General features: G+C 46.0%; 3 protein-coding genes across 4 annotated transcripts; 2 read left to right on the forward strand and 1 right to left on the reverse strand.

Annotated features, from left to right (window-relative positions):
• The first annotated feature begins 8,743 nt into the window (after window positions 1-8,743).
• Window positions 8,744-37,441, forward strand: Snrnp200 (small nuclear ribonucleoprotein U5 subunit 200). The gene is made up of 45 exons (XM_036184036.1): window positions 8,744-8,922; window positions 9,344-9,507; window positions 10,551-10,722; window positions 12,100-12,292; window positions 13,038-13,093; window positions 13,346-13,444; window positions 14,397-14,549; window positions 14,720-14,819; window positions 14,993-15,129; window positions 15,573-15,656; window positions 15,802-15,975; window positions 16,319-16,456; window positions 16,820-16,975; window positions 17,534-17,704; window positions 20,365-20,558; window positions 20,756-20,879; window positions 22,862-23,011; window positions 23,425-23,535; window positions 24,453-24,584; window positions 24,741-24,929; window positions 25,237-25,434; window positions 26,129-26,281; window positions 26,398-26,478; window positions 26,827-26,910; window positions 27,303-27,409; window positions 27,725-27,843; window positions 28,140-28,294; window positions 28,383-28,572; window positions 28,747-28,920; window positions 29,890-30,050; window positions 30,413-30,640; window positions 30,941-31,132; window positions 31,227-31,405; window positions 31,554-31,705; window positions 32,507-32,615; window positions 33,270-33,378; window positions 33,771-33,960; window positions 34,055-34,219; window positions 34,519-34,640; window positions 34,871-35,014; window positions 35,110-35,286; window positions 35,560-35,720; window positions 35,803-35,884; window positions 36,813-36,905; window positions 37,005-37,441. The coding sequence occupies exons 1-45, from the start codon at window positions 8,878-8,880 to the stop codon at window positions 37,146-37,148; spliced, it is 6,411 nt and encodes a 2,136-aa protein (XP_036039929.1). The 5' UTR covers window positions 8,744-8,877; the 3' UTR covers window positions 37,149-37,441.
• A 2,001-nt stretch (window positions 37,442-39,442) lies between these two features.
• Window positions 39,443-44,631, reverse strand: Ciao1 (cytosolic iron-sulfur assembly component 1). Its single transcript, XM_036186632.1, has 7 exons — window positions 44,321-44,631; window positions 43,853-44,001; window positions 43,468-43,579; window positions 43,280-43,368; window positions 42,887-43,088; window positions 42,007-42,094; window positions 39,443-40,374 (listed from the first exon to the last, which is right to left on the reverse strand). Exons 1-7 carry the CDS (start codon window positions 44,457-44,459, stop codon window positions 40,134-40,136), a joined length of 1,020 nt encoding a protein of 339 aa, XP_036042525.1. The 5' UTR covers window positions 44,460-44,631; the 3' UTR covers window positions 39,443-40,133.
• A 163-nt stretch (window positions 44,632-44,794) lies between these two features.
• Window positions 44,795-58,641, forward strand: Tmem127 (transmembrane protein 127). Of its 2 annotated transcripts, XM_036185007.1 has the most exons (4): window positions 44,795-44,934; window positions 45,328-45,645; window positions 53,854-54,018; window positions 54,877-58,641. In XM_036185007.1, exons 2-4 carry the CDS (start codon window positions 45,402-45,404, stop codon window positions 55,182-55,184), a joined length of 717 nt encoding a protein of 238 aa, XP_036040900.1. In that variant the 5' UTR covers window positions 44,795-44,934; window positions 45,328-45,401; the 3' UTR covers window positions 55,185-58,641. The 2 variants fall into 2 exon arrangements, with proteins under 2 accessions (XP_036040900.1, XP_036040898.1); XM_036185005.1 differs by having other exon boundaries at window positions 44,795-45,645.
• The last annotated feature ends 5,196 nt before the right edge of the window (window positions 58,642-63,837 follow it).

A 63,837-nucleotide genomic window follows, 5' to 3' on the forward strand; every position in this document is an offset into this window, starting at 1 on the left:
CTCCACCCTAATGGGACAGAGGTATCATAGAGAACATTCCAGAAAGTGTAACACCCTCATAGGAAAACCTAAAGCTATACAGTTATGTCTTGGTTGAAAAGCACCTTACTAACTCAGCCAAGAAGATACTAATGAAGGTTGGTCACTCAGCCTTCCCATGTTGTACATGTGTAGGACCAGCCAGCGACACAGTAGGAGGAAGCAACCTCCTGACGAAAGCTGAGGAGTTGTTCTAATGAGTAGCACAGAAATCTGGTCAAAACCACAAATCCCATTACTAGCATAGGGGAATTTTTCAGGAGAAAACAGTAATTCAAGGAAGAAGTGACCATTTGAAGAAAACCTTCCATTTGGTACTCCAGCTGTTGGACAATTATGGTTAATAAACTCACAAGTATTTGGGGAAATGTAACCAGAGGTCATATGGCTTTACGGTTCACTCAATGGAAAGCATTTAATATATCAGATTGTTTTTTAAATATTAATTTATTCTATTTTATGTGTATGTGTATATGCCTAAGTGCATATATGGCACCATGTGTGTGCAGGTGCCTGTGGAGTCTAGAAGAGGACACTGGATCCCCTTGAACTGGAGTTCAGAAGCGGTTGCAAGACTCCTTCTATGGGTGTTGGGTATCAAACCTGGGGCCTCTGCAAAGGTAGCAAGTGATTTTAAACAATAAGCCATTTCTCCAATCCCGTATCTGATTATTTTTGCAGGTTATAAGCTAGAAGAACTGGAATAGAACTAAAGATTATAAAAGACTAGTTTAATTTGAATTTTAAAATGTTTCAGAATAGAAAGGATGAAATTTCTAATTTACAAAAAATAAAAATTGAGGTTGGAAAGATGACACAGTTGTTAAGGGCACTTATTTGTCACCTGGGTTCCCAGGACTGACCTGGCAGCTCACAACTGTCTTAATTCCAGCTCCAGGGGATCCAATGTCTTCTTCTGACCTATGCAGGCACCAGGCACCTGCTAAGAGCACATTCATAGCACAGGCAGAACACTCATACACAAAAAAATAACAATAATAAATCTTTTAAAAAAAAACAAAAAAATTGGGAACTATACAATTAAATAGATCTTAAAAATATAAAATTTTTAAAAAGGCCTTAGAAGCTGTATCAAGAGTAAACATAAATTGTGAGGTCTCTAATTAGCCTCACCCCAAATCCATGCTTCACCAGCACAACGTTCCTTTCTTTACCTCCAAGCACAACAAAATTCTAGATTGGGGAGAAAGATTGTTCCGGTCTATTTTAAGAGGAAACTCTGAGGGAGAAGACATTCCCGCACCATAGAAATTCCATCAGGAGGGTAGAAAGACTATTACAGAGCATGAGAGAGAACGGAGCCTCTTCCCCCAAAACTCTGACTGGCTGAGGGTGAAGAATTCCAGCACAGCTGACAACACTTTCTGGGATCGTTGCCTATATAGACACACTGTGCATTTGAAACAATTCTATTACGTCTTTATTTGTATTGTGTGTGTATATGTGGAGATGCATGTGCCACAGTGCTTTCCAGGAGGTCAGAGGACAACCTGTGGGAGGGAATCTGTTCTCTCTCTTCCACCACGTAGGTCCTGGGGATTGATTCAGGTCTTCAGGAGCCTTTTCCCTCTGAGATATCTCACCAGCCTACACTACTACTTTCTTAGAGAGATGTTTCCAACAAGGATGTTAAAACAGCAATGAAACATGTGTAAGGCCTAAGTGTAAATGACTTACTTCCTTTCCCAGGTATAGCCTGCAATTTCCTAAGATTCTCACAAGAACCCTTATTTGTGGTAAAAGACACATCTTAAACCCTTGTGCAATCCTTGTGAACCCATGATTTTAACTTATCAGATTGCAATCCTAACCAAGGCACCTTTGCAGCCACCCTATAATTTTGTTTATCAGAAAAGATGGAGAAAATGAAAAAAAAAAAAAAAAAACTTAGCAAGCTGCTGAGATTTTACTTGCGATCCAGCAAAATTGTGCTTACAGCTATCACTAAGACACTTTAGCCCAACTCTGTCTCTAAGGTCTAAGGACCTGTATATACTATCCATGCTTAAATCTGTTTTCAGATCTCTTCTTCATGAATCCCAGTCCTGTTTCATACTGGCTCATCCTGAAGTTATTTTCAAGAATATTCAAGCAGTGAGTTCCAAAGAGATGTCCTCAGGTTGCTAGAGGTGACACAAAATTCTGTCACCAGTCTGTGCCTACCCACTGCCGATCTTTTGTGGAGACCATGAAAGGACAGTTATTCAAACAGTTGGTGAATTCCCTTGACTTGTGCTTGGGTGTCCCACTGAACTATTTCTGGCAACTTTATACATATTTACAATATACTGTGGACATATTCACCCTCCCCTATTAGGAAGAAGGAGGACATTGTCTCCACTTACCCTATACTCCTGTTTTTCTAAAGCACACTGGTTGAACTTGGGTTGCTGGGATGAGCATGGCTAGGGGTTTATTTACTGGAGCATGGGCAGCGTGCCAGTGCTATAGCACTAAAGAAAATGACACCTGCTGACACCTTTTGTGGAATCCACGAAGAGAAGGTCTTTGATGCGGTGCTGGTGTATTTCCATGACAGTGGCTGCTTGTTCTGCTTAAGTTTGAATGTTATCTTGATTTATTTTTTCTGGCCCCAAACCCACATATGTTTAGAGAGTGCCACTGGCCCACAAGATAGCAATCCCCATGTAGTCACACAGACCCTCTTCCTGCTACAGATGGAACAGCACAAGGCTCCCGGCAGAATATCATCATAAGAAACAACGCCCTGACTTCTGAAGCCACTCTCGTGCCTCTACAATAGCTGTCCTTGGCCTTTTTAAGGTGAAACACTCTGGTGACACATGGAGGCACACACCTTTTTTTTTTTTTTTTTTTTTGTGGAGCTGAGGATTGAACCCAGGGCCTTGCGCTTGCTAGGCAAACGCTCTACCACTGAGCTAAATCCCCAACCCCAACCCCATAAACACTCTTTTTTTTTTTTTTTAATTTATTTACTATGTATACAGAAGAGGACGCCAGATCTCATTGCAGATGGTTGTGAGCCATCATGGTGGGTGCTGGGAATTGAACTCAGGACCTCTGGAAGAGCAATCGGTGCTCTTAACCTCTGAGCCATCTCTCCAGCCCGACACACACCTTTTTAAGCAGAACTTCCTGGATTATAAAACACGCAACAGTGCCCGCTTGTGTGCATGACATGCGCCATTCCCCCTCTTGATTTAGAAACAATCCTGGCAGCTCTACCTACTGTATTGCTTGAAATGCTGTCTGGGAAGCTAGTGTCCTCAGGTGCTGAGAACTCTGCTGACTCTTCCTTGAGGGTGACTTACAGATCTGCTTCTCAGTCTCAAACATTCTCAGGTGAAACACAGATACTATCTTAGGTTCTTTCTTCTTCTTTTTTTAAAGATTTATCTATCTATCTATCTGTCTGTCTGTCTGTCTGTCTATCTATTATTTATTTATTCTGGTTTTTGGAGACAGGGCTTCTCTTTGTAGACCTGGCTGTCCTGGAACTCACTCTGTAGCCCAGGCTGGCCTCAAATTCACAGAGATCTGCCTGCCTCTGCCTCCTCAGTGCTAGGATTAAAGGCATATGCCAACACCCTCCAGCTGAAATTTATTTTTATTTCATGTGTATGAGTGTTTTGCCTGCCTGTATGTCTATGTACCATGTTCATGCAGTGCCCATGGAGGCCATGAGACAGTGTTGGATCCCATAGAATTAGCGTTACAGAGAGTTGTGAGTCACCATGTGGGTGCTGGGAATTAAATTCTGTCTGCAAGAGAAACAAGTGCCCTTAACTACTGAGCCATCTCTCCAGTCCCTTATTTTTTTAAATTTAATTCATTTTCTTTTTGGTTTTTTTTGGGGGGGGGGCTTTTTGAGACAGGTTTTCTCTTTGTAGTTTTGGTGACTGTCCTGGATCTCACTGTGTAGACCAGGCTGGCCTTGAACTCACAGAGATCCACCTGGCTCTGCCTCCCAAGTGCTGGGATCAAAGGCGTGCACCACTACTGTTTGGTTAAATCATTTTCAGCACAACTGCTTGCCACTGCTTATAGTTTTCACCTTTATGCCAGAAAATTTTCTTACTAGTAAGAAGCCACGGTATCATCAACACATGGTGGCAGGATGCCATCTACACATGATAAAGATCTTCGACACAGAAGTTACTACTTACTGTGGGGAATGATAGGGAATATTTGTGATGGCTGGGGTACTATCACATTCTACATCATAAGGTTACGTTTGTATTTCATATTGTAGTAAAGAATCTTGCATTTACACATTTAAGTAGCTCAGCATGTACACAGTACTAGTGCATGTTTGTTCTAGTTAATCAGGAACCCAGATGGCATACCAGGAGAATGCAAGTCACTGTGACCTTCAGCGCACGTGGTCTACAATCATGCTGCCTGAGGAAATACAGTAACAGGGGAAGGGGCAGGAGACAATAAGGAGAGAAGTGGCAACATGATGAGTCTCAAAGCCAAGGCTGACAACCTGGCCCAAGGGACAAAACTAAACTTTGGAGTGACTGCCTTGTTTTCACTCAGCAAAGTTTGCTGGTGGAGATGAAGTCTAAGGCAGAGTTGTGGGCTGCTAATTCATTGCATTCTCAGATATCTGGAACTCTGAACAGAGAATTGCTTTCCATTTAAATTTATTATATATGTATGGATGTTTTGCCTGTATGTTTTATCTGTGCACAGCATAAATGCCTGGTGTCCCCAGGAGTCAGGAGAGGGCATCTGATTCCCTGGGACTAAAGTTTCAGATGGTTGTGAGCCACAGATTGAGTATTGGAGATCAAGTCCAAGTCCTCTGGAAGAGCAGCAAATGCTATTAACCACTGAGCCGTCTCTCCAGCCTCATAAAACTCACTTTAGCGATTCAGTCCCTGCTTTGCTCAGGGCACTTGTGAAGACAGGCAATATAAACTCTGATATCTCATTTTCATGTAGTCTTCTAAATGTAAGAACTAAACTATAGGCTTTAATACTGGCATTTGGGAGGCAGAGCCAGGCAGATCTCTGTGAGTTCCAGGACAGGCACCAAAACTCCACAGAGAAACCAAGTCTCAAAAAACAAAACAAAACAAACAAACAAAAGAACTAAACTATGTGGGAAACATCTTGTAAAATAATTACTGAAAACAAACAAACAAGCAAACAAAAGGACTACAGAAGCCATCTCTGCTGGATGGGGGAGCTTACACACTTACACGAGGGGCTTTTAGACATCATAACTAGGGCCAGCAAGATGGCAAGGTGCTTGCTGCCTGATGACCTGAGTACAGTCAGTAGAACCCACAAAGTGAAAGGAGGAATGAGATACCTGCAAGTTTCCTTCTGACTTCTACACAGGTGCTGTGGCCTGTGAGTGCGCGCACACACTCGCACACACATGAAGGCGAGCGGACACTTTTGCACACACACTTATGCGCGTGCATGCACACATGAAAGCCCATCTTCAACCCCAGCAATGATTGAGCACCATACTAACTGAACTCAAACTGCTCTCACAATATTTATACATCTCTCTTCCTGTGTTTCTCAAAACCCTTTATATTTAGATATTTTAGAAACTGTCTAAGCGAATCTAGGTAGTGGTGGCCCACAAGGCTTTAATTCCAGCACTCAGGAGGCAGAGGCAGATCTCTGTGAGTTCAAGGCCAGCCTGGTCTAACAAGTGAGCTCCCAGGCAGCCAAGGTCACACAGAGAAACCCTATTTCAGAAAATAAAATAGAACAAAAATTGTCCAAGCTATTTGGAATTTTCCTTGGTGTGTTTCCAAAATGATAAAAATAATGCAGGGCTGATGGGCTGGCTCAGTGGCTAAAGGTGCTTGCTGCACAAACCTGATGACCTGAGTTCAATTCCCAGAGGCTACGTAAAAGTGAAGAGAGAGCTGGGCGGTGGTGGCGCACACCTTTAATCCCGGTACTCGGGAGGCAGAGCCATCGGATCTCTGTGAGTTCGAGGCCAGCCTGGTCTACAGAATGAGATCCAGGAAAGGTGCAAAGCTACACAGAGAAACCCTGTCTTAGAAAACCAAAAAAAAAAAAAAAAAAAAGGGAAGAGAGAGCTAACTTCACATACACTGTAGCATTTGCATCCCCCTATATCATACCTAGCCTCACATATTATATAAATTTATAAATATATATAAAAACATACACAACCACAAATAAATTTAAATAATAGTAATCTTTTTTTTTTTTTTTTTTAAATTTCAAGACAGCGTGTCTCTGTGTAACTGTGGCTGGCCTAAAACTTGCTAGGTAGACAAGGTTGGCCTTGAACTCACAGAGATCCACCTGCCTCTGCCTCCCAAGTGCTGGGACTAAAGGTGTGTGCCTGGGAAATAATAGTAATCTTAATTTTAGAGAAACTACACAGGAAGATGTTGTCTCTCATTAACCATGCTTTTGTTGTAATTACTTGCGTACCTAGGCATCCTGTCCTTAAACCAACTCTCCATGCTTAAGGATAATAAAAAACAGGGCTGAGGAGATGGCTCTGCCGTTAAGAGGCACTTGCTGCTCCTGCAGAATACCCAGCTTCAATTCGCAGCTCCCACATGGCAGGGACTCTGGTGCCCTTTTCTGACCTCCACAGGCACCAGGCACTGATGTGGTGTCCATACATACATGGCAGGCAAAACACCCATACAACATAAAATATAAGTAAATATTTAAAAATATTATTTAAAAAGTCAATACTTGCATAAATAATTCTTTTATTTTCAGCATAACATTCAGTTTTTAAACTGTCAAGTACTTATTTAAATCTTTCAAAAAGAACTCCATTTGGGAGGCTAACTATATTTGAAATACAAATTCTTGGAAACCTAAATAATAAAACATCTTCCTACTAATAAAAGAAGGGAAAAGTAACTGAGTCCCACCTAGGATCACTATGCTCTTATTGCTGTTAAACATGTTAAGATATAGCTGTTTGTGGGTGGTGGTGGCGAATGCCTGTAATCCCAGCATTTGGGAGGCAGAGGCAGGCGGACCTCTGAGTTCCAGGACTGCCAAGGCTACAGCAGAAAAACCCTGTTTCGAATAAAAAAAGGAAAGGGAAGGAAAGGAAAGGAAGGGAGGGAGGGAGGGAGGGAGGAAGGAAGGAAGGAAGGAAAGAAGGAAGGAAGGAAGAAAGAAAGGAAAACAAAGAAAAGATACAGTTGGTCCCAACAGTCCACACCTGAGTCACAACATCTGTGAGGCAGAGGCAGGAGGATCAAGAGTGCACGAGAAAGCTGGCGGTGGTGGCGCACGCCTGTAATCCCAGCACTCGGGAGGCAGAGGCAGGTGGATCTCTTTAAGCTCGAGGCCAGCCAGGGCTACAGAGCTAGTTCTTGGACTGCCAGGGCTATACAGAGAACCCAGCCTCAAAAATAAATACATGAATAAAAATTTAAAAAATGCATGACAAGTCTCTGCAGAGCAAGTCTGAGGCCTGCCTGGATTCCAAAAGATCTTAAAAACTAAAGAGGGGCTGGAGAGATAGGTTAGTGGTTATCAACACTTGTCTGCTCTTTCAGAGGGCCTGGGTTCCAATCCCACAATCCACATGACAACTCACAACCTAACTGTAGCTCCATACATTCAGTCACAGACATACACATAGCCAAAACACCCATATACATAGAATAAAATGAAAATAATGATAAACCAAACAATGAAAAATGGCCAGCAAGATGGCTCAGTGGATTAAGACACAGACTTAAGGGTCTCTTATGTTTGTTAAATATAAAGTAGAATTCGCTGTTTTGTTTTCAATGTAGAGAATTATTAAAAGACTAGATACTACCATTACATAAAAAGTACCACTACTGCTTAATAAATCTGAATAGTATATCCCTACATGACGTATTTTCTACACATTTCTTTCTTTCTTTCTTTTTTTTTTTTTTTTGAGCTGAGGATCGAACCCAGGGACTTGTGCTTGCTAGGCAAGCGCTCTACCACTGAGCTAAATCCCCAACCCTCCACATGTTTCTTTAGTGAAACAGCCTTTTAGATGAAGCATTTGTGCTACATTGAGGAGGACAAATATATATTACATTATATAAACACGCTAATGCACACATGATTGTGCACCCCTGTAATCCTGGCAGATCATTGGGTACAAATATTTCTTCATCTTCAGTCAGCTGACACAGGGATTGAGTGTTGTGGAAACTAACCTATCTCTCCAGCCCCTCTTTAGTTTTTAAGATAAGATCTTTTGGAGTCCAGACAGGCCTCAAACTTGCTCTGCAGATACTTGTCATGCATTTTTAAAATTTTTATTCATGTATTTATTTTTGAGGCTGGGTTCTCTGTATAGCCTTTGGGGTAGGTTGAATGGGACAGGGAGCATTTCCCCAAATTCTCAATACAGAAGAAAAATCCAGTCAATTATTAGACATACAAGTTAGCTTCCTTATCCTTAATAAACGGAGCTCCTAAGCATCCGTGTGTCTGCAGGTGACGGCTGGTCTGAGAAAGCAGAAAGTATTGCAGAAAGGGTCTTTTAACATCACACTGAAAGGGGTTTCGGCCTTGGCTTCGCAATACGTATATGTGCTTGGAACCATTGTCCGCAGTAGCGTGTGTCTTGTCGGTCCACGGAACCCGTGACCCGGATGTACTATTGTCCGCAAACTCCGCCCAGAAGCCGTGCGTATTCACCGGAAAGTATCACTTTTAGCGTGTGTCCCGGAAGCGGAAGGAAGTCCGTGTCTTTTCTCTGTCCCGTACGTTTGTCCCGCGTCGTTCCTGCTGGGCCGGAGCGGTTTGTCGAGGCGGTTCGCAGCGTGTTGAAGAGTGGAACCCTGAGTTCCCGCAGCATCGGCCGCCATGGCGGATGTGACTGCCCGCAGTCTGCAGTACGAGTACAAGGCGGTGCGTGAAGTCTCGGAGGAGGGCTGCGGGCGAGGGAGGCCGTGGATAGCCACAAACACGGAGGGGAATTCAGATCTGGGTGAAGGCTGGATTAAAACACGACGGAATAACTCCAGTGGAGTTTAGGGCGCGTGAGGACGGGCTTTTTTTTTTTCACAGTCTCCTCAGCGCTAATCCCGTCCTTTCTACTCGTTATCCCCAATCTGCTCAGCACTTTACCTACCTAAATGTGAGCTATTGTGGATACTGTTAGGAACGTTGATCATTCACTTTACCAGTCCAATGGGTGTGCATAGCGTTATATGATACTATTTCATCTTAAGGGGATTATTCTTTTATTCCAGTATTTTTCCATCTTCTGGTGTCACTATGGTAGCAGGAATCGAAACTTTACATATTTGATAAAGTGTGATCTTTTCAGAACTCAAATCTTGTGCTCCAAGCTGACCGCTCTCTTATTGACCGGACCCGCCGGGATGAGCCGACAGGAGAGGTTCTGTCCCTGGTTGGGAAGTTGGAGGGAACCCGTATGGGAGATAAGGCTCAACGGACCAAACCACAGATGCAGGAGGAAAGACGGGCCAAGTAGGTACCAAGGGGATGTTATATTTTTCTTCTAATCTAAAGCTCATCTTTAACATTTGAGCAGTAGTTTTGTTGAAGTTCCCTTAGAGGATTAGCGGCGTTTGTACAACACAGTGAAAATCTCTGCAAGGTTTAAAACTTCTTTGGATTTGGGTGCAATGAAGTGAAACAAAATCTGTTGATACCTTTTGTTTATGATTCATAGATAGATGCTAATTTTCTTCAAGCTAATTAGAAAAATATTTGTTTTGTTTTATTTTTAATTGTGTGTGTGTGTGTGTGTGTGTGTGTGTGTTAGTGGTAGTGGTGGTGTAATGTGGACATGCACGCACGTGCCTGTGGAGGCCAGAAGATGGTTTGGGATCCCCTGGAGCCGGAGTTTGAGGCAGTTGTGAATTACCCAGTGTGGGGACTGGGAACTGAGCTCTGGTCCTCTCCAGAAGCAGAAGTTAGCTCCTCACTGCTTGAGGCTTCTCTCCAGGCCCGTCACCAGCTGTTGTCAAGCCCCCCGGTGTGATCCCCGACTCCTTGCTGTGGTTGCCACTGCCCGGTGCCTTGGTTTTGTTCCTCCTCCTCCTTTCACCCTGGTTGATTAATTTCGAAAGTTCCATGTTCTCTAACTGTGTTCTCTTTCTCCTCTCTCTTTCTGTGGAGTCTTAACAGTCCCCAGACCCTGTTTAGTTTGAGTAGTTATAATTGAGAAGAGTTGTTGAAATTTGAGAAGAAACATTGTTCCTTGGCCCTTCACTCAGAATCTGGCTTCTTCTCTAGTCACTTACTAGGAGTCACTAGAAGTAGATTCCCCTGGAGCCTAGCTTCTCTGGCTAGTAAAAGGTTAAAACAATGAAAACGAGTTGAAATACCATTGTATAATTTCCTCCTGAGGATAAAGAAATGCTTTTTCAAGTGATGAAGGTCAAGTAGGAATTACTTACTTTGACTCATGTTCCTGCCTGCACATACATGTTCGATGTACAGAAAGGGTAAACTTGGCTTGGGAAGGGAAAGCTCTCCCATTCAGCATCATATTACGTGTCCATTAGGAGAAGAAAGCGTGATGAGGACCGGCACGACATCAACAAGATGAAAGGTTATACCCTGCTGTCAGAGGGTATTGATGAAATGGTGGGCATCATCTATAAGCCCAAAACTAAAGAGACTCGGGAGACCTATGAGGTGCTGCTCAGCTTCATCCAGGCCGCTCTTGGAGACCAGGTGAGGCTGGAACCAGAAGATGAGATCCGTGTTTGCAAAGTCACAGGGTGGTACCATAAGTATTTTGGTTAAATTATTAGTTACATATATTCTGTGTGTGTGTTACTGCATACATGTAGAAGTCAGGACAACTTTCATAGTTGGTCCTTAACTCTGTGTGGGACTCAGAGATCAAACTTAAATTGTTGGGCTTGGTGGAAAGTACCCTTACCTGTGGAGCCATCTTGCTAGTCCAACCAGAAGACTCTTAATCTGGATTTTCCCAGCAGGGAACAGAGGGCAATATCATTTTTTCAGAAATGGCTAATACTTCCTGAGCACTTATTGTATACAAAATAGAACATTAACTGTGAGTATGTGGTATTAACATTCATTTTCGGGCTGGAGAGATGGCTCAGTGGTTAAGAGCACTGGCTGCTCTTCCAGAGGACCTGAGTTCAATTCCCAGCAACCACATGGTGGCTCACAACCATCTGTAATGAGATATGGTGCCCTCTTCTGGCCTGCAGGGATACATGCAGACAGAATACTGTATACATAATAAATAAGTAAATAAATAAATCTTTAAAAAATTTTTTTGTTGTTGTTTGTTTTGTTTTGTTTTTGTTTTTGTTTTTTTGGAGCTGAGGATTGAGCCCAGGGTCTTGTGTTTGCTAGGCAAGCACTCTACCACTGAGCTAAATCCCCAACCCGTGTTTGTTTTGGTTTCAAGACAGCGTTTCTCTCTGTAGATGACAAGGTTTCTTTCTGTAGCCCAGGCTGGCCTCAAATTCAGAGATCCTCTTGCCTCTGCCTCCTGAGTGCTAGGATTAAAGCTGTGTGCCACCACCGCCCAGCTGTCTTTTTAAATTTTATTTTGTTTGTGTGAGACAAGGTCTCATGTAGCTCAGGCTGACCTCAAACTCAATGTGTATTCAGGAATGACCATGAACTTCTGGTTCTGTTGCTTCTTCCCAGGTGCTAGGATTATAAGCACATGCCACTGTATCTTGTTGATGAATGTGGTCAAAGCCTGGGATACTGCAGATTTTCTTCTTTTTCTTTTTTTCTTGTTCTTTAAGTTGCTTTTTATGTGTTTGACTGTTTTGCCTACATGTATATATGTGCACCATGTGCATCTGGTGCCCCTGGAGGTCAGAAGAAGGCGTCAGATCTCCTGGAACTTGAGTTACAATTTTTTAAGCCGTCATGTGGGTGTTGGGAATTGAACCCAGGTCCCCTGCAAGAGCAACAAGTGCTATTAACTTTTGAGCCGCCTCTCCAGCTTTTGTAGTTTTGAAGATACATGCTTCTTTATTTCCTATATAAAGTCACAAATTTGGTCAGTGCCCTTCTCCATATCATTGTAGTAAATATTGTTTGTATTTTTTTCTTTAGCCTCGTGATATCCTTTGTGGGGCAGCTGATGAAGTTCTGGCTGTCCTGAAGAATGAAAAGCTTCGAGACAAGGAGAGAAGAAGGGAGATTGACCTGCTGCTGGGTCAAACAGATGATACCAGATACCATGTGCTAGTGAACTTGGGCAAAAAGATCACAGACTACGGTGGAGACAAGGAGATCCAGAATATGGGTACCTGAGCCCTTTGTGTCCTGATCATATTTTGTGGTTGTTGGCTTTTCTTAATGAGGCCATCAGCATCATTGTTACAATTTCAGAATAGCATTGTTTTTGTTTGTTTGTTTGTTTTTTGTTTTTTTTGAGCTGAGGATCGAATCCAGGGCCTTGTGCAAGCACTCTACCACTGAGCTAAATCCCCAACCCAATAGCATTGTTTTTTATAACCTATTTTATGTTGCTTGAAGAGAATGGTTAATATGCCAGATGTGTTGGCACAGCCTTATAATCCCAACAAGTCAGCCTGGTTTATATAGCAAGTGTAGGTCTGACAGGGCTCCATAGAAAACCCCAGAGCAAGAGCTAGCGAGCGAGCGAGCGAGCGAGCGAGCGAGAGAGAGAGAGAGAGAGAGAGAGAGAGAGAGAGATATGACTAGCACTAGAATCCCTTGATTCCAGCAGCCATTTCTTGGTTTTGTGAGCCTAAGCATTTAATGGTTGAGCTATCTCTTCAGCCCTGGAAGCCATTTTTTATTCTGAGACTTACTGTGTAGAATGTGGGAGAGAAGGGAGGGTTTAGAAGCTGAAGAAGCAGAGCGGGGTGGAATCCATCCAGGTTGGCAGGTTGGAGAGGCCTGGGTGCTGGTTTTCATGTTTATGTCTGTGTTTCCAGCCTGAGAATAAACAAACTAGGCAGTTGAGGAGATGGGTTCAGGTGTCTGCTAATAACCGCCCTCTTTTGTGACTCCTTTTCTCTCAGATGACAACATTGATGAGACCTACGGTGTGAATGTACAGTTTGAGTCTGATGAGGAGGTGAGTGATGAAATTTTATTCCATCTGTTGTGTGAAGTTACCAAGGTGGTGGGGCCTGTCTCATGTACTGAAATCCCTAGCTTAATAAACTACGAGCTGTAAATTAACCGTGTACAATAAACCAGATAGACCAGAAAACTGGGGCGAAGTTTTCCTCTGGGGCACAACACAGCTGTTGCAGTCATGAGCTCACAACAGCTGCAGTTACTGCTCTGGCCTGTAGTAAGTCTGAGATTGGGGTTGTCTCCATAGGAAGGTGATGAAGATGTGTATGGGGAAGTCCGAGAAGAAGCTTCTGATGATGACATGGAAGGAGATGAGGCTGTTGTGCGCTGCACCCTCTCGGCTAATGTAAGTACAGTCTGTCCTCTGTAAGCCAGCTAATTTCTGGGTGTAGCACTTCCTCCTACTAAAAAACACACTGGGCTATGCTTGTTTTTTTTTTTTTCCTTGTTATTTTTTGGGGGAGGGGACAGTACCAGGGATTGACCCCAGTTTTGGGCATGCTAGACAAGTGCTCCACTACTGACTAATTCTCATCTTTCTCATATTTTGGGTTGTAGAGCCTTTTGTTGTTTTGAGACAGGAACTTGCTCTGCAGCCCAGGCTGGCTTCAAATTTTTGATGTCTTGAGATTATAGGCATGCCATGCCTGTCTTCAGATTTTCTTTTGATGGATATTTGGTTTATATATAATACTGCAAAGACAATAGTATTAGAGTACTTTTGTTTGTTTGTTGTCCTGGGGGGTTGAACTTACTGTCTTGTGCATGGTGAATGCTCTAGCAGTGAGTTACACAGCTCCAGGCTTTAAAGAAACTTAATTTTTTTTCCCTTTTATTTTGAGAAAGGGCCTCATTAAGTTGACCAGGCTGGACTTAACACTTACCCATGCAGGCCTGGAGCCACTAACCTGAGGGGTGTGTGTGTGTGTGTGTGTGTGTGTGTGTGTGTGTGTGTGGTGTTTTCGGAGATAGAACTTGATGGACAGCTCAGACTGATCTGGAATTTGGAACCTCCTGCATCAGCTTCCTCAGTGCTGGATTACAGATGTTCTACCAAGCCCAGTTTGAACCTTAAACATTGAGCATTTTGATTTTCTTAGGATTTTAGTCAGTTGTTATTCTTCCCAAATATGGGGGTTAATGAAATCTTAGTATGGTGTGCACCTGAATTCAGTGTAATAGAGCTGTTTCCTTCTTGAAAGGCCTTGGAAAGTAGCCTGTGGGATGATAGGTAAGGTTGTCACATGATGTTAATGATGAAGAGACCTAGTAAGCCCAGTGCCTGATTTCCTCCTAAGCTCGTAGCCTCCGGAGAACTGATGAGTTCGAAGAAGAAGGATTTACACCCTCGGGATATTGATGCATTCTGGCTGCAGCGACAGCTCAGTCGTTTCTATGATGATGCCATTGTGTCGCAGAAGAAGGCAGATGAGGTGTTGGAGATTTTGAAGGTATGGCCATGATGGTATTTCTGTTCCATGTGTCTTGACAGAAAGGGTCAGCATTTAGAAGAAAGCTAACCTTACCACAATACCACCAATGCAGGGCCACCAGTGCAGGGACAGTGTTGGAAGTAGCAGGTGGCTGTGTTCTTACTGTTGGTGTTACTTGCTCTCTCCAGACAGCAAGTGATGACCGAGAATGTGAGAACCAACTGGTTCTGCTCCTTGGTTTTAACACCTTTGACTTCATTAAAGTGTTGCGGCAGCACAGGATGATGAGTGAGTAGACGGTGCACTCTTCTTGCTTACTGTGTGTGTGTGTGTGTACGTGTGTACACATTCAATTGTTGCTTCTTCGGCTTCAGCATTGAATTACCTCCCCTTTGCTCAGGAGCAAACCTTATTCCATTCTCTCTTCCCCACTTTCTCTCTGTCCCTATCGTGTCCGGCAGTTTTATACTGTACCTTGTTGGCCAGTGCTCAGAGTGAAGCTGAGAAGGAAAGGATCATGGGAAAGATGGAAGCTGACCCAGAGCTTTCCAAGTTCCTCTATCAGCTCCATGAGACTGAGAAGGAAGACCTGATCAGAGTGAGTCCTGGTTTGTTTTCTTTCTCATTCCTTTCAGTGTCTGAGATATTAAACATATCTTTGGTTCCCTGGAGTTTGTCAGGTGCAAAGTAGAATCAGCACATGCATTGTTATGGTTATGGCACTGTCTTCACCTAGCACCATGGGGACCTATTTATTACAGTCCAGGAAAGGAGTATGCTTAGTATAGAACATGAACTTCCATGCCTTAGGAATAGCTTTGGTGGGTGATTGTAGACTGTCTACCTCTGATGTCCTGTTTAGACATTGCACCTTCGTTGTGTTTGCCCCCCCCCCCCCTTTTTTTTTTTTTTTTGCGGTATCTTTGGGTTTGGGAACACACGAGGTAGCACCTGTGAGTGAAACCCAACCCAGAAAGGACTGGAAGGGACGAGAACCCAGGGGAGTGATGATCACTGTTCTTTTCTCTTTCCCTGCTTTAGGAAGAAAGGTCCCGGAGAGAGAGAGTCCGTCAGTCCCGAATGGACACAGATCTAGAGACCATGGATTTAGACCAGGGTGGAGAGGTGAGTGCCAGGCTGTTGCCAGGCTGTGGCCAGGCTGTGGTGGATGGGAAGCTCACCCGGTCAGCCTGTCACTGTTTCCCTGTTCCCAGGCTGTGGTCGATGGGAAGCTAACCCACTCAGCCTGTCATTGTTTCCCCATTCCCAGGCTCTGGCTCCACGTCAGGTTCTGGATTTGGAGGATCTTGTTTTTACACAAGGGAGCCACTTCATGGCCAACAAGCGCTGCCAGCTTCCTGATGGGTCCTTCCGACGCCAGCGGAAGGGCTATGAGGAGGTGCATGTGCCTGCTTTGAAGCCCAAGCCCTTCGGCTCAGAAGAAGTGAGTGAACTGCTTTTCTCAATTCTGGTCCGTCTCCTCTTTTCCAGTTTGGCTTTTAGCCATGGACTAGAAATGTTACCTTGTCTCAAGGATAATTTATTCTGGAGGTGGAAACTGTTCCAGAGTTTTCTCATTCTGAGACAAGGAAATAATAGTGATTTCTTTGGACAGGTTTATAATGGAGAATTATGAACAGTGATTGCCAGGGAATAAAGTTATGGGGAATTACAAAATGATATCATGGTAATCTTACAAGAATGGTAATTTTATAAGAAATCTTACAAAAATGAACAGCCTGCTGGAAGATCCATAGCATAAAGTATGGGGACATTTCTTCCTCTAGCAACTGCTTCCTGTGGAGAAGCTACCAAAGTATGCCCAGGCAGGATTTGAGGGCTTCAAAACACTGAACCGGATCCAGAGTAAACTCTACCGAGCTGCCCTGGAGACAGATGAGAATCTGCTGCTGTGTGCTCCTACTGTAAGCATTGTCTTGCCTGGTTTTCCTGTTCTGAAAAGTTTGAGTGGAAAGTTGAATCTTAATCTTTACACTAGGCTTTATTCTTTGTGTTTTTTGATGTAGGGTCTCACTATGTAGCCCTGGCTATCCCAGTACTCACTATGTAGAACAGGCTGCCCTTAAGCTCACCCTCTGCCTCTTTCTCTGCCTCCCGAGTGCTGGGATTAGGGGCAGCATGCCATGCCTGGCTAGTCTCTATTCTGTTGTGGAAGACATGGGGCGGGCAATCCAGCGGTCAGTTCTCTTTGTTTTGGTGCTAGCCCATGGAAGTCAGGGCAGTAGCCATAAGCAGATGAACAGACCTTGTCCTTGACCTGCCTCTAGGGTGCTGGGAAGACCAATGTGGCCCTGATGTGTATGCTTCGAGAGATAGGGAAACACATTAACATGGATGGCACGATCAATGTGGACGACTTCAAGATCATCTACATAGCTCCGATGCGCTCCTTGGTGCAGGAGATGGTGGGCAGCTTTGGAAAGGTAAGTTGCAGCTTCTTTAGAAGATACTTGCAGAAGATGTCCATGAAATGGGGAGGGGCCTATGTGTCACTGTTTCTTTGGTTAGGGAATCTTCGGGTGTTTTTTTGCCATTTCCAGGTAGAACTTGACCCTAGTAATTTCTGAAGCAAAAATATCTTGGCCTCTCTTACATGGACTCCATCTTTCTTTGATCATCTCCATAGTGGTTTTGGAGTCATTGCATCTTAAAGTAGTTCTGGCACATGGATATATGGTCGATAGCTTGTGGGTTGTTACTTTGGTGGCACTTTCTTATATGTGTCCATGTTCCTGCTTCATGTAGGACTCCTAGAGAGCCTTTGCCTCATCTACCTGAGTGGAACTGCACTTGTTTAAATAATATTTATTCATCTTCCTTATTCACCAGATACTTAACTTCTCCTAGTCCCCAGTCCAGAAGCTGCTGCCAGGCCCTCAAGCACCATCTACCCAACTTTGCACACATTAGTCAAGCCCCTGCCACTGAGCTGCACTTCCAACCCCATCATTTGTCACTGCTGATGATCCTTTCTTCCCCAGCGCCTGGCCACGTATGGCATCACTGTTGCTGAGCTGACTGGAGATCACCAATTGTGCAAGGAAGAAATTAGTGCCACACAGATCATCGTCTGCACCCCTGAGAAGTGGGACATCATCACACGCAAAGGCGGGGAGCGTACCTATACTCAGCTGGTGCGGCTCATTGTCTTGGTGAGTGGGTAGAGTAAAGGGAAGGAAAGACCAACTCTGGTCAAGGAGTGTTTGCTGCTCTCGTTGGTGGGGTGAACCTGGGAGAGCAGGGCCTAAAAATGAGGTGGACTGAAGTCTCCTGCAGTAGCCCACTTTATTCAGAGCATCGGGCAATTTACACTCTGAGTGTTAAGAAAGAGTCACCTGAGTAAGGTGTGCACTCACAAGGACAAGCCATACGTAGCAAAAACACATCTTCCCATAGAGGCACATGACCAATAAGAGTGGAAGCCAACTCACTCCTGCCCACTACACCTGGGGGGAGCAAGAACACATTCCAAGAGCAGTTCTGTGATTCTGAGGAAACTGAGGTCTCCAGACTCTTGTTTCTCACAAGCAACTCAGAATTCTCACACAGCTCCATTATTGGACTGTATTCTGACAGGGGAGGATTTGCTGTGTTTACCAGTTCTATTTCTCAAGGCCTTTCTCTATGCACTTTCCTTCATAAGAGCCATTGAGAGCTTTACTGTTAGTATTAGCCCAGAATCTGCAGGTCCCAGAAGCTTCCCTCCCAGGCAGCGCATGATGTTAGCCGCGTGCCATTTACCTTTTTTCTTCTTTCTCGTGTTTGAGACAGGGTCTCTGTGCAGTCCTAGCTGTAGAATTTGAAATATTTTCAATCAAATGGAAACACAAAAATAGTTTTGTCCTCCCAAGAACATTGAAATGCTTTATAAATAATCCATTGTCACACGAGACAAGTAAGGAGTTGGGTCTTTGCATTCCATTTACATAGAAGCATCCACAGGAAATGGACTTTGAGCCAAGTGTTGATTCTTTTTTTTTTTTTTTTTTTTTTTAAGATTTATTTATTTATTATGTAGATGTAACCATCTTGTTAAATAAGAAACACAGAGCCAATTGCAGAGTTAAAAGCCAAGGGGTCAGAGCAATAGCTGAGAGCTGAAAACATTACCCTTCACTGCTTTGGCTGTCTTTGTAGGCGTTCCCTGGTTAAATGGAACTTTGCAGGAGGAGGCCGAGGGTGGGAGCTGCTCAGGCCTTTGGAATTTGCCCCATGTGAACGCCAGATATTGGTGAAATTATTAAGGCCACTCCACGTAGTTAAAAGGGAGGTTTATTTTGTGGCGTAACTTACAAATGAAGGGATAGGTAGATTGTAGGGTCTGGCAAAAAAGTATGGCGCAGTCTAGCCGTGTTCTCTGGAGAACTCTCCTCTGTCTACCTCCAGTGTCCAGGGTCCGGGCACTAAGAGATCCTTCTCATTTGGATCCTGGGTCTTCAGCGTCCTTTCTCGGCCCCGCCTTGTGGGCGTGACCATTACCAAAGCCTCAATGGGGGTTGGAACTTCCAGGCCAAGACTGGAATGGCTACCCACTACAGTTTACAGTGTTCTTTCTGCACATATCCCTGTAGGCCAGAAGAGGGTGTCAGATCTCATTACAGATGGTTGTGAGCCACCATGTGGTTGCTGGGAATTGAACTCAGGACCTTTGGAAGAGTAAGCAGTGCTCTAACCTCTGAGCCATCTCTCCAGCCCGTTTGTTTTGTTTTGTTTTGAGACAGGGTTTCCTTGTGTAGCTTTGGAGCCTGTCCTGGAACTCATTTTGTAGACGAGGCTGGCCTCAAACTCACAGAGATCCACCTGCTTCTGCCTCCCAAGTGCTGGGATTAAAGGCGTGCACCAGCACTGCCCAGCTGATTCTTTTTTTTTTTTTGCATTTGTTTGTTCTCTGTGATATCGTACTCTGTGTGTGTGTGTGTTGCACGCACATGAATGTAGGTGAGAGTACAACTCGTGAGAGTCAATTCTCTCCTTCTACTGTGTGTGTTCTTGGAGTCAAGCTCAAGCCATCGGAGTTGGCAGGAAAGTACTTTTACTCACTGAGCCATCTCACCGGCCTCTGAGGCTTGATTTATTATGGTGTCTAAGAAAGTAGCTCAGGTTGTGTTTAGAGGGAGTTGGCAAGCTGTGGCATCCAATTTTTGTTTTATTGAACACAGTCATGTAGACTGGTTTATGTATTATTTCTAGCTACTCTTGTCCTGCTTGTTGCTGTGGCAGAATTGAGTATTTGTAACAAGGGTTACGTGGCTCACACGCCTATGGCATTGCATGTGTGGTACCTGATATCCAGCCCTTTTAGAAAAGTTTGTTAACCCTTCTTTAGAGCCTTGCTCCTCCATGCCTCTCCTACAGCAGCCTACACAGCTGCTTCCTAGGAGTGCCGAGTCCCTGGCCTGTCCACACCCGTGCATTCTATTTACATTTCTACAGCATGTCCAGGTCTTCCAGTGCTTACTGTATCTGAGAAGCACTGCCGTTGGTAATGTGAACTTATTGTAAGTGAAGCCTGGTAAAGTTTTTCCTCTTGATGAAGAGACCTTCCCAAAAGTGAATGCTTGATTGATACAACCTGGTCAGAACCATCATATATGTGTAGGGAGATTTATGGTAAAGTGGAGGACTGCCTCTCAAGTGTCTAAGCAGTCAATGCTAATTCCTACTAAAAGCTGTCTTTGTTCTTTAGGACTCTGGCGTGAGGCTCCCTTTTGTGTCTTCACTAGGGTCTCAGACTATATATACTTCTACAACAGACTAGTCTCAAGGGAGGAGGTATAGCTCTGGTACAGTTTGCTGTCTTTCGATTCCTTAGGATGAGATCCATCTTCTACATGATGACAGAGGTCCTGTCTTAGAAGCTTTGGTGGCCAGGGCCATCCGAAACATTGAGATGACCCAAGAAGATGTCCGACTCATTGGTCTCAGCGCTACCCTCCCCAACTATGAAGATGTGGCGACCTTTCTGCGTGTTGACCCTGCTAAGGGCCTCTTCTACTTTGACAACAGGTATAAGAAGAGACTGGAAACTTGTTACCAAGGCGTCTTCCTTTCCTCTTCCCTTCTCTAAGGAGCACACTAAATGAGGTTTAGGGGTCCTGTGTATATTTTAAAAAGCATTATTGCTTTTAGGTCAATGGAAAGTTATTTTTTCCCCATAGTATTCTCTGCTGGAAATCTCATTTCTATAACTCTTGAACTTCTAGCTTCCGCCCAGTGCCTCTGGAACAGACATATGTGGGCATCACAGAGAAAAAAGCTATCAAGCGTTTCCAGATCATGAATGAAATAGTCTATGAGAAAATCATGGAACATGCTGGAAAAAATCAGGTCTGTTGATGCTTCTTGAACCTTTTTTTTTTGTTGTTGTTGTTGTTTTTTTTTTTTTTTTTGGTTTTTCGAGACAGGGTTTCTCTGTAGCTTTGGAGCCTGTCCTGGACTAACTCTGTAGACCAGGCTGGCCTTGAACTCACAGAGATCCTCCTGCCTCTGCCTCCCAAGTGCTGGGATTACAGGCGTGTGCCACCACCACCCGGCCCCTTTTCTGTTTTTGACATAAGCAAAATTGACAAGATAATAGCATGACTTGCCAGTGATCATGAATGACATGAGTTATTACTACAAAAATTGCCTTAAAATATAGACAGGAGCTGGGCGGTGGTGGCGCACGCCTTTAATCCCAGCACTTGGGAGGCAGAGGCAGGTGGATCTCTGTGAGTTTGAGGCCAGCCTGGTCTACAGAGTGAGTTCCAGGACAGGCACCAAAACTACACAGAGAAACCCTGTCTAGAAAAACCACAAAAACAAAACAAAACAAAAAAATAAAAAATAAAGCTGCAAATGAAAATCTAGTGAAAGCAGTCCAGTGAGCTGGCTCTGCAGGTAAAGTGCTTGCCCCTGAGACTGGTGACTTGAGTCTGATCCCCAGAAACCACATGGTGGAAGGTAACTCCTCTGACCTCTATAGGTGTGCTGTGGCATGCATGAATGTTACAGACACAAAATAAATAAATGATTAACAACAACAACAACAAAAAACCCAAACATACTGTGGGGCTTGATGGTGCATGCCTTTTATACCAGCTCTTTGAGTTCAAGGCCAGCCAGGGATATATAGTGAAACCCTGTCTCAGAACACTAATGAAAGCACATTTTGTTTGGAAGTTGAACAGAGCTTAGGAGTGTTAAATAAGGCAAGAGGTGTAAGAGGTTATGCATTTCTTTTTCTAATAAAAAGCAGAGGAGTTTATAGGACAAGACTTCAGGACACTAGATATTAGGAGGAGGTCTATATGCCTTATAATATGGTGCTAGTTTCAAACTTACTCCCTAAATCTTTTTTATAAATAATGTAATTGTTTTGCTATTTTTTCTGTTTCTTTCTTTTTTTTCTTTTCTTTCTTTCTTTCTTTTTTTTTTTTTTTTTTTTTTTGATTTATTTATTGTGTATCAGCATGTTTGCCTGCAGGCCAGAAGAGGGCACCAGATCTCATTACAGATGGTTGTGAGCCACTATGTGGTTGTTGGGAATTGAACTCAGGACCTCTGGAAGAGCAGTCAGTGCTCTTAACCTCTGAGTCATCTCTCTAGCCCTATCTTTTTTTTTTTAATTTATTTGTCTTTTATGTGCATTGCTCTTTTCCCTGCATGTAAGTCTATGTGAGGGTGTCAGATCCCCTGGAACTGGAGTTCCAGACAGTTGCAAGCTGCATGTGGGTGCTGGGAATTGAACTCGGGTCCTCTGGAAGAGCAGCCAGTGCTCTTAACTACTGAGCCCTCTCTCCAGCCCCATAGTTTTACTATTATCTTACAAACACATCTTTATTTGGCTTAGACTTGTTAGGCCTCTGAACATAGTCTTAGTTGAGGTCTGTGAATCGTCATACACTGCCTATTTAAATTTGCTGTTCAAGGCAGAATTCTAGGGTTAGATTAGTTTCTCAGCTGTAAGACTGTGTCACTATCCTTGGTAGATTCCTTTTCCTTGAGTTGTTCTGTTTTGTTCTTTGAGACATTATTTTGCTGTGTATCCTGGGCTAGGCTTGAACTCTCTTAGTAGTCAGACTAGCCTGGCTTAGCCATAACCTACAGTGCAGGAATTATAGGTGGAGTCACTATGCCCAGCTTCCCTTTGGGTAGCGTCAGCCTCGTTAGACTTTTTTTCCAATGCAGCATGAGTTTTTGCCGTCAACTCTGTCTAAATCATGGCTTCCAGTTAGAGTGGAGCAGCCTCTGCTTCCTGCAGCTGGTACCTGGTGCTGTGTGAGCCGCTGCCGAAGGCATATGCCTTAGCTATACCCCACTCTCCCTAGGTGCTGGTGTTTGTCCACTCTCGCAAAGAAACTGGGAAGACAGCCAGGGCGATCCGTGACATGTGCCTGGAGAAGGACACCTTGGGTCTGTTTCTTCGAGAGGGTTCTGCCTCCACTGAAGTCCTTCGTACAGAAGCAGAACAGTGCAAGGTAAAAAGGGGCCACCTGCTTTGCAGGCTTGTGCCTGGTGACTGGGTTCATATTACTGGATAGATTCCTTCGGGACTATATGCACCAAGTTCTACTGTTTCAGATAGGTTAAAAGTAATTGGGGGCTAGGGGGGGTGACTCAGCATATAAAGGTGGTGCCTGTTGCCAAGACTGATGGCCTGAGTTCAATCTCAGGGACTTACATAGTGGAGGGAGAGAACTGACTCCCGTGGGTTTTTCTCTGACCTCCACATACCTGCCACACACAGACATACATACAAACGTAAGTCCATACATTTTTGTAAAAAGTGACTATATGTAGTTATGGGGGCTCCTGTGGAAAGGTTTCTTTGGCCCTGGAGGAGTTCCATAGGGAGGCTGGTCTCACTTTGTGACTTTTTTTCTGATCACAGAACTTGGAGCTGAAGGATCTTTTGCCTTATGGCTTTGCTATTCATCATGCGGGCATGACCAGAGTTGATCGAACACTTGTTGAAGATCTTTTTGCTGACAAACATATTCAGGTGAGGAGGGGTAAAATTTGAAAGAGTAGGCGAGGTAGACTTTAGAGCATCTGAAATGTGAGTAGCTCTGCCCTTAGTGGGATCCTTAGACTTTTTTTTTTAAACATTCATTTATATGTATTTGTGTGTGTGTGTGTGTGTGTGTGTGTGTCTTGCATGAGTTTATGTGCATGCAGGTGCTTTCTGGGGCCAGAAGAGGGCACTAGATCCCCTGGAGCTGGAGTCACATATTGTTGTGAGCAGGATTGGTTTCTGGGACCTGAAGCCCAGTCCTCCGCAAGAGTAGTGCATGCTCCAACCACTGAGCCACTCTCTATCCCTAGACTTTTTGATATCTGGACCAGCTAGCCCAGGCTGGAAGGTTGTGGTAGTTATGCTGTCTCTCCCAACATTTCATATACTGTATGAGGGATGATGGATGCTTTATAGAACTCTACAATAATTCCTGGGGTCAGGACCACATTCTTTCCCTCTTCCAGGATCGTGGATTTCCAGTGTCTTGTAATTAAGTTGATTAATACAAGTCTAAGTTTCTGACCTTTAAGTGTCTCTGGAACCTTGGTATATTCTTTTCTTTCTTTCTTTTTTTTTTTGACTTTTTCAAGACAAGGTTTCTCTGTGTAGATTTGGTGCCTGTCCTGGATCTCACTCTGTAGACCAGGCTGGCCATGAACTCACAGAGATCCACCTGCCTCTGCCTCCTGAGTGCTGGGATTAAAGGTGTGCGCCACCCCCACCCGGCGCTAATTCTTAAATATAGAAGGGACTAAAGCAACTCTTTTTTGCTCCAGTGTCACGTTGAGCACTGAGAGATACATCCACTCCTACCTCCAGTTAAGTTCAGAAGCGAGACAGGCCAGGGATGTGGCCCTGCTGAGGTAGTATGTTTCCCTCATTGCCCTCCTTTGCCTCTCTAGGTTTTAGTTTCCACAGCAACTCTGGCTTGGGGTGTCAATCTCCCTGCACATACAGTCATCATCAAAGGCACTCAGGTGTACAGTCCAGAGAAGGGGCGTTGGACAGAGCTGGGAGCACTGGATATTCTGCAGGTACAGAGCCTCTGAGGTGATTCCCAACGGGATGAGCATCCTGTGCCTGGAGCACAAGGGTGTTGGGAAGATGGCAGATCAAGGCCAAGTTCTAAAGTGTTTAGACTCTCATCAAAAGCTCTGCTGTGACATTTTCTTTCATTGCTTCTGACTTAGATGCTGGGCCGTGCTGGACGACCTCAGTATGACACCAAGGGTGAAGGTATACTCATCACGTCTCATGGAGAGCTACAGTACTACCTCTCTCTCCTCAACCAGCAACTGCCTATTGAGAGCCAGATGGTATCAAAGCTGCCTGACATGCTCAATGCGGAAATTGTGCTGGGGAATGTCCAGAATGCAAAGGTAGGCAGGCTTTGAGTTGGAGCTCTATGCTTTTCCTCTGTGCCTCAAGAGACTTGGAATGTGTGCCTCCTGTGAGGATGTGGGGGCCAGCAGCAGTGTTCCAAGCTCTGCACCACACCTCATGCAGGGAAACTTCCTGGGCTCATGATAGATAGTTCCTTTAGGTTTAAGATACTTGAAAAAAGGCACCCTGAAGACACTGTGAACTGTGTCCTTGTGCTTGAGAATTAATGTTCAGGCTATTTGTGGGGCTTTTCTTTGGAAATTAGCAGCTCTTCATGCTAAACACCATGATATCATCTTGCAGGATGCGGTGAACTGGCTGGGCTACGCCTACCTGTACATCCGAATGCTCCGGTCCCCGACCCTCTATGGCATCTCTCATGATGACCTTAAAGGAGATCCCTTGCTGGACCAGCGCCGACTAGATCTTGTTCACACTGCTGCTTTGATGCTGGACAAGAACAATCTGGTCAAATACGACAAGAAAACAGGCAACTTTCAGGTGATTAGCATGTGGTTTTTTGAGAACATTTTAGCAAAAATTGAGGCATCTATGTAATGCCTATCTAATTACTTGTTGTCCTGATTGGGGATTAGATTGTGCTCTTTGAACTATGAATTTAACTTTCAAATTTTTACTTACTTTTTTTTTTGGAGCTGAGGATTGAACCCAGGGCCTTGCGCTTGCTAGGCAAGCGCTCTACCACTGAGCTAAATCCCCAACCCTCTACTTACTTTTAAAATTTTACTATTTATTTATGTGCGTGAGTGTTTTGCCTGCATGTTTGTGTGTGTACCTCAGCTGTGCCTGGTCCTCACAGAGGCCAGAAGAGGGCATTGGCTGCTCTGGGACTGGAGATGATTGTGAGCCACTGTGTGGGTACTGGAAATTGAACCAGATGGAAGAGCAGCCATCCCTCACTAAACCATCTCTCCAGCCCTTAGATTTGAAAAATGGTAGATAGTTCTTCAAGGTTGAGTTGAGGTAGGTCATTCGGCCTTGGTTTATGTGAGCGTCAGCTCTCCATAGGTCAGTTTCTTGTGCCATCTTTCTTCTTGTGCCCGAGTCACTTGTGTTGGGTGGGCAGCTGTACCACAAGGAGTCCATCCACTTGTCATCTTAAGACAGTCACTTGATGCTACAAGTTGGGGGCTGATCACTGGTCAGCCTTGTACTGAGTCTATCTTCTTTCTAGGTGACAGAACTTGGCCGGATAGCTAGTCACTACTATATTACCAATGACACTGTGCAGACCTACAACCAGCTGCTGAAGCCTACTCTGAGTGAGATTGAGCTTTTCCGAGTATTCTCCTTGTCCTCAGAGTTCAAGAACATCACTGTGAGAGAGGTGAGCCTATGAGCGTGCCAGGACAGGAGTTAGGACCCCCTGCCAGGCTGCTGGATGACTTCTTTCCTTGACTCTTGTCCTGTGGATTTTCTATGGTCTGTCTTTCCTTGTGGCAGGAGGAGAAGCTGGAGCTGCAGAAGTTGCTGGAGAGGGTGCCCATCCCTGTAAAGGAGAGCATTGAAGAACCCAGTGCTAAGGTAAGCGCGTCTTCACTTTCAGACATGAATGTTCAGTTTCCAAAGGATGGACTTTGAACTTGGTTTCATACGTGGTAATTCATGTATGAAGTACATGCACAATTCTCTCTACACTTTGGAGGGTGTTAGGGGTGACCTATCATGTGCTGTACTACTGGCTGTGTCCCCATTCCCCAGTTTCCTACTCTGCTGCCTTCCCACATATGCCTTATATGGAATAATAATGATTTAACATGGAACTCAAGAACTATGGAAGTCCTGTTTGGCACATGTACCAGCGCAGAAATGCAAATCCTTTCTCGGATTGTCAGTGACGGGCCTTTGCTAGCTGTCCTTGCTTCTTTGCAGATCAACGTGCTTCTCCAAGCCTTCATCTCACAGCTGAAGCTGGAAGGCTTTGCACTGATGGCTGACATGGTGTACGTGACACAGGTGAGGGCAGGATGCACTGAGCGATGAGCTATGGGCCTTGAAGAAAGGCCTTTCTGCTTGTTCCAGCCGGCCAGCTGCTTGCTGCCATTTGACTTGGCTGATCTTGAGCGTATGGCAAGGACAGGCCTTACAAAGTGCTAAGAAGTTCTGTAGGTGCTTGTAGAGAGAGATCCACTGGGCATGTCACCTTCTCCAAGGAAAATGGCTCCCCATTGTAGCTGTGGTGTTCAGAAAAAAATGACAAAATATTTTATTATCTTAACCTGAAAGGGTAGGAGACAGAAACTTTTGCTTTTGAATTGGTTTGAGTGATTGCATCAGATCTTGTGATCATCAAGCCATAGTAGACAGGCCACAGAGGTTTCACAATGGAAATACTTGTCTTTCCTCAGTCTGCTGGCCGGTTGATGCGTGCAATCTTCGAAATTGTCCTGAACCGAGGTTGGGCACAGCTTACAGATAAGACCCTGAATCTCTGCAAGATGATCGACAAACGCATGTAAGGGCTCAGAGAGCCAGAGGCTGTTTCCTGGGAGTTTGGGCCTCAGTGCATTTGTTGTCCAGTCCTGGTGGCTGAGATGTGGCATGGACCTGGGTGAAAGTTGAGAAGTGGCAATGCCCTGTAGAATATTGGGCTGGGGAGATGGGGGAAAACAGCCAGGATTGGCTGTCTGGTCTGTCTCCTGGCAGTTTCTGACATCTTTCTATAATGAACGGGTCTGTGTGGTGATTCTAAAATGTTGGAAGCTGATGAAGGCGGTCTGTCCACAGCCCTAGAGAAAGAGTGAACTAGCTGTGTCTCCTTTCTGGATAGGTGGCAGTCCATGTGTCCTCTTCGCCAGTTCCGCAAACTTCCCGAGGAAGTAGTGAAGAAAATTGAGAAGAAAAACTTCCCCTTTGAGCGGCTCTATGACTTGAATCATAATGAGATCGGTGTGTAAAGTTCTTGTCCTGTCTTGTAGCCCAGGCATCTTTCTCTGTCAGCCTCCTACTCCCCGGGTCCTAGACCCTGCACACTGGTACCCTGGGCTTACATCCTACTATTCCTACTATTGTACAAGCTCCCTCTTCAACTCAGGACTTTGAACCATTAGTACCGCACTGAAGCTAAAGCGGGGAACCTGTGTGCTGGTGTGGAATCCGCTGCTTTTCCACAGTTACGCTGCAGCTCTGTTTGCAGAGTTGCTAGACTGGCCAGACAGCAGCCCCAATGGCTTTACTTCCTCTAGGGGAGCTTATCCGAATGCCAAAGATGGGGAAGACCATCCACAAGTATGTCCATCTTTTCCCCAAGTTGGAGTTGTCCGTGCACCTGCAGCCTATTACACGCTCCACCCTGAAAGTAGAGCTGACTATCACACCAGATTTCCAGTGGGATGAAAAGGCAAGGTTTTGTTGGCTAGGGAGGGGGAGGGGGAGTTGCTGAGTCCCTCATTGGCTCATTCTGATTTCACTGGTGCTTGGGTTGGCAGGTCCATGGATCATCAGAGGCATTTTGGATTCTAGTGGAGGATGTGGACAGTGAGGTGATTCTGCACCATGAATATTTTCTGCTGAAGGCCAAATATGCCCAGGATGAGCACCTCATCACATTCTTCGTCCCAGTCTTCGAACCACTGCCCCCTCAGTACTTCATCCGAGTGGTGTCTGACCGCTGGCTCTGTGAGTGTCTCCTGAGTCCCCTAGGAACATGCCCTCTGAAGACAGTAGTGGACTTCTTGCCTCTATTGAGAGAGTGATACAGACACAGCCTAAGGTCTCTAGTGTTCATGGATAGCGCTGTGGAGGTCTGCTGGAGGATGCTTCCTAACCTTCCATGTCTTCCTTCCCTGACAGCTTGTGAGACCCAGCTGCCCGTCTCTTTCCGGCACCTGATCCTTCCAGAGAAGTACCCACCTCCAACTGAACTGTTGGACCTGCAGCCATTGCCTGTATCTGCTCTAAGAAACAGTGCTTTTGAGAGCCTTTACCAAGATAAATTTCCTTTCTTCAATCCCATCCAGACTCAAGGTAGGTGTTTGAGTCTCAGATATTTGGTTCCCATGCATGCCCCTTTTTTCCCCCTCTCCTTTTCTCTGCCCCCATCCCCAAGACAAGGTTTCTCTGTATAACATCCCTGGCTGTCCTGGAGCTCACTCTGTAGACCAGTCCACTGGCCTTGAACTCACAAGAGATCAGCCTGCCTCTGCCTCTGGAGTGCTGGTTTTAAAGGTGTGCACTACCACAATTCAGACCATGCACACCTTTTATGGTTGCCTAGTGATAAATGTCTTGTGCAGTTGGCAGAGAACCAGGCACTTAGTGGGCCTGGACCTTATCAAGCTGTGGCCTGCCAGAATATTTTTCTTCATACAAGTCATTGTTGACTTTTAGACTTGCTTTGCTGCTCTGCATCTCTCCCTAAGGAGGGTCAAGAGAGAGAGAGTAAGGTCTTTCCATGGTGTGTTGGTGCTGTTCCTGATGCTCCAGTGTTGAGCCAGCATGTGGCACTGATTGAGACCTCACTTAATCATTAAAAATAATGACTTGTTCACAGAGCAGGCACTGTATTCTAAGGACTTGGCTGAGCACAGGACCAGCGTTTTCTTTCCTCCTCCACCAGTCCTTTGAAAGGGTTACTATTTAGTGCATTTCATGATGAGGGAACCGAGGCATAGGAAGGAGCTCTAATTAAACGAACCAGTAAATAGGTGAGCTTGGGTCTTTAACCCAGTCTTGATCCCAGGGCCTGGGCTGGATTTCTTTTGCTTGTTTTTTCTTGCCACAAAATCTCCAGATCTGAACCTGATCTTGGATTTTTTCCTTCCCTGCTTTGCAGGAGAAGGTATGGTGAGACACAGCTAGACGGGCCAGTGTTCCAGGCTTCTCTTTGTACTGCAGCTGATTGACTGTGTCTCATGGTGTTCATAATCTTGATGAATGATCTGTACCCAACCCCCCCACCCACCCCGTGTTCACTCTGCATCTTTTGGTTTCCAGTTTTTAACACCGTGTACAACAGTGATGATAACGTGTTTGTGGGGGCCCCCACGGGCAGCGGGAAGACCATCTGTGCAGAGTTTGCCATCCTGCGGATGCTGCTGCAGAATTCTGAGGGGCGCTGTGTCTACATTACCCCCATGGAGGCTCTGGCAGAGCAGGTGTGTAATGTGCTGTGGAACTGAATTTCCCAGAAGCCGTTCCATCTGTGATTCCAGGTGCTGGTTTTGGCATCTGACAATTGCATATCATTTCTTAAAGAAAAGCTGCCCTGTCAACTTAAAAGCTGTTGTGGACCATACAGAATCATGAGTAGAGTATGGTGATACATGATTGTCATCCCAGCTGCTTAGGAGGCTGAGGCAAGAGGTTCACTTGAACCCACAAGTTTGAGGTCAGCCTGGGCCCCCATCTCAAAACAGAAAAAGTAGTATAAGGTATCTGGCTTCTCAGTTCTCCTCCTAGCAACCGAGAGATGTAGGCATGACTTCCTGTTCTTATGTCTCCCTCCCCTGCCTGCCAGGTGTACATGGACTGGTATGAGAAGTTTCAGGACAGGCTCAACAAGAAGGTGGTGCTGCTGACGGGGGAGACTAGCACAGACTTGAAGCTTCTGGGCAAAGGCAACATCATCATCAGTACCCCTGAGAAGTGGGACATCCTTTCCCGGAGGTGGAAGCAGCGCAAGAATGTCCAGAACATTAACCTCTTTGTGGTGGATGAGGTCCACCTCATTGGGGGCGAGAACGGGGTATGCTTGACTTTGCAGCAGAGAGGAGGGTGGGGGACCCACGCAGTGACTTTACATTGGGCCTGGAGCCAGGGACTAGGGTCATCACAAAGATTTCTGCCTATTGCCTTATTCCAGAAGGGTAACCTGAGATTTGTTGGATAGAATTCTTAAAGAACAACAAGGTGAAGCTTGTCTCTTGGGGTAGGGGAACCACAGACAGGAGAGCCTATAATTGGGACTGGCTGGTGGTTCACAAAGGGAAGCTCAGGCAGAAGATGGGGAGCCTGGGCCTGGAATGACTCTTTCCCTTTCTCCCAGCCTGTCTTGGAAGTGATCTGCTCCCGGATGCGCTACATCTCCTCCCAGATTGAGCGGCCTATTCGCATTGTGGCACTTAGCTCTTCACTCTCCAATGCCAAGGATGTGGCTCACTGGCTGGGCTGCAGTGCCACCTCCACCTTCAACTTCCACCCTAATGTGCGCCCTGTACCTTTGGAACTGCACATCCAGGTAGGACCCCGTCTCTACTCCTCCATGGCCTCAGGGATCCCTCGTTCCTCAGGTCCAGTGACCTCAGTGTCTTTTCTTCTCCCTTTGTTTTCAGGGCTTCAACATCAGCCATACCCAGACTCGCCTACTGTCTATGGCCAAGCCAGTGTACCATGCTATCACCAAACACTCACCCAAGAAGCCTGTCATTGTTTTTGTCCCATCTCGCAAGCAGACCCGTCTCACTGCGATAGACATCCTCACTACCTGTGCAGCAGACATCCAGCGGCAGAGGTGGGGTGTGCTCTAATTTCTGGGGTGGGTGGGTGCGTGAGGATCATATTTAGTGAAGCTGCCCCCTGCTCTGGGTGAGGCAGGGATGAGGCTGGGCCCACCACATACTGAAATGCCTCTGACCTGTGCTTGTTCTTGTTCTGCCCAGGTTCTTGCACTGTACTGAGAAGGATCTGATCCCTTACCTGGAGAAGTTAAGTGACAGCACGCTCAAGGAAACACTGTTAAATGGGGTGGGCTACCTACATGAAGGGCTGAGCCCCATGGAGAGGCGCCTGGTAGAGCAGCTCTTCAGCTCAGGTGAGAAAACCTCATGACAACCAAGCTGTCCCAGTTGTATGTATTAAACTTTAGGATGTGGGTGACATTTCTCCATTGAATAGTATTCATTTCACAGCGCTAGCAGACTACTGGAGTCTTACCTCATTAGATTCCTCTTAAACACTTAGGATGTAGTTGAGAGACATACCCCTCCTTGCAAGATTAGAAAGCAGGCAGGCACATAAGCTGGTCCCATTTCAGAACCTGGTTTTCTGGAGTTCGGGGCCACTGCCCAGTAGACCTTGGTTCTGTGTTTGTACAAGACTGGTACAGTTAGAATTCATGAAATAGCTGTGGATTTGTGATTCTTCTCTGGTTGGTTGCCTCTCATCTGCTGCCCTTTGTTGACCTGTGGCATTTCATGCCTTGTTCACTATTCTGGCGCTCTGTGGCAGAGCCTTGGTGTAGCTGATCCCGCCAGTCTCTCACTCTTTGAATCTGCCTGGTTTGGGTGTGCTCAGAGTAAGTTTGGTTTTGCTCTCTTGGGCTGACCTACCATGGCTGGGTTGGTGTTAGCTTTCACCATCAAAAGCTGATCCACCAGGCAGTGTGGGTCTTGCTTTCCTTGGGTTTGAGTTCTCTAGAATTGCCTTGTTTCTTCTAGGATAGTCAATAGTGTGGTGCTGCCTTTCCCCGCACTTCATTAGTGTCAGACCTTGTTCCTAGACAGCCTCAGTCTGAGCTTTGAGATGGAGCACAAGGTTGACCACTGCCTGCCATTGAGGCAGATAGTTTCTGGAAGCCCTGTCCTCAGTCTTCCTCTCTCTTCCCCCTTCTTAGGGGCTATCCAGGTGGTGGTGGCCTCTCGAAGTCTCTGCTGGGGTATGAATGTTGCTGCTCATCTAGTGATCATCATGGATACGCAGTACTACAATGGCAAGATCCATGCGTGAGTATAGTTGACATTAACAGATCTCCCTCCTAAAACCAGTGTAAATCTACAACACAGTATAGGGAACTAAACATAGTCTAGAGTCCCTGTACATGAGGGTTAGTGTTTTGGTCCCAGGAGGTAGACTTCTTTTTAGTCATTGTACCTCTATCTCAGCAGTTTGGAGAGAAGACCTTACAGATGGAGGAAACGGGGATTGTTAACCTACTTCCCACAAGGTCATACCTTTGTCAGTTCAGTGTTTCTCACAGCCTGAATAATTTAACTTTTTTTTTTTTTTAAATGCATATTACTTTTAAATTAAATTAGTTTTTTGAGTTTAAAATGTCTGAATCTGGTTCTTGCTTTGGGTTTTAGATTACTTTTTAATCTGAAACACACAGCCCTTAAACTTGACTTTAAGTTTGGTCCTTTAATAGTATATTATTTTGCTTCTGGCCTTAGATAGGTTTATGGCTTTGGTTCAAGTTCATTGAGTAACACATTCATGACTCTTTCACTTAGAAACTAAAACAATGTGTAGGTAAGCACACAGGTTCAGGACCAGTTTTGCTGTAGTTTGACCTGTCTCCCTGCCTTCATCTTCTGTCCCTGTGGCTGAAGACAGGCAGCCTCCTGACATGTTTCCTCATTTCTCTCTTCTGACACCAGCTATGTGGACTACCCCATCTATGATGTGCTTCAGATGGTGGGCCATGCCAACCGCCCCCTGCAGGATGACGAGGGGCGCTGTGTCATCATGTGTCAAGGCTCCAAAAAGGTCAGCTAGGAGACTTTGAGCCTTTGAACAGATTCTTGAATCTTTTCTTAAATGTCTTTAATGAACTTTTCAGTCCTTTCTGTCAGTTGCTTTTGTAACAAGCTGGAGCCAACACAGAATTTTGTTCTTTGTTTTTGCTCCTGCTGGTAATTTCATGTCTTCCCACCGATTAGTTGCCTTTCTTCATGCATTGCTTACTGCTCCAACTATGTGGCTTGGCATGTCCCACTCCTGCTTTGTATTATATGATACTGTTTTCTAAGTGTTTCTTCTATTTGGCTATTTCATATATATCTCACACAGGCCATTCATTCCCTGTTGGGTTGCCCTTAACTCTTTATTATCATGTTGTCATTGATTCTTTTTGAATGTCCCTCTCCCCCAATCCACAGGATTTTTTCAAAAAGTTTTTATATGAGCCATTGCCAGTAGAGTCCCACCTGGACCACTGTATGCATGACCACTTCAATGCTGAGATAGTCACCAAGACCATTGAGAACAAGCAGGATGCTGTGGACTACCTCACCTGGACCTTTTTGTATCGCCGAATGACACAGAACCCCAATTACTACAACCTTCAGGGTCAGTGAACTAAAGAGCACACACTGCCCTTGGAGGTTTTCACAGCTCTTGCTAGGCAGTAGTGCCCTGAGACTTCCCTCTTACATCTCCACAGGCATATCTCATCGCCACTTGTCTGACCACTTGTCAGAGCTGGTGGAGCAGACCCTCAGTGACCTGGAGCAGTCCAAGTGCATCAGCATTGAGGATGAGATGGATGTGGCCCCTCTGAACCTGGGCATGATCGCTGCCTACTATTACATAAACTACACCACCATTGGTGAGGACCAGTGGTGCATGGGCTTCTGGAGTCTGTTGAGATGAGATGTGATAGCCAGTATTTGTCAGAGAGATGATGCTGCAAGAAAGCAGTGCCGCCAGGCAGTTACTCTTTGTTTTTGGTTTTTCGAGACAGGGTTTCTCTGTGTAGCTTTGCGCCTTTCCTGGAACTTGCTTTGGAGACCAGGCTGGCCTCAAACTCAGAGATCCACCTTTCTCTGCCTCCCAAGTTGATTCTTGTTACTCTCTTCCTCCCCCCACCCCTCATTGACTCTTCCCACATTCTTTCTTTTCTTTCAGAGCTCTTCAGCATGTCTCTCAATGCTAAAACCAAAGTTCGAGGACTTATTGAAATTATTTCCAATGCGGCAGAGTATGAGAACATTCCCATCAGGCATCATGAAGACAACCTGCTACGCCAGGTGAGGGCACCTGCTTTAGAAGACCATTCAGGAGTAAAACTTTGGCTCATGTACCAAAGCACATGGCTTTCTGTCACAAATACCCTCATACATTTCTCTTACCTCTCTCAACCTCATACATCCTTCCACATTTACCTATAATTCTCCATCCTTCCCTCTAGAGTCAGGCTGGGCCACATGGTGTGTTTGGTCCTCTGTTTATCACTAGCTTTTTTTCTTTCCCATTCTAGTTGGCTCAGAAGGTTCCCCACAAGCTGAATAACCCCAAGTTCAATGATCCACATGTGAAGACCAACCTGCTACTGCAGGCTCACCTGTCCCGCATGCAGCTGAGTGCCGAACTGCAGTCAGACACGGAGGAAATCCTTAGTAAGGTAATGTGGGTGGGGTTTGGAGGTTCACTGGCCAGTGAGGGCCTCAGAAGACTGGCTTCCCAGCCCACCTGCTCTTACATTCCCTCTCCATGCAGGCAATCCGGCTCATTCAGGCCTGTGTGGATGTACTCTCTAGCAATGGGTGGCTCAGCCCTGCTCTGGCAGCCATGGAACTGGCTCAGATGGTCACCCAAGCCATGTGGTCTAAGGACTCCTATCTGAAGCAGCTGCCACACTTCACCTCAGAGCATATCAAACGTTGCACAGATAAGGTGAGCTAAGACCTGGAGTGTTGGGTGATGAGCTTGAGAACAGAAAGTCCTGATCTGCAGGTAGATTGTGGGAGGCAAGCATTAGCAGGGAAACTGGTTCCTTTGAAGGAATTCCATCTGAATCGAGATGCTGAGAGGGGCCAGAAGTGGTCTGAATTCTTTCTAAAGCTGTTTTTAGATGACTTGGCAGTGAGGGAGCAGTTCTTTAGAGCCAGTGGTACTTGCTTGTGGCACGTGTTCTCTGCTCCCCTGACCTCTGCATACCCACTATAGGGAGTGGAGAGTGTTTTTGACATCATGGAGATGGAGGATGAAGAACGGAACGCATTGCTTCAGTTGACTGACAGCCAGATCGCAGATGTGGCCCGCTTTTGTAACCGCTACCCGAATATTGAACTGTCCTACGAAGTGGTGGATAAAGACAGCATCCGCAGGTGAGACGGGAAGTGCCAGGAGTCCTGCCCTGGGGTCTCTGCCCACAACCACAGTGCTCATATATTGTTTTGCTTTCACCAGTGGTGGGCCAGTTGTGGTGCTCGTGCAACTGGAGCGAGAGGAGGAAGTCACAGGCCCTGTTATTGCACCTCTCTTCCCACAGGTATGTCCCAGCAGCTGGCTTTGCCACAAGTCCATTTGAGGCCTTGTTCACCGGCTGGGTCTTAGGAACAGGATACATTTCGCACCAGGGGAGAGTAGTCTGGGGGTAATGAACTCACAAGGCTGAGTATTAATCTCAGAACCATGGATTATTTTTCTTTTTTGTTTTTAAACAATTTAGGTGGCTGGTCATTGTTAAAAAACATCAGGCAGTGTTAATATCTGACTCTTAAGATTACATTTTTTTCTACAAATGGCTCCAGAACACTTGGACTTTTCTACTTGGTCTTCCAGTTACATTTCACTCAGGTTCTAGTTGCATATTTGTTTTTAAATCAACAGGAAGGAAGTCTCATCTTTATGTGGGAGAATTGAAGGTTGGGTGCAGATGCTAGATAAACTTCATGTACTTCTATAGACAAATTATTACGTTTCTAAGGAAAGTGCCACTGGGGCATATGGGTTCTACTGTGGCCAACAGAGAGAGCTTCTCCAGAGAGAGGATGTCAGGAGAGGTCCCATGGGCTTGCTTTGTATTCTCTCTGATGCAGGTTCATCTCCACATTAAGATTTTTCAGTTAGCTTGCCTTACACCTAAGTTTCTTAAGAACTTGAAGTTTGTATGCCTCAGGGCTAAGTCTCTAATAATGCAGTTTAGATTCAGTGACAAGTGTTAAATAAAAAAGGTGCCTTAGGTAATGGCAATGAGGTAGAACTGAAAAGTTAGTCTAGCTACTTATTTGAAGAGTAAGTCCTTTGGGGATATGTTTAGACTGCTTAAAAACTCTTAAGTCTATCAAGTTGTGTTTCAGGAAGCAACTGTGGAGAGCTTTAATCTGAGTTTTGTTACTCTATTTCTTAACCATTCTCACAGTTGATTGTAGTCATCAAGTTTTCTATGCTCAGGTTCTTGGTTTTGATCCCTGTAGAAACGTGAAGAGGGCTGGTGGGTTGTGATTGGAGATGCCAAGTCCAACAGCCTCATCTCCATCAAGAGGCTGACCCTGCAGCAGAAAGCCAAGGTGAGTGTGTACATTCAGTCCTGCATCTATCCCTGGGGTTGGACAGGTGGGTTGCCTCCTCCCCAGTCCCCACTAACGTGATTTCTGCCTGTTCTTTAGGTGAAGCTAGACTTTGTGGCCCCAGCCACAGGTGGCCACAACTATACCCTGTACTTCATGAGTGATGCTTACATGGGATGTGACCAGGAGTATAAATTCAGTGTGGATGTGAAAGAAGCTGAGACAGACAGTGATTCAGATTGAGTCTGAAGCATTCTCTCGTGTGTGGGGACATTGAACTTGGAAACAGGAACGTGGACAGTTCAGAGGGAACTGGTTTTGGAGATGTTTGTTAGCCTGAGGTCTGGCCATTCAGGTTGCTGCTGTTCCCAGTTACTTTCCTACTCTGGACCAAGCAGTTCAAGCTCTGGGCCCAGTATTTCCAAGTGTCATGTCAAGCATAAACTGTGTACAGTAGTAGTTGGAGGCATTTTTTTTTTTTTTTTTTTTTTTAGTTCCTTGAGTCACACATTCTAATAAATAATTTGGAGAAACTATATGTCCTAAATTTTCTTCAACCAAAGATCCTGGCCAGAAAAACTGTCATTTTAGCACTGAATCTTCCTATCAAGTATGTGGAGGACAAACTTGCCCTCTACTGAAGGACAAAACAATGTCAGACAGCTAACTCTTCGGTCATGCAAATGACCTCAGCCTCCTTTATAGATGTTGCCAAGTTAGTGCATAGCAGTAGGAGCTGACTCCATCGTGGCCAACCAGGTAGGGCTTCTCATGATCTGTGTTCTGAAGTTCTTCCCTCCATGGTTAAGATGCACTAGGTAGAGCCAGGTGGTGGTGGCGGCACACACCTTTAATCCCAGCCCTTGGGAGACAGAGGCAGGCAGACTTCTGGAAGTTTGAGGCCAGTCTGGTCTACAGAGCTAATTCCAGGAAAGCCAAGGCTACCCAGAGAAACTCTGTCTCAAAAAAATAAAACAAAAGATGCATAAGGTAGATATGACTCTAGTCTCCTTAAAATGTCCTCTTACCACAATCTCACACCTACAACTTCAAATGTTTGCTTTCTGTTCTTCGTGAATAAACATGAATCACTGTGATTGATTTCCTGGGCCAGCAGTTTTCAAATGATGGTTTCAAGGCCCCTTACCCCTTCAGAAAACTAAGAGCAGAGCCTTAAAAGCTTTTATTATCTAGGTTATATTCATTGATACTTGCTATACTAAAAATTAAGGCAGTCCATTTCAAAATAACCTCATTAACATATTTTAGGAAAAATAAATTCTTGAAGAATAGCATGGTATAGTGTTGCAATCATTTTACATCCTTTACATAGAAGCCAGTTAGGATCTTTAACCACTTCTATGCTCATCTATTGTGTGCTTGAACTGAAGCATGTCAACTTCAGAGAAAAGTTTTCAAATAACTGGCTCTCCATTGCTACTATGCAAAAACTGTATGTGAAAGTTTCCTAGAGGCAATGTAGGGTCTAAGCTGCATCCATGCATCTTATACTTTTAAACCTACTACCCCATCTTAAGAGTCACTATCTGAATATAACATTTTCCAAATGACCAATGTAACATCAGTACATGGGTCATTTGGAGAATGACCCATGAAATTCCACAAATCTCAAGATAACCACACAGTTCACTACTCACTTGCTAATTTCATTACCACTAAAGTTTGTTACAAGTTTTCAGAAATCCTGTCTCTTAAACATTTACCATTAGCAGTGAACACTTAGTGAAAGGTTCAATGTATTCATTTTTCAGAAACACAGCTAAATAGCCAAGCCTAAATACTGTAATTTCCTAGTTCTGGTAAAGATGGCATGCCACGAATAGCTAACTTGGCTTGCAACTGCTTTTCCTTAAGACTACCTTACTTCATTGCAGAGGGGCTGGATGGAATTTTCTCATTTGTCTGTATGAGAAGTGTTCTCAAGGGTCAATGTTTAATTTCTTGTCTAAGAGAAGCTGGCTCCATTCCTACTGTGGGAACAAGATAGTGAAGACTGATGGCTATTTAACTGGTGCCACTCCTTGATCATGTAAGGTGTTGACCTGCAAGGGACCTAAGACTCCCAGGGATCTGCAGATCACTCTAGCCACTACTATTCTGGATACTGTTTCTGCTGTCTTTCAAAAAAAGCTAAGGTCACAATTGTACAGTCAAAAATTAAGTGAAGGCTCCAGCTTTGGAGACAACCCTCACCACTCTTTAGAAGGCTTATTAGACATTAATTACTCTTTTCCCTGAAAAACACCACAGATTGGCAGCACACATGTGCCATAGTCTTTTACTTGTTTTTTCAAGACAGGACCTCTGTCTCCTTGGCTGTCCTGGAACTCATTTTGTAAATTAAGTTGGCCTCTGCCTGAGTGGTGGATTATAGGTGTGTGGCCTCTGCCTCCTGAGTGGTAGATTATAGATAGGTGTGTGCCACCACACCCACCCTGCTGTTGTTTTTTTTTTTTTTTTTTTTTTTTTTTTTTTTTTTTTTTTTTTTTTTTTTTAGAGGGACACAAGCTATTGTCTTAATGTTTTCTGCCCTTTACTGAAAACCAATTCTCTCTTTAGGGGAGTTCAGTTGCCACCACAGCATAATGTCTCAAGAGGCATGTGAGGGTTTCTAAGGAAGAGCAGAGGTGTTCTTTTACTCTGAACAAACTTTGAACGTCACTTTTTTGAGAAAGGGTCTTGTGTAGCCCAGGCTAGTTTGAAACTTGCTATGTAGCCAAGGATAACCTTGAGCTTCTGATCATCCTGTCTTTGCTTGAGTGCTAGGAAGACACCATAACTGGCTTGCATGTTTTAAATGCAGTGACTTCTCTTAGCAACTGGGAAGAAGGGACCCATTTAAACAGTGGAACTATAAATGATAAGTGACCTGATTTATGAAATAGGAAGTGGGGCACAGATGGATTATTTCTATAAAGCTCATAATTTCAAAAAGCTTTCAAACACATTCTATATACATACATAATGATTATACTCTATTTACCCCCAAAATGTAACAACATGCCCTAAATAAAGCAAAAATTTCTAACACAACATACTTCTGTTCCATGGCTCTGTCCCATGGCTCTCTCACATCAAGGAAGGGAAACAGTGAATGGTCCTGTGGCGTCTACACATCCAAACAGAAGGCATAAAGCTATATGAAGATCAAGGATCCTTCAGGTCCTCTTGATGACTAGGAAAGTCTTGGCCAAGTCAAGCTATAGCTCAGAGGCCTGCAGGTTGGTGATATTCCCAGAAGGCCACCTCCCCATCATCACTACAAGAGGCCAGGAGTCCTGGCTCCTTGGGATTCCAGGCCACACAGTTGACGTCCTGGGAATGGGCCTGATGCAGATGAGCTGTCAGAGAGAAGGTAGGCTGCTGTGGATCTGAGCCTGGATCCTCCTCAAACACTCGAATGGCATCATCCCCACAAGCTGTAGCCAGGGCCCCTGTCAGCTGACACCTGGGAGGAACATACATGTCAGTGGGTAAGCAGATGATTCCTGCCTCTCCAACCCAGCAAATTAGGGAGAAGTGTTCCACAGTCCCGGGCCTACCTTCTTCCCAAACCTAAGGCCTCAGCTAAGTGTCTCACAGAGAAGCTTTCCTAAGCCATCACACCAACAAAGGCCCTCCTAGTCCTCAGGTGTTCCCATCTGGTTGCCCCAGCTACAGGTGAGACCAAATCACACTTTCTCCACTTGGCATAAGCAGTTGCCCATGTCACTGTAACCTTAACCTTCTTTTAACACTGACATTAACAAGTTTCACCATAATTTAATAGAACTTACTTTAAAATAAACATTGAAGATTCCCCAGTTGCCCATCACTATATAAAACCTGAATCTGGAATGTTCAACTGCCTGTTAGTAAGTTAAAAAAACAGCAAAAATTCCAATTGCTTGAGTGTTTTTTTTGTTTGTTTGTTTTATTTTGTTTTTTTCTTCTTCAACACAGGGTTTCTCTGGGTAGCTCTGGCTGTCCTGGAACTCATTCTATAGACTAGATATGCCTGTCTCTACCTATTGAGTGATGGGATTACAAGTATTTTTTTTTTCAATTGTTGTAAGATTTCTTTTTCTTTTTTTTTTTTTTTTGAGCTGAGGATCGAACCCAGGGCCTGGCGCTTGCTAGGCAAGCACTCTACCACTGAGCTAAATCCCCAACCCTATTTTTCTTTTATAGGTATTTTTGCCTATATGTATGTCTGTGTACCATGTGTGTATAGTGCCCACTGAAGCCAAAATGGGTGTTAGATTCCTTGGAACTAGAGTTACAGAGAGCTGTGAGGAGCCATGTGAGAGCCGAGAATTGAACCCAGGTCCTCTAGAAAAGCAGCCAGTTTTCTTAACTGCTGAGCCATCTCTCCAGCCTCAAATAGGTCTAAATTTTTTGTTGATTTTTTTTTTTCAAGACAGAGTTTCTCTGTGTAGCCCTGGCTGTCCTAGAACTCACTCTGTAGACCAGGCTGGCCTCGAACTTACAGAGACAAGTAAGTTAATTTTAAGCTGTTAAATACATATCCCTAAAAACCAACCAACCAAACAAAATCCAGCTCCTTAGGTAAAGTAAATTTCAATTTCTGCCACAAACTTAATGCTTAGGGGGTGGGGTGGGGCTAATTCTCCATGAAGTCAAAATACTTGAGTCCCATTTCATGGCATAGATATTCCCAGACATTTGCTCTAAATAAAGCTTAGATATATAACAGATTTTTTTCAAGGTTGGAATTATTTCTAAGATCCAAGACTCAGGCCCATAGTGGCCTCAATCCTCCACTCTTCTGAGAATGGGGCAGCTTTTCTAGTCTCCGTGAGAATCAGTTACTAAAGCACAAAGTCCACAGTTACAAATGCACATATTCCATGATCATCTCAGATGTCCCAATGCTATGTAAATCCTAAGGGTTGGTGCTGCCCTCAAAGCCTGGGATCTTATCCCAGAAACAGTCTTAGGTACAGTCATCTTCCTGCTCCTAGAACCCAGGCCAGCCAGTTGTAAACCACAACAGCAGGCCTAATCTGAACAAATGCAGAGCAGCACAGGCCACGCCATCTCTACAATCCCTGCTATAGGAATGTGACTGAGGTCTTACCAAGCAACGTCGTAAATGGTTCTGGTGTGGAAGCCTGACAAAGTGCAGATACATTTCCAGCTGGGGTCAGAGCCACTGCATGCCACCCCTGTGTGACAGAACTTTCTTAAGTCCAAGGCATTCTGTGTCCTGAGCACCTCTACTATTGCAAAGGAGAACCTAACGTGCCCTTCCCCATCTCACTGCCAATCAATGAGCCTTCATCCCAACTGTGTTCCCACCCTCCTTATCTGCCTTACACACTGCTGTCACCCAAGGATTCTGAGAAGGAAGCACCCCTTTCTACTCTGACCAGTTAATCTGCCTCTTAAGGCCACTCACTAGCCACCCACCCAATGTCACTCCTCCCTTCCAATCCTCTGCCTCACCTCAAGGAACCCTGTTCGTCACACTGTTTAGATGTTCCCACCACCAGCCAACTCATGCTGCTGGGTTTCCTTTTCTTTCCGTTTCTTTTTTTTTTTTTTTTTTTTTGGAGTCAGGGTCTCACTATGTAGCTCTGGCTGTCCTGGAACTCACTATGTAGACGGTGGCCTTGGACTCAGAGATCTCCCAGCTTCTGCCTCCCGAGTACTGGGATTAAAGGCATATGCTACCACCATTTGGCAGCTTTTTTTTTTTTTTTTTTTTGGTTGTGGGTGTTTGCTGCTGGGCTTTCAACTGAGAATCTTGTGTTACATTCTCCTATTAAAAATTCTACATGACAATTTCAAATTTGGTTGGAAGGCCTTGTTCCACAAATCTACCCCCAGTTCTTTCAGTGCTTCTCTGGAGATTTCCTGTGACCTCATGAACCCAATTTGTGATTCGTGGCAGGCTATATCTTGGCAGACTATAAAACTCTAAGGAAAGTGGTCTCCTTTGACTCCTGAACCCTCACCTTGTTCATTGCCTGGTAGATACTGGCGCCAAATGCGCACAGTACGGTCATCACTGCAAGATGCCAGACGCTGGCCACTAGGGTCAAAGGCCAAGCTCCATACAGTGGACTCATGACCTTCAAGGGTGGCACAGCAGACCCAGTCGTCCCCTTCTTCCTGGTACAACTTCACTGTGTCATCATAGCTGGCAGAAGCTAAAAGCTGAAAGTGAGAAAGGAGACCCAGCATTCGTCTGTATGGCCCAGGAGGTACCCATGGTTCCAGTATCAAACACTGTCCAGACAGGACAGTCCCGAAGATCCCTATGGACGTGAGGGTGATGCTGAAGAGTGCAGGCAGGCCGAGCACAAGCCTCCACCTCAGGGCTCTTTCCTACCTCATCTGACTCTTACCTCCTGGCTTGGGTGCCAAACCACATGCTTAACGTCCTGTGTATGAGAGTTGAGGACACTGACACATTCATACTCATCCTCTTCGTCAACTGTGGGAGAAAAGAGAACCAAAGGGCTGACCCTGTCAGGAGCAGAGCTGAAAGCCAGTGAGCCGGTTTCCCACTGTACCTAGAGACGTCTGGACTCACCTTCCCAGACCCACACACTCTTATCTCTGCTGCAGGTAGCCAAGAGGTTGCCAGACGGAGCCCAAGCCACTGACTTGACCTCATTTTCATGACCCTCAAGAGTGGTCACACACTGGAACGGGGAAAGATTATGAATTAATGACAGCTAAGAGCCCCAGGAAAACATCTAAGATCACAACCTTGTTGCTGAGACAGCCTAGATGACCTTGGACTTGTGGCAATCCTCCTGCTTCAGTGTCCCATTGCTGGGATTTGGTGTCATGAACTACCATACCCAGCTACCATTTCAATGGTATAAACATTAAGTAAAGGCTGTCCTCAAATGGGCAGGTTGACCCAGCTGTGGGGTGCAGACAAGTAATCTGCTTCCATCCAGCCTGGTTACCTCAAAGTCATTTTGGTTCTTCTTCCAAATGCAAGTGGTAGCATCAAAGCTGGCAGAGGCCAGGTAATTTCCACAGGGGGACCAGGCCACTTTCCGAACAGTGCGCTGATGGCCTTCAGAAAGGACAGACTTGCAAATCCAGCTGTCACCTACAGGCAGAGAACAGGCTAGGCTCTGGAGCACCATCAACGCCATTCAATAACTGGTACTGAAAGTGGAACCCTGTTGGGTGACAAACTCAACCACCATTACAACGATGCAAGCGACTACTTCCTCTGCAAGGGGTCTTAAAACCGTCCAGTTGCTATTCAGACTACTTTTCTCATTTTTCTTCCTCAACAAATATCCCAGTTCCCGCAACAATCCCAGACTGTCCGCTGACGCTTGCACACTCCTTCCCCCGACAAACCCTTTTCAAGAGTAGCGTCTTCCTTGGCACCAGGGTCACAAAGCCAAGCCAGGCCTTACCCTCGGTGCCCCAGATGCGGATTTTACGGTCGCCCCCGCACGAGGCCAGCAGAGTCCCCGTGGGGTTCCAGGCCAGGAACCAGCAGCGGGAGTCCGGGTGCGCGGGGACGCGGCTCTGCAGCACCAGTGAGTCCTTCATGGCGGCGGCCTCAGGGTGAGAAGGAGGACGCTGAAAGCAAAGTGCAGAACGCGGTGGCCACGGGAAGACCCCACGGTCACCAGATGCCCCTCTTCTGCCACAGGGGTCGCCCTGGGAACTGAAGCGCCCGCTGCTGAGGCCGCGCGGCCTTCTGGGACTTGTAGTCACTCCCCCTCACCTTCCACAACAGGAAGCCGCGCAGGACTGTCCTGAACTACTAGTCCCCTGATCCCCCGCGCGAGAACAGGCGGCGCGCGCACACAGTGACGCAAAAGGAGGGCAGAGCGGTGAGCCGGAGGAGGAGGAGGAGGAGGAGGAGAAGGGGGTGGGGTGCGGCTGGAGGAAGCCGGAAGTGCATCAGCCCGGGTCCGTCTGGGCGTTGCGGGATTGGGGCCTGTGATCACTTGGCCCGGGCAGCTGAGAAGCCCGTGACCGGGCAGAGCGGCGCCATCCCGGCCCTGAGGCCTACTGACCGGTGAGGAGCAGGGACTAGAGTAGGGAGGGTCGCTGTGGCTTAGGTCGCACCTCAGAGTGAGGGTTCCGGATCCCGGCGGCCCAGCCTCATCCTCCGCCCCTCAGCAACCCTCTGCCCAATAACCCCAGTCTAGGTCTCCTCCGCCCCCCGCGCCTGTAGCTGACCCCCTGTACCTCCGGCTGTTCATCCTGGCATGTCCACAGCCCACCTAGTCCCCTGTCCTCTCGGAGTCCTAGTCCAGCGCCCCTCATCCAGAGACCTCGGTCCCCGCCCCCCGAGTTCCCGCAGTCCTTTGGTCTGTGCTCAGCCCTGGGTCCCACCCCGCAGTCTCTGGTGCGGACCCTGACAGTTCCCGGCCAGCTGCCCATCGCATTGCTCTCCACCCGGGTACAGACAGGCTCTGCGCACCCCGCTGAGGTCGGCGGCCATCAGCAACGACCGCAGAGCTACAGCAGGCGGCCCCGGGCATGTACGCCCCTGGAGGCGCAGGGCTGCCGGGAGGGCGCCGGCGGAGGAGCCCGGGAAGCAGCGCTCTGCCCAAGCAGCCGGAACGGAGCCTGGCTTCGGCCCTGCCTGGCGCCCTGTCCATCACGGCACTCTGCACTGCCCTGGCGGAGCCCGCTTGGTTGCACATCCACGGAGGCACCTGTTCCCGCCAGGAGCTGGGGGTCTCGGACGTGCTGGGCTATGTGCACCCGGATCTGCTGAAAGGTGAGGGCTCTGATCTCCTGCTCTCCCGGCTTGAGGGGCGGTGTAGAATGGACGCGGACTGGCCGAAGCATAGATAACCAGAGGCAGTCATTTGTTAAAGGCAACAGCCCCGTTCATACTTGGTGTTCATGCCCACCAGGTGGCTCTGTTTGGGGGTTTAGCCCCTCATCAATTCTGATGTTATTTAGCCAAGCACCTATTCCTCACCGTCATGCTAATCCAGAATGCTGGTATTTTAGGTTTCTGCCAGAGGAAGGACACTTTATAGGTAGAAGAAATAGGGTGTTAGGTATCACAATTAACCACTCCCTTCTAACAGACCTGTGATAGGCAGAAAAGTTGTTTTGGGGCAGCTTGATTGATGGAGAAAAGAGAACTGTTAATATGACCAATTGTAAAAGACATTTTAGTATTCTTTGATAATTGGACTTACAGTAGAGGGTACTTGTGGCATCCCAGGTCATCAGACGTCAGTTCCATTGCCACACTCAACAGTTGGAATTTGGCTTTCCATGCCCTTACAGGTATACCTGACTGAGATGGTTGCCTTATTCATCAATGGATTTCCCAGACCAGCAGGCAGAAGAAAATATCTGTTTTGTTTATTGGATGACATAGGAGTCCAGAGCTTAGTGGAGCACCTGTCTCAGGAGCCTCATAGCTCCTCCTCTGTTTCTAGGAGTGAGGATTAAGGCTGTACCGTGTGAAAGCAGGACTGTACTTACTGATTTTTAATCTAAAAATGGCCAGTGGGCCCCAAATGGCCCCATCTTGTTGTCCTCAAGACCTTTGAACTAGTCTCAGAAGTCTTCACGTTTCTTCTCTGCCCTCTTTAGTTCTGGTACATTCCTGTTAGACATGTGCAAGGTGTCTCAGGGAGGGCTCAAGCCTTGGTGAAAAGGTCAGTGCCCCTCTGCATTTAAAAAAACACTACTGTAGGTCTAAGCTGAAAAACCTTATTCTGTCACCTGGTGTTATCTTGCTTGCTGAGTTCTCTCCTCTCTCTCTCTCTCTCTCTCTCTCTCTCTCGGTTTTTCAAGACAGGGTTTCCCTGTGTAGCTTTGTGCCTTTCCTGGAACTCACTCTGTAGCCCAGGCTGGCCTCAAACTCAGAGAGATCCACCTGCCTCTGCCTCCTGAGAGCTGGGATTAAAAGCGTACACTATCACCGCCCAGTGAGTTCTCTTAACAGTTTGCTTCTCTTTGTACATTCAATGCTTTAGGATGATTTTTATAGAGAACAGGGTGGAGGCTTCTGGTTTGAGATTTCTTTTTCCCCTCTTTCCCTGAGTTTGTCCCTTTAAGACCAAGGTTATGCACGGGATGGAGGCCTCCTGACATGCAGGCCTCCTCATATGCATGCAGCTTTGTCTTAGCACATACCTGATAGCACAAAGGCTGTGGAGTTTGAGTCTGGATGCTTTCCCTTTTCTTTGCACTCATCTTCATTTGTGCTTTTTGCTTTTGATGCCATGGTGCTTGTGTTTTAGGAGTTGAGTGTCACACACAAACTGGGAAAGAGTTTATGGTGATAGTCTTTTGCAGGACATCCCTGGGGTGGAAGGGTCGTAACATTCAAATGGTGTAGAGAGCGGCAGTCTGATCTTACATCCTTGTTTCAGAGATCCAGGAAGGAAAGTGAAGCAAGCTCCCCAGGCTTGCCCTCCTAGGTGGCATCACTGGTACTGCCTCCCATTTGTTGATGCCAGAATAAAATGGTACTGTCTCCTTAATTATGTTTATCCTTTGTTTTACTTCGGCTGTTGTAAAGAAGGATCTCATGGTACCCTGTCTTGGTGTACATCCCTGTTAAAGGCATGTTAAAATAAAAATCAGCTCTTGGTTCAAGGTTTTGTTTGTTCACAGATGTATTTGCCCTTTCTAAGAAATTATTCAGACAAATTTTGTCAAATTTTTCAAACTTGTTGTCTTAACCTTTATACTGCATTTGCTGTGTGTTTAGATCTCTTAGCCCATGCATGGTCATCTCCTTGGCCATTTTAAGCCAGGATCACTTAGCTCCTGTCTATAAATAGAAGCATTGGCATTGGGACCTTGTGAGCCATTTCAGAAGGCAAGGAATCTGGTCTCTTGTAGCTTCTCTTCTGCTGCTCTCTACCTGGGATTTTTGGTGGGCCTTCAGGCATATGGTATCCTGTGTGACTGTGCTGATTGCTACATCTACCACATAATCTACCCTGGAAGCCTGGAATAGTCCAATCCCAGGAGGAAATAGAGATGTACTGGGCAAATATAATGCTTATAGATACTTGCAGAAGGAAACACCCCTGCTAGATCTCTGCAGGGAAGAGAGTGTGAGGTGGGCCAGAAGGCTCCAAAGCAAGCCTGTGTACCAGGCATGGAGCTAAGCACACTTCACTTCTGCCTTAATCTGATCCTTATTTACAAAGGCCCCCAGCTCAAGTAGAGTAGGTAGTCTACTCAGAGACACAGCTGATCCAAGTTGTGACTCCAAAGTCCATGCTCTTATTACCACCACTCCTTAGTGCCCTCTGAGTTTCTTTTCCTTTCTGTTAGAGCTATGTGAAACTTACATTTCCTATTCTGATTGAGTCTTTTGTTGTTGTTTTGTTTCTTACCTGTAAACGTAAGCTTTTATTAGAGGTGAGGAAATGCACACATACAACAAGGCACCAAAAAAAGACCCTTTGCAATGCAGAAGGGAGATTTGGGAAGCCAAAGCCTCTCTGGTTGTATTTTTATCACAAACTCAGCCAGAGCTGTGCTTTTTAGTGCCCACACTGTCTTTCAGGTTTCAGGCTCAACTTGGTGAACCTGAGGCAGAGCTGCTCACCCTTGCTGTGTGACCAGATGTGTGAAGGCTTTAGCAAATGCCAGCTCAACAGATTCTGTTCTGAATCCTCTTACATAGCTTCTCTGGACTTAGGTCCAGAGAAGGCTTAGAAGTGCCCAGACTTTTAGTGTCTGTGGTAGAGACCCTGAAAGCCCTCTCTTCCTCTCTAGTGTGGCCAGCAAAGGGCAGCCCCACCACCAGCTTCAGGAAGCAGTTTTGGAGAATGAGTAAGTTGGGATTTGATGTCAGTGACTCAAGATTGACAACAGCCACTGGAGGACCAAGGATGAAGGGCCTGTGCACCTGATGGGTTGTGACAGATGTTGATGCCACCACCAGGCCCTTGGGGGCGGTTCTTGGGTGGCTTGGCTGGCACAATTGATATCTGTAAAATGAACCATCTGGACACTAGTGTGCCCTGTCGGTGGTCTATGTCAGATTTGGCTGAAAGCCAAGAGTTACAGTGAAGGGATGCAGAGCTGAAGAGAAGGTTCTTCGAGAGACTGGGGCAATGGGATTCCTCTAGCCCACAGGACCCCTACTGAGGAAGGAGGAAGGGAAGAACAGCAGGTAGTAGTGGGTCTGAAACCATTTTAGTTTTTCTGCTTTCAGCCCACATAGGTCAAGAGGGGGTCAGCCACAGACAGGTAGACCGGAAGAGCCAGAGCATTCAAAACAAATCCAGCCCCGTGACTCACCAATGACCTTGGTCAAAGTCAGTTCCTTAGGATTTGATTACATAGCAGCTGCCTTCTTCCCTGATGACTAGAAGGGACAGTCAGGCAGTGTTTACCAAAATAAACAGGCCAGAATACAACTGGAGGGGAGGATAGGACATGCTGTCTGTCTGGAATGTAGTGTACCAAACCACTGGCTCAATTTAAAGTCAAGAGCCTGCCCCACACGGCCTTTTTGTCCCACAGTAAGTCACTCCTACCTACCCAGCCTGTGGGGCTTTAATGTCTCTGGAAGGCCTCTTGGGGACAAGAGTGTTATTTACCCTCTCTGCCATAGTTTTTAGGAAAGGAAGCCAGAGACTTTAAGATCTCCGGCCCTAGGAGATGCTCTTGATCAGGGCTGTCTTCCTGTCTTACCTTATGTTAAGACACTGCTCCCCTGCCGTCCCTCTCTGGAAATGTTAGCACGACCCAAAGGGAAGTTCACATTTGGCTTTCCCCTTAAGCTAGTGGCTGTCAACATGGGGATTGCAATTCCTTTGGGAGTCCACCGACCGACCCTGTCACGGGGATTGCCTAAAACCATTGGAAAACACAGATATTTATTTACATTTCACTCCAGAACACTAGCAAAATTAGAGTTATGAAGCAGCAGTGAAAATCACTTTATGGCTGGGAGTCACCACAACATGAGGAACTGTAGTAAAGAGTTGCAGCGGTAGGTAGGTTGAGAACCCTGCCTTAGAACTATAGCTGTGGAGCAGAAAAGGGCAGTGGAAACAAAACACGCCAGAATTTGGTATCACAATTCAGTCTGCTGATCAGGTGACTGCTTTCCCCCCTAGCACCTGTCTGTGGTGGGTGAGGCAGGGGTTGCTACTTTCATTTGAGCCTTTAAAACAGGCCCTCTAGTGACTTGCTAAAGGGCAGACCTAGCATTTGACGAGGTATAGAGTTTTTCTGCTGTCCTAACTCCTGACCAGAACTGTGCTCAGATGCCCTCAGTGCTGCAGAGGTTTAAACACCATCTGAAGCCAGTTTTGTCCTCAGTCCCTGTGTGGACACTGCTCGTCACTCCAGCCACACCTCTCTTGCCCTTTGCTGCTGCTGCTGGAATCTGAGTCCTCAAGCTGCTGCTTTCATGAGCTCAGCAGCGGCTGCTTGGACAACGTTCCTACTAGTTCATCTCACCCTTTTTTTCAGTACACCTCCGTAGAGTTTGATTGATTATCTCCATCAAGGAAATAATGAAAGCTGCCAGTGGGTGCTTAGCAGTTTCCAGGTGGCACAGTGCAGTGTCTGGGGGGGGTCACTGTGTGACCTGGAGGAGGTCACTTAATCTTCTGGAGCTTCAGACTCCTCATCCGAGCTGTGTGAGGACTTTGAGGGTGGCACTCAAGCTTGGCAAAGATAATGCTGGACCCATTTGTGTGCACAGGCTCCTGTACCTTCAGCTATGTTTGCCTTTGGGAAAGGCAGGTGAAGGGGGGCCTCTTTCTTGAAGCTTTTTATCATGTGCATATCCTGCTTATTAAAATAAAAGCATTTTAAAACATAAAGCACATAGGTGTGGATATATCAGGTGCACATTTTCAAGGATAATATGTTCAACCATCATCAGAAGAAACAAAGCGCAGCGTTTTTAAAGCCTCGTGTGCACCCTTCACACAGTGCCTGGCTGCACAGAGGAGTGATGCAGGTGAACTGCTCCAAAGTGGCATGTGATATCAGCCCTTCCACCCTGTCTCTGGCAGGCAGTCTTGGTAGCACTGGAACACTTGAGTCTCCAGGATTCCCACGTGCCATGCAGACCCCAGAAAGAACTGATTGAGTTTTCAGTAATGTTCAAATCGGAACCAGGAGTCAGCCCTTGCTCCCTCAAGCCTTTGTTCCTGGCCCTTCAGAATCCCTATGCTGTCTGGAGTAGGCAGTGTGGATGTAGTGAGGGCAGATGCTAGCTTCTGGCAGAACTCATGGACAGCCAAGCTCCATGGCAGTAGGTAATCACCCAAGCTGGATGCTAGGTCCTCTGCAGTTAAGATCATGACAGATAGCTCTGAAGGCAGCCAGATGGAGGCACACGAGTCTGAGGCTGAGTACATATGCCAGTCACAAAATGCTTGGCATTTCCCACTGCTCAAGATTCCGTCATGGTCAGCATCTGCTATACTGAATCTTTTTTGCTGGCAGTGGGTCCACCGCTTAGCTTCTTGGTCTTTCCTCCACCTGTCTGCTTTCCTCTGGTATCTAGGACTGGTGTTTTTGGTGACTGGAGACTTGGACTACTTGTATGGGGATTTTCTGTGCTCCCAGACCTTCTAGGAGCCTGGTACATGATTGCAGCAGCACCTTGGTGATCAGGATGTAGGCTAGAAATTGAAGATTGTCACCTTCAGATTCTAAATTTGACATCAAAGCTCAAGAAAGGAGCCTGTAGTCTGTGCGTTTGACCAACTCTATCCAGTTTTTCCTAAATCACTCAGTGACCTATGGCCTAAATGAAAGCAATAGCTGAGGCAATAGCCAAGGAAGAGGAGGGAGAGGAAGTGAAGACTTGTTTTCTTCTTTAAACTTCTTTTTTTCAAGATAGGGGTGTGTGTGTGTGTGTGTGTGTGAGTGTGTGTATCCCTGGTTGTCCTGAAACTAGCTCTGTAGCCCAGGCTGGCCTTGAACTCACAGAGATCCGCCTGCCTTTGCCTCCCAAGTGCTGGGATTAAAGGCGTGTGCCACCACCACCCGGCCCCATTTTTGTTTTTATGTATTTATTTATTCATTCATTTTTAAAACATGTTCTCACTATGTACCCCTGGCTGGCCTAGGACTTACTATATAGACTAGCCTCTAACTCAGAGACATCTCCCTCTGAGTACTAGAATTAAGGGTGGGCACCAACATGACCTGCCTTTGGCTCCTTTTTTGATCAGCCTTTCTTCCATTCTGTGCTTCAGGAAGCTATCACTGTTTCCATAGCTATCAGAGGAGACTGACGGTACTGTTTAGCTGAAATCTTTAGAAGAAGGTATTTAAATACTGTAAGGATACAAGTTGCTCTGTTTTGGTGCATGGTTGTCACCCTAGGGACTCCTTGATGCTGCCTCTCCTGTTTTAGCATCCTTTGTGTGTCTGCGTGTGCGTGTGCGTGTGCGTGTGTGTAGCTGAGGATCGAACCCCACTGAGCTAAATCCCCACCCCCCGTTTGAGCACTCTTGTTCCTTGTTTTACTCCCCTGATTTGGTAGCATGTACATGCTGTCGTTGCTGAACTTTCCAGGGCTCTTGTGGTGTGACTTCTAGCTTTTCTGCTGCTGGCTTGCCTGTCAGCCTTCTAGCCCTAATCAAAGTCTTCTCCCCTTTGTTTGTAGGGGTGCAGTTGAGGTGGTGATTGAGACAGGCTCTGGTGGAGCCCAGGCTGGCCTCAGGTTTGCTAAGTAGCAGAAACTTGCCTCGAACTCCTGAAGCTCCTGAAGCTCCCAGCAACACCTCCTTAGTGCTGGGATTACAAGGGTGAACCACTTTCAGCTCAGTGGCATATTTGCCTCATTGTTAGTCTTCACCACTGCCCATTCCCGGAACTTTTTCATGACCCCAAACTGAAAACTCACAGTCAGCTAACACCTTGCCCTCCCTTTCTCCAGCCCCTGGCAGCCACCATCTCACTCCTCCGTGCCAGTGGTCTGACTTCTCAGCATTTCATGAACAGAATCACAATATTTGGCCTTCTGTATTTGACTTAAATTTCACTTAGCTCAGTGTCTCTAAGTTCCATGCCTGTTTTAGAATGAAAATGGAAGGAATGAGTGGATAAGTGGAGAATGGGATTTAATTGACCTGTGACCTTGGTCTCTCTGGCTGTTTCAGCTCAGAAGTCAATGGCCTTTCCCTGCTGGCTCAAAGCATCCTTTAGCAAAATGCTTAATATGCTAGCTTTGTTGTCAGAATCTTGAAAAATGGTTTGAAGCTAGCTAGGTCTGGTGGCTTGCACCTGATTGCAGTACTCAGGAGGCTGAGGCAGAAGAATTGAGTTTGAAGCCAGCCTGGGCTACACAGTGAGACTGTCTCAAAAGCAAAGTAAATGGAAGAGAGGGAAGGAGGGAGGGAGAGACGGATGGGTGAGCACTGGGCATGGTACTCAGTTTGTGGAGTATCTAGCATACAGGAAGCCCTGGTTTGTGCCATTAAATTATGTGTGGTGGTGCATGCCTGTAATTCTAGCCCTCCAGAAGTGGAGGCAGGAAAGTCACAAGTTCGTCATTCTCCACCCCCTACTCAGCAAATTTGAGGTTAGCTTGAGATAAGTGAGACCTGTCTCAAAAAGAAATATAGAAGAGGGGCTGGAGAGATGGCTCAGAGGTTAAGATCTCTGACTGCTCTTCCAAAGGTCCTGAGTTCAATTCCCAGCACCCACATGGTGGTCACAACCATCTGTAATGAGATCTGACACCTTCTTCTGTATACATAATAAATAAATAAATCTTTAAAAAAAAAAAGAAATATTGAAGAAATATACAGTCACTCTAGACTAGTCTTGTTGGAAAAAAGACTTGAAGTGTACAAGTGACTTCTGTTTGCCTCTACAGAGCAGCTTGTGGCAGGAGCTCATACAGTGCCCTCCAGGGCTTCTGTCTCCCAGAGACTGGGGAGGAAACCAAGATCCTTTTAGGTACATTGCTTGCCTCAGGGTGTTCCTTGGGCATGAAGCTTCCATTCTTTCTCCACAGATTTCTGCATGAACCCCCAGACAGTGCTGCTCCTGAGGGTCATTGCTGCCTTCTGCTTCCTGGGCATCCTGTGTAGTCTCTCTGCATTCCTTTTGGATGTCTTTGGGCCCAAGCACCCAGCTCTGAAGATTACTCGCCGCTATGCCTTCGCGCACATCCTCACTGGTAAGGCCAGGGTCTACTCATGTGGGAGAGGACCTGCTGGAGGCATATTGGTACATGGGCTTGTTTCTCATGGCTCTCCAAAAATGACATCATAGAAATCCCGGGCCTGGTGTCAGCATGGAAGGAGTTGGGCTGTCTTACCTGGACTGGCATGCATGGCCAGTTTCTCCCACTGAGTCCACCTCCCGCCAGGCCTGCTCCTCGCTCATGTGCAGCCACTTTCCTCACCAGGCCTGGGCTGCTGTCAGTCTGGCTTTCCATAGTGATCGACTTCACTTCACTTCCAACTCAGTTCCAAAACTGCATCATGTGGTTTTTTGTGTTTTAGTTTTTGTTTTTTTTCCAGAGACAGGATTTCTCTGTGTATCCCTGGCTGTCCTAGATCTCACTCTGTAGAGCAGGCTGGCCTCGAACTCACAGAGATCCACCTGTCTCTGCCTCCCAAGTGCTGGGATTAAAGGCGTGTGCCACCACCGCCTAACTTTAAAACTGCATGATCTTATCTGTTTCTTCTCAGTACACAGAAGCATCCAGGGGCCTTATTATCTAATTGTAAATTCCTTCTTTCTTTTCTTTTTCCCCTTTTTTGGAGGGGTATGGGGTGGTACTGGGCATTGAATCCAGGGCCTAGTGCATGTTAGGCAAGCTCCTTACCATTGAACAATAATTCTTAAGATAGACCCTGTCTAGTCAGAATGGGTCAGATAACTGTCCTTGGCCCTAAGCCAAGAATCTCAGAGCCAAGAAAGTTCTTGGGCCCTGGGCCAGGCAAGTCCTCCGAGAACTGGTGAGAGGCTGTGATTATTCCTTAAACGTGCTGACTGCTGATCCCCGATGTGTGCTGTTCCTGTCTCCCAGTCCTACAGTGTGCTACCGTCATTGGCTTTTCCTACTGGGCTTCTGAGCTCATCCTGGCCCAGCAGCAACAGCATAAGAAGTACCATGGCTCCCAAGTCTATGTCACCTTTGCTGTTAGCTTCTACCTGGTGGCAGGAGCTGGCGGAGCCTCCATCCTGGCTACTGCAGCCAACCTCCTGCGCCACTATCCAACGGAGGAAGAAGAACAGGCGCTGGAGCTCCTATCTGAGATGGAAGAGAATGACCCCTACCCAGCAGAGTATGAAGTCATCAACCAGTTCCAGCCACCCCCTGCCTACACACCTTAATGCCAGCCAGGGCTCTCTTCCTCAGCAGCCCCTCCCCCGGTGCCACAGCTCCTCTTACACCCAGAAGAGCCACTCCCCACAGGTCTCACCGGTAGGACCCTGACCATCTTCACCAAACCTTCCCCAGGTGACACTCTGCCTTTAGGGTTGTCCATTGGTCCCTGCTCTGCAGAGCTGGGATGATTTTATATAATGCACTCTTTCCCTCCCAGAATCCTCTGCTCCTTTCCTGTTCACTAGCTCCTTCCAACCAGGGATGGTCAGATGAGTTTCCTCCCTCCGTGGGCCATGTCTTTGGGCCTGGGACTTTCCTGGGTTGCTGCTGTAGTGGACAGTCCCTGAGAGAGGTGCCAGCAGGGCACAGAGGGAAGGGACTGTGCCATGTAGGCTCACTCTGCCAGGCCCAGCATTTGTGCCACTTCTGTATCTGGGCTGACTCCCTCATTCCTTCTAGAGTGCCCTAGGCCTAGCCTTCCACTTTGTGGATTCTCTGCACTTTAGTCTCTGGGCCACTCCTCATGTGTGTTCTGGTTTTCTGGAGAGAAGGAATTGCTGTTGGGGAGCAGAGCAGCTCCTCTCCTGCCCTGCCCTGGCTTCCTGTGGTTGGAGCCAGGCCAGGAAGCAGAACCAGGCAAGACGCTGATCCTATCGAGGACCCCAGTGAAGGGAACTGAGTGCCCCAGCCCCTTCGCCTTTTAATGTGAGTGGTTTTAAATGGAAAACAAAGCAAAACGAAGCAATAGCAGCCATGCTCTTTCTAAAACAGGGATATGGCTGTTGTTGTTCAGAAATGGAGCCCATCCCTTAGATTCTGCAATATTTTGGACCATAGTTCCCTCTAAGCCTATAGTCACTTCTCCCAGTCTTTCCAACAGAATGCAGGCTTTCTGTTCTGACTCCTTCTTCCAGGCAGCTGTGGCTCCCTGGGGCCTTTCTGTGGAACTAGGGCCACATGGCCCCTGCGGGGCTGAGAACTATGGCCTGGCTGGCTGGCCAGCGTGGTGCTCCTCAGAACTGTGGCACTGAGATGTAACCTGGCCTCAGTTCAGGCACGGGGGCCAAGCAGGGCAGGACCCTCCACTTTCCACAATAGTACTCCACCCAGAGGCCCATCAGGTTGGTGTCAGGACCCTGTCAGATGTGCAGGCCTGGCTGTAGCCTTCAGAGTCAATGTGTCCCTAGCCTGTGACTTGGGGCTACAGCTTGCTGCATGCCCCTCTCCCCTTCTGGAATGTATGCTGGTCTTGCAGTGTGCTACTAGGCTGTTACTCTAGCTATTCTGTTTGCCTTGGGTCCAGTTTGATTGTTTGTTTGTTTATTTTGTTGTTTTGCCTGGAGACCTGGGGCATAAGGCAGGTGGGACTTGAGAGGCCTGCAGCTTGGATCCAGATAGGCAAGCTCTTCTTGTTCATTTATGAGCTGCTTTGGAGTGAGAGTCTAGTGCTAGCTGAAAGGGATATGAATTCCAATCTCCTCTCATCCTTAAGACAACAGACATTTTGAGCAAGAATGGAGACTTAGTACAGTCACTGAACTGTGACTACAAGACTGTCACCTCCTCATTCTTTGGCCAGAAAGAGTGGGGCATATGTGGACAAATGCCTATGCAGATGAAGACCAAGTGTGCCATAAGAAAGCATCTGCTTGGAGTTCCTTGCTGTGACACCAAAGTGTGCCCAGTGTGACGCTCCCATTCTTCCAGACCCTTCTCCGAAGCAAGAAAAGCTGCCAGGTGGTATCTGAGCACAAATCAAGGAGCTAATTAAGACTGCCTTTCTGGGCAGGTTTCTGAAGTGTGTGGTCAGCTGTCTAACATGACATCTGAGGGAGCAGGCCAGAAGAGCAGGCACCAAACATGCATGCCAAAGTGAATGAGGACTTGACCCTGTGGACTGTTCCTTGGGATTTGGAACCCACTTTTACTAGCTTCCTGTCCCTCTGGCCTTTCTTTCACTTCTCCCTGCCATTCTGATACTGATAGTTTGTCATATAAATTCCTCTGGTTGTGTTTTTCTTTTCTAGGAAAAAAATTAAAAGGCAAAACAAAAAACCAGAAACTACAGATGAGAACACAAATGCCAGTGGCTGCCTCTCATTTTTGTCATAATTTTCCAGATGTTTGTCCTCTTCCTCCAGACAAGCAGGGCGCTCAGTGATGAAACTTGTAATGGAACAAAGTTAGGAGGAACGTGGCGTGCACCTGAGTCACACATGACATTTTGATGCTTGGGAGCCTCCCACTCCTGACATCTTTCACAGAGCAAGTTCCCAAAGCTCACAGCTAGAAACAGTAGGTGCCTCTGCCCAAGATATCAACTACAAACGAGCTGCCCCGCTCCGCATGTCCTGATTAGCTGCAGAAGAGCCGTTTTCAGATCTCTAGTGGTACTTCCTGGGAAGAGCCTGAGAATACAGATGGTTCTGGAGCAAGGTTTGCAGAGTGGAAACCTTTTTCAGGCAGTTGATGGGTGGAACCTTGATGGCCGCCCACACTCTTAGTTCATTCATTCTCAACCCAGCTTGGGGCCCCAAGTATGTATTTGGAAAACATTTAGGGCTCTCTTTGGGAAGTAGTCCATTCCTAGCAGGATGCATGTCTTTCCTAGAAACTGATAATCTTCTCATTTCGTGTCCATTAGACATTTCTATGAAGGGTCCATTGGATTATGCACAAAACACTGAACCCCATGAAAGAAATAGGATGTCTGACAGGACCTTATCTCCCAGGATTGTATTTCCTTAGCTCAAGAGACGGATTCCCCTACAGGGAGACAGTGAAGTAAGTAGTCTCCTGGACACCTTGGGAAAGTCCTATGCTTGAGATGGGAGGCTGGTTCTAACCAGAATAATTATCAACAGCTTTATGGATGGAACAAATAGAGCTGGTTGATGTGGGAGAACATTTAGTGGAGGGGCCATTCCCTCTGAGGGAATGGCATAGTGGCCAGGATGTGGTGCAAAGTGAGATGGTGAAGGCCCATCTGACCATCCTCAAAGCAGTAGGAAGCCACAGGAGGGTCTGAAATCAAAGGGGATCCAGTTTTATGGACTGCTGGTAGTGTGGAGGGCTGTGATGTTCATAAAGCACCAGAGAGTGTGGGAATTGGGGGACAGGTGGACATTGTGTGGAGGACCCTCAGGCCTGGTAGAAGTGGGAGAGAGCCCAGGAACTCCTAGTCATAGTGCACTAGGAGATGGGATCAGCCTTGTAGCTCAAGAGGGCTTCCGAAGAGAGGCTGTGTTGTGTGAAGGAGAGCAAGGAGAGGCCTTGGGAAACACTTGGGTACACTTGTGTTGTACCTGAAGGAAGGGCAGTTCTCTCCAGATAACCTCAGACTCCTCAGCTGGTTTCTCACTCAGAGGTGCCAATGCCCTGGGCTATGACAGGATGGAATACGGTTCTGTGGGGAGACAGAAAAGAACTAATAAACTTTATAGCCTTTGTTTTCAAACAGTCTGCAGTCTTCCTGTGCCTTTCTGTGGGAGTGCCACTGGGATGGGGGCCAGGCAGAAAAGATGACTCCTGAAGTTAGGCAGGAACTCTCTTTTTTAAAATTATTTATTCTTATTTTATGGCATTGGTGTTTTGTCAGCAGGTATATCTGTGTGAGAGTGTCAGACCCTCTGGAACTGGAATCCTAGACACTGGTAAACTGTCATGTGGGTCCTGGGAATTGAACCTGGGTCCTCCAGGAAGAGCAGCCAATGCTCCTAACCACTGAGCCATCTCTCTAGCCCCAAGGCACGAACTCTTAGGGGCGGTGGTTTGACAATTAAGATGTCACTTCCTCACCTATGAGCTGTGGGGAAAATGCTTGACTTAAGTACTGGAGGAGAGGGCTCTTTCCTCAGGAGAGATTCATGGTGGACTGGTCTGTCCATTCTGCCAAGGAGGAAACCCCAGGTCTGGTGAGGGGCCTTTTCCAAAGATGTTGAAGGGAAGGTAGAGGCCTCCTCTGCCAACAATGTGTCTGAGGAGTTAGAGAATAAAAGAACTTTCAAAGAGGCCGTTTCCAATCCACTTTTTATATAGGTCTTTCAGAGTTCAGGGTCTGTTTGAACCACCTTGACTGTTCCTAGAAGATGGCAACTGGTTCCCTATGAGAACACTTTGTGGTGAAGTGGACCATGTACCCATGTGTTTGCCTGTTCTACCACTTTCTGGGAGGTGGAGTCCCTAACTTGACTGCTTGTGTTGGGGTTTTCTTTTGGAAAATCCTCAGGGTGGTGGGTGGGCTTTTCTGTGACTAGTGAGGATGCCCTTATTCTTCCTGCAGTCTATCAAGAAAGCGAAGAAAATTTGTATGCGTATACATATTATACATATGTATTTCTATTTTGTTGATAGGTCCAAGTTGTAAATTCATTAGGCCAAAAGGGCAAACTTTTTTTTTTTTTTTTTTTTTTTTTTTGGTGTTTTGGGACAGGGTTTCTCTGTGTAACCCTGGCTGTTCTAGAATTAGCTCTGTAGACCAGGCTGGCCTAAAACTCAGTGATCTGCTTGCCTCTAGCTCCTGAGTGCTGAGATTAAAGGCATGGGCCACAACCCCCAGCCTTACTGAGGGAGAGGGTCATACATTTTGTTGTTTAGTTTGTTATTATGTTTTAGAGCATTTCATGTAGCCCGGCCCAGACTGGCTATGTAGAAGAGATGACCTTAAACCTGATCATCCTGCCTCTGCTTCTGAGTGTTGGGATTATAGGCTGAGCACTTATTTGGTTTTATGTGGTACTGAGGTCAGATCCAGGGCTTTGTGCATACTGGGCAAGCATTCCACCAACAAAGCTAAGTTCTCAACATTGATTGATTGGTTGATTGATTGATTGATTGATTGATTGTAGACAGGCTCTTACTATTGAACTCTAGCCGGAACTCATATCTAGACCAGACTGACCTCAGATTCACTAAGACCCGCCCACCTGTGCCTCCCCAGAGCTGGGATTGTGCCACCATGCTTGACTCTTTCAGTCTTTGTTAACATTAATTCTGCAAATACCTGTTTTGTGGAGGATACAAAGATACTGACCCCTAAATAGACAAAGCTCTGGGTTTGATCCTCAGCACCACAAAGTTACTAACCCACACAGTCTTGTCCCAAAGGCTTTCTAGACCAGCTGCCAGGAAAGAGAAAACCTGATGAGATCCAAACCTGACAGTCAAGAAGAGCTCTACCCAGTGTGGTGATTCAGCCCTGTGACCCCAGCACTTAGAAACGAGCCCAAGGCACAAGAATTGCCACAAGTTTGGGAGCAGCCTGGGCTACATGGGGATTTCCAATCCAACCTAGGCTATAGGGTGGAGCTATCTCAAAAGATGAAAGATAGGTAAAAAGGAGGGCTTGAGGAAGGGACTTCAGGTTTTGAAATGTGATTAAGGTTGATGAGAGACATCTATTGTCTCTCAATAGGCCGGATGGCAATTGTGAGCTGGAAATGTGTGCTAGAAACTGAATTCTGGTCCCCTGAAAGAACAAGTGATGCTAACACTGAGCTGTCCCTCTAGTCCTCTCATTTTTCTTTTTTTTCTATTTAAGAGAGAAGGTGATTAGTCATTATTCCTTATATCCTACTTACAATGTACTTTAAAATATATTTATGTGCATGTGTCTATGTGAAAGTATATGCCATGTGAGTGCAAGTGCCCTTAGAGGCCAGAAGTCAGAGCCCCTGGAGCTGGAATTACAGGAGGTTGTGAGTGACCTGATATGGGTGCTGAGAACTGAGCCTGGGTCCTCTGCAAGAACATCAAGTGCTCTTAACCTCTGAGGCATCTCTGCTACCCTCAATGATGTACTTTAACTTACACAATCTCATTTGAGCTTGACAACCCCCAAACACAGAGCTGTATCATTAGCTGTATTTTGGGCCTTAATTGCAGTGCTTTAGAGGAGGGATGTAAAATAAAAAATGGAAGATCCACCACAGAATGACTGTCCTCTCACCATGCAAACAGTAAACCCAGATTGACACTGCTATGCCTGGCAAGCACTGAGTTTAAGTTTGGAGTTTATGGCTCCTTCCAAGTGCTCCTCTGCTCCTTCTAACTGGTAAGTCAGTTAGGTCATAATCTAATTGCAGCTGTTGTTCCTGATGTGGTTTGGTTGCTGGAGCAAATTGGTGCATCCCCTGATCAGTGTGTAGTTAGTGATCTGAAGATTGTTTTTGCCCTCAACAACTTTCAGTCAAGACCATCTGTAGCTGGAGTTTTCCTGTGTCCACCTGGCTCCTGAAGCCGCTCAGACCCAAAATAAACACACAGAGGCTTATATTACTTATAAACTGTATGGCCATGGCAAGCTTCTTGCTATCTAGTTCTTATATCTTTTTTTCTTTTTTTTTTTTTTTTTTTGTGGAGCTGAGGATCGAACCCAGGGCCTTCCGCTTGCTAGGCAAGCACTCTACCACTGAGCTAAATCCCCAACCCCTAGTTCTTATATCTTAAATTAACCCATTTCTATTAATTTATAAGTTGCCACGTGGCTTATGGCTTACCGGTACTTTCACATGTTGCTTCCTCTGTGTCTGGCTGGCAACTCCTGACTCAACCTTCCTCTTCCCAGAATTCTCCTCTCTCTTTGTCCCGCCTATACTTCCTGCCTGGCTACAGGCCAATCAGCACTTTATTTATTAACCAATCAGAGCAATACATTCACAGCATACAGAGCGATATCCACAGCACTTCCCCTTTTCTTTCTTTCTTTTTTTTTTTTTTTTCAAAAAGGAAGGTTTTAACTTTAACATAGTAAAATTACAATATAACAAAACAATTATCAAGCAAGAATTACAGTTACAATATCTAGTCTATTTTGGCAAAATTAAAGAATATTTCCTATCCTATATTTGTGAGTCTAAAGTTTCATATCTAACTTATCTTTTATCATAACTAAGGAAATTATAACTATCTAGTCTTCAACTACATCAAAGACCTCAGAAGGATATAATATTACCTGAGAAATGGGAGCTTTTGGGAGTCTTAGAAGAGTAGACAGAGACAGCTGGCAGCCTGGACAGTCATCCAAAGTTCCTCTGTAAAGTTGGGGCATCTGTCTTCAGCTCACAGGTCTAGAGTCTCTCAGTCATTTCTCTCTGTGTCCTGTAGAATGTCTGGCAGTTTCCTCTGCAAAGCAGGAACATGAAGGACCATTTTGCCAAGCAAAGTTCAGTAGTCACCTTTCTATGGGTCCTGCATGTCCAGTCGATCAAGCAGTCCAGGCAAGAACAGTTTCTTGCCCAAATGGCTATTTTTGCCAAGGTGAAGATAAACTCCATATAGAGTGTCTTCGATGCCCATCCTCCTCTCTGAAGTAAATCAGTGCTGCCAGGAACAGACATATCTCACTGTCTAGAAAGTCTAAATTTTAATTTAAAACTTTTTTTTTTTTTTGGTTTTTCGAGACAGGGTTTCTCTGTGTATCTTGGTGCCTTTCCTAGAACTCACTTGGTAGCCCAGGCTGGCCTCAAACTCACAGAGATCCACCGCCTGGCTCTGCCTCCCGAGTGCTGGGATTAAAGGCATTCACCACCACCGCCTGGCTAATTTAAAACATTTTAAATGCCACATTCTGTAGGTCTTTGAAGTGTTTGAAGATTACCTATCTATCTGAAATATATCTATGTATACCTGGAAAACTAACATGACTATAAGTTTGATTATCATAGATGATTAACCAGTCAGAGCAACATATTCACAGCATACAGAGCAATATCCACAGCAACCATCAAGAACTGTTTGCTCCTTGGAACTGGCAGGGCTAGAAAGGCTCATTCTCACACTTAGGACTCCATCAACACCTGTACCTGTTACTGTTCTTATTCTCTGTGCCACACTGGTCTAGGACACTGGTAACAGGATGATTGGAATTAGCAACTATTCTAGCTACCTTGATAAGAAACGTATGCTGAAAGGGGAAATTCCTCAAGAAGCCCAAGACTTCTAGAGTCCTAATGGTCTAGGGTAGTGGATCTCAACCCTACTAATGCTGTGACCCTTTAATATAGTTCCTCATGTTATGGTGACTCCCCAACCATAGTTATTTTCGTTGCTACTTCGTAACTGTGATTTTGCTAATATTATGAACTGTAGTGTAAATAACTTTTCTGATGGTCTTAGGCTACCCTTGTAAAAGAGTTGTTGGACCCCAAAGTGGTTGCAACCCACAGATTGAGAACCACTGGTCTAGGGTGTAGTGAGAAATCCTTCTTTTAACATTTTTAATTATGTGTTTGTGTGTGTGTGCGCGCACGCGTCATGGTGGCACGTATGGTTAGAAGATAACTTTTTTCTTTCTTTTTTTTCCTGGAGCTGAGGACCAAACCCAGGGCCTCACGCTTGCTAGGCAAGCGCTCTACCACTGAGCGAAATCCCCAACCCCTAGAAGATAACTTTTAGGAATCAATTTTCTCCTTCCTGGGCATTGAACTCATGTCATCAGGCTTGGTAGGAGGCATTCTTACCCACCAAGCCACCTTTTTTGTTTTTCCTGGCAGGGTTTCCTCTGTGTAGCCCTAGCAGTCTTGGAACTTGATTTGTAAACCAGGTTGGCTTCCAACTTAGGTAGATCCGCCTGCCTCTGCCTTCTGAGTGCTGGGACTAAAGTTGTACACCACCACACCCAGCCCCACCAAGTCATCTGAGCTATCCCTTTCAATATAA

This window comes from Onychomys torridus, chromosome 4 (assembly GCF_903995425.1).
Source record: "Onychomys torridus chromosome 4, mOncTor1.1, whole genome shotgun sequence".
NCBI lineage: Eukaryota > Metazoa > Chordata > Mammalia > Rodentia > Cricetidae > Onychomys > Onychomys torridus.

Coding starts and splice junctions, on each gene's coding strand:
- Snrnp200 (XM_036184036.1), top strand. CDS start 8,878: ATGGCGGATGTGACTGCCCGCAGTCTGCAGTACGAGTACAAGGCG. Junction 14,550..14,719: donor AGGTGTTGGAGATTTTGAAG/GTATGGCCATGA, acceptor TGCTCTCTCCAG/ACAGCAAGTGATGACCGAGA. Junction 33,961..34,054: donor CAATTACTACAACCTTCAGG/GTCAGTGAACTA, acceptor ACATCTCCACAG/GCATATCTCATCGCCACTTG.
- Ciao1 (XM_036186632.1), bottom strand. CDS start 44,459: ATGAAGGACTCACTGGTGCTGCAGAGCCGCGTCCCCGCGCACCCGGAC. Junction 44,002..44,320: donor CCGCATCTGGGGCACCGAGG/GTAAGGCCTGGC, acceptor CTCTGCCTGTAG/GTGACAGCTGGATTTGCAAG. Junction 43,089..43,279: donor TTTGGCACCCAAGCCAGGAG/GTAAGAGTCAGA, acceptor TCTCACTTTCAG/CTTTTAGCTTCTGCCAGCTA.
- Tmem127 (XM_036185005.1), top strand. CDS start 45,402: ATGTACGCCCCTGGAGGCGCAGGGCTGCCGGGAGGGCGCCGGCGGAGG. Junction 45,646..53,853: donor GCACCCGGATCTGCTGAAAG/GTGAGGGCTCTG, acceptor CTTTCTCCACAG/ATTTCTGCATGAACCCCCAG. Junction 54,019..54,876: donor CTTCGCGCACATCCTCACTG/GTAAGGCCAGGG, acceptor CCTGTCTCCCAG/TCCTACAGTGTGCTACCGTC.